General features: G+C 38.8%; 2 protein-coding genes across 2 annotated transcripts; both read left to right on the top strand.

The window, feature by feature from the left end:
- Positions 1 to 14,285: 14,285 nt before the first annotated feature.
- Positions 14,286 to 36,863, top strand: LOC121393958 (vomeronasal type-2 receptor 26-like). The gene is made up of 5 exons (XM_041563818.1): positions 14,286 to 14,381; positions 27,754 to 28,584; positions 31,538 to 31,678; positions 34,111 to 34,234; positions 35,856 to 36,863. Exons 1-5 carry the CDS (start codon positions 14,286 to 14,288, stop codon positions 36,737 to 36,739), a joined length of 2,076 nt encoding a protein of 691 aa, XP_041419752.1. The 3' UTR covers positions 36,740 to 36,863.
- Positions 36,864 to 48,133: 11,270 nt separating this feature from the next.
- Positions 48,134 to 71,038, top strand: LOC108716266 (vomeronasal type-2 receptor 26). The gene is made up of 6 exons (XM_041563817.1): positions 48,134 to 48,241; positions 49,802 to 49,984; positions 59,002 to 59,838; positions 64,828 to 64,968; positions 67,228 to 67,351; positions 69,783 to 71,038. Exons 1-6 carry the CDS (start codon positions 48,134 to 48,136, stop codon positions 70,682 to 70,684), a joined length of 2,295 nt encoding a protein of 764 aa, XP_041419751.1. The 3' UTR covers positions 70,685 to 71,038.
- Positions 71,039 to 72,089: the final 1,051 nt, after the last annotated feature.

Below are 72,089 nucleotides of genomic sequence, written 5' to 3'. Positions count from 1 at the left end.
ACAAACTGATACGTAATTTTGACAGCTGAACAAAGAATCCGCACACTGGAGGACGAACTGGAAAAAACACAAAAAACAGTGGACACACAGCAAAGGGAAAAATCGAAGCAGGCGGAAAAACTTTCGGATAGTTGGTATCCCAGAATCAGTAAAAGGAGCTGAACTGGAACAGCTACTAACCACCAAATTACCAAACCTACTAAAAATGAATGAGTCACAATCCAATATTGTAATAGAAAGATTTCACAGAATCGGACCAACACCAACAACAGATTGAACAAGACCAAGACAAGTAATATTCAAACTGCTTAACTACACAGACAAAGTTAATATCTTAACAGCAAACAGGAAAACAAAAACAATACAATACGAAGACAACCGCATGAAAAGAATTTTCATCAATCTGCACGACTCTTTTCACCTCAGGATACAAATTCTCTGTGCTGTTTCCAGCAAAATAAAAAATCATCGACAAAGACACTGGGAAACCCTTGTTCTTCATAAAATCCTAAACATGCCATGGAATACCACAAAGCAAAGTCAAGACAGACATGAAAACACTCAGTTACAGGGATAGACTGAAATGTTCAGGACTTTTCCTCTGCCATCTTAGTGAATATTATAACTAATGTGGATTCCTAACGTGACCTATGACTCTCTAACACCCTACACAACTTCAGCACCCTAGCTGAACCCAATAGGCAGGGCAGAATGAGAAGTGGTTACAGTCTTTTTGCTTCTTTTAACTTACTCATTTACTTACTTTTCTCTTTTACTAAACTATTATAGATTTAATCATAATCATTATGTTATTATTAATATTTTTATTACAAATGTTTGCAACAGCTCAAATGACCTCATACAAAAGATACATAGACAAGATATTTATCACACCATTTTAGACCATCATTTCAAAATCAACCATGGACAAGCATTGGTAAAAAAAAAAATGTGTGATTGTGGTGACCCTTTGGGAGCACCACGACACAAACTTGAATTTAGCAAGGCTATAAAGAATTGGGTGGTAAATAGGGATGGGTGAAATTTGTTTGCCTTGTTTCTCTGCAGAAATTACGCCCATAGACTTGTAAGGTGTCGTGCATCAAAACAATTTCACTGTGCGTCAACATTTTTTGACGCCCATAGACTTTAATGGTCGTCGGCGACATTTCACCGGTGGCGAATTTTTGGTGAAACGAAACGGGTCAAATTCGCCCATCCCTAGTGGTAAAGGCAGTGTATCAAGAAACAAGTTAAATGTTCATGTGCAACATAATTCGAGATGTAGTCAAATGTGCATCATGCGGCCTCAAAATACCCACTATTGACAATCACCGTAAGCTACCTCCAAATATTGCACCTTTACAAAACCAGACAAAGCTTCAATGGTGGCCAAGCATCTACAGTATCAAGATTTTCCTATTGAACTGAAATGTACATGAACACCTCTCAGTACAGTAGTTTTAGTAGTAGGTGTGTTCATTACCGTATGCCATCCTAATAGGCTTGCACTGAAGATTAAAATTTGAGGATACACTTGCTCAACCTGGAAAGTCAAAACTGCACCAGACTGCAACATTTTACCTATGATAGTGTCTTACCTTTGTACAGCCTAATAATAATATCACTTTGTATTGTTTTTCCAAATAAATGTTTTTTTTTTTTTGGCTCAAGACGGTTTTTATTGATAACATTGCATAGCAAATATTACATTTTGTTCATTACTAAGTTCTCATTTGTTAGAAAGGGGAAAAAGACTTGCCGGGAATCAAGCCAAACTCTAATTATCCCTCTGGGTGTCACCAATACTAAAAATCCAATGCCATGTCAGCAGCATCGATATCCTCTGCATAAAAGAAACCAGTATATTTTCCCTTTGGGTCAGGGAATGTGAATCGTACAGTTTGAACAATACAAGATGGGATCAGCAGGCGATACTTCGGCCCTAGAAAGCCATGGACCAAAACCGTAATGATCTATAAGCTGCTTTGCAAAGAAATCTAAAGAAAAAAATGAATGTAAAAATGAATTACAATTTATATTTTTAACATATTATTTTATACATTTCAATAACTAGCTTACATGTACATAGTGGACAACCTTAACTCATTTAAATAACATTGGTTTGTTACCCAGTCTTTCCAACACATCCGTTTAGGGGGTCAGTGATTTTTACAAAGCACAGTGAGAGGTTTATTGATCAACACTAGAGACTGAAATCACCTTTTGTTTTCTAACTTGTCAGTGACCACTGAAATGTAAAAGCTGATTGTTTGCCAATGGGTTGTCTCTATTTATGCCAGTTTGAAATACAATCTCCTTTTGTACAACTTATTTCACAACCACACAAAATGGCAACTTTTCAAAATTGTTTGTGATATTTAACATACCGGTGCTTGTGTTCTTTAAACTGACTTGCTGAAACTTTGTTATGGAATCAAATCATCAATGTTAACATATCCTCACACAGTATTATCTCTTTTACAGCTGGTTAATGCAGGAGATGTCTTCACTGAGGTGTTATTTTAGATCATCGAGCTCATGACAACATATAGATTCAGTGAATGTAGGCATAGAGACACATAAACTGCAAACACACCAGTTTGTGTTGCCAATCCTGGAGTTTTTAACATTTTCATCAAGAATGTTGGACCCAATAGGCCATACAGCAGTGATCCCCATCCAGTGGCTCATGAGTAACATGTTGCTCACCAACATCTTGGATGTTTCTCCCAGTGGCCTCAAAGCAGGTGCTTATTTTTTCATTTCTGGCTTGGAGGCAAGTTTTGGTTGTATAAAAACATGATCTACTGCAAAACAGAATCTCCTGTAAGATATCAGTTTACATAGGAGCTACCAAATATACAATCACTTTACTCTCTTTACAGACCTTAACCCAGTTTATAGGGAGTCCAGATCCTTTCATATAAAAGAAAATTGTAACAAACATAAGCCTTTTAAATAAACCAATTGCATAATGAGAAAAAGTAGCCATACACAACCCAGAAGACGGCCAAATTATAATGTAATTATAATGTAGTATTTGAACCAGAAAGTATTCTCATTGCAACGGTCCCATATCTTTTTGGAAAGGTTTAAAGACATGATTGGGAGGACATTTACCGATAACGATGGGCCTGTATGCTAGCCGAACTTTTACTAAAGAGAAAATAATTTTTATTTAAATATCTGCAGTGGGTAGCAGAGCAGAATTAGTCCAAAGCTGTTGCTAAAGACAACTAATGAGACTCATCGGGTCACAGACAGTGTCTATTAGGTCATTGTGGTCTCGCTCATCTTCAGTGTCCTTAAGTGAAAAGAAATTAAAATAATTTAAGTTTGTGTTGTTTTTGTGTTCATATATATATATATATATGTATATATATTAAAATACATGACCAACTACAAACCTCAGAAGTGCTTAATTCTGTTGATTTTAACATCAGAATCCTAGGAGAAATTAAAAAAGTACATGTAGACTAAACTTTGATATTTCTGCATAATAATAAAATATACAGCTAAAAGATTTGAAAACATTATTTTAACAGTACATTTTAACAAACTATTAGGGTGTCATGCTGTAGTTTGTTGTATGTTGTATGAAGTTGAACCAAAACTTAGTTTAGGTTGAAATAGTGGGTGAATATATATATATATTTTGGCGATTTGTGTTATGGGACTTTCTGGTACTTGTCCACTAGATTGGAAAATAGAGAATGAGGAGGAGGAAACAAGCATTGGGGAGAAGGAAGGACAAGTATCTGGCAATGCAGGCATTTGCTTTATTTAGGCACAGGCAGGATAGACATGGTATGGTATCACTCATGTGTGAAAAAATGTATTAAGTCATATTAGGACATACCCTTAAATCCATATGCCTCCTCCTCCCCTGTGGATAATGCAGCAACCTCTAGCATATGATTAAACACTTCAGGGGATTTGCTCACCTTACCCCAGCAGAGTATGGCACATGCAGGCAGAGTATGGCACACACAGGGAACATAAGGAAGGCATAGTATGGCTCATACATGGAGCATAGGGCAGGCAGAGTATGACACACACAGGCATAGTAGGACAGGCATAGATCATGGAGCATATGGAAGGCAAAATGCAGCAGGAGACTGGGAAGCCTACCAGGACCACTCTAAGATGAATAGTTCATACTATGCTACATACAGTGACACAGTGCTGGAGCCCCTCCAGCAATTTGAAAGTTCACCTGTTCACAATTGATACAGCCTTGGTTAAAGGTGTTAAAAGTATATGGTTTTAGGGGTGTGAACAATAGAGGAGTTACAGGTGTGAACAATGCAGGAATTTACTATCTGAATTTGGGTGTAAAAAATGTAGGGGTCAGTTAATCTCAGTACTGATACCATGTAAAGTTTACACAAGATAAGCAGACACAGCAGGTAGACTTTATCTGGGGGCAACACAAGTGGAGGTTGTGGGCCTGATTTGGCCTGTGGACCACCAGTTGGACAGCACTGCTCTACATGATAATCCTTGTGTTTCCCTTTTGTAACTGGGAACATTGACCCACATGAATTCCTGTAGAAGAAATGTCATTATTTCCTTTGTGATGAAGATCAACATCCCTGGCAAAATGACACATTCACTGATATTTTCCTCCTAGTCCATTATGTTAATGTTACATATAAATAATTGGATTTCAGCAGAATTTTACCACTTCAGTGACATTTCTACTTTTCAACTGATAACCGTTTCAACATCTCTCCAGTGCTGATGGAAATGTTTTGAATCTTAAGAACAAACAATTGCAACATTGATGTAAAATGTTTAAGTTAATTGAGGCAGTGTAATAAAAATACCTGTGTGTCAGGGTCGCCCGCCGCATGCTCCAACGCCGGCGCCATCGCCGCCATTTTGCCCCACTATGGGCACGCGCCTCCGTATCCCTTAAAGGCGCAGGTGCGCTGGCTTGATGACGCCAGCGCGCAATGGCGCCAAATTTAAACAGTATAAATAGACTGAAAGGGCTCTCTGAGGGTGCCCGTGATAGAATCTTGGTTCTGTGGTTCCTGAAGCTTTGTGCTGTCTCTGTAACTTGTGTCTGTTAATCTGGTTTTGATCCCTGCCTGTTCCTGACAATTCTGATATCCGAATCCTGACTTTTGCCTGCATCTCGACTACTCTTTCTGCCTGACACCATCTGTTTGATTACCCGGTTTTGACCCTTGCCTGCCTGACAATTCGATACCTTTTTTTCGCCTTGACAAAGCTATTCAGCGAAACGTACGTCGGCGTTCTTAGTAATCCTCTTGTGCTCAAATTGAATCTTTTTGTAAAATCGATCTACAATTAATAGTCGGGCTGGGTTCTTTCAACGGAAGTGGGGGCAAGAAATTTTTGGGTCAAATCCTCTTCTACCCTATACAACCTCTTATAATCTTCCTTCTATTCTAAGGGGCCGACGGTTTGTGGCTTTTTAGGGTTACCTAGCCTCCTGTAAACATCTAGGGCAAGTTAAATACCAAGGCCACAGCCCCGGTTACCCTGTCCTGCCTTATCTTTGTGGTGTCCCAGGCTCTAGAAAAAATCAGGTAGCTAGTTTACGGGACAACTCCACCATCTATTCTTTCCAATTTCTATCATCTAATTCTTTGGATTGTGACTACAATTTTTAACCCACTACCATGTTTGGTCATTTTTAACAATTTTTTTTTTTTTAAATCAATTAATTTATCTTCTTGGGTCTAATATTCTAAATTATTGCACTGCACTTTACTTAAATAATGAATTTTTCTATTTATGGATGAATTTATAGCGGCACTGGCACTTTAAAATCTTATTACAATTTTTTAGGAATTATTGTTATTAAACAAGTAGGGTGCATCACCTTTTGAATTTTTCTGATAACTTTAGAATCATAACTATTGGTGGGGTTTCTTTTTCTTTCTCTTAAAATTCTTGATATCTGCCTGCCTCGACCCAGCCTGTTTTGACGATTCCTTTGCCTGCTCCATTTGTACTGTGACCTTCGGCCCAAAAGACTCTGCTAACAGCCGTGCCCCTTTGACAGCCAGAACATCTCGCCTTGTTCCCCTCGTTAAGTCCAGGTGGCACCCGAAGCCCAACGGTGGTCACACTACTGGTGAAGCCGAGACCAGGGTACTTGGCATCTGTTCTGGTATTGGGTGCCGGTGGTGACATTATCACGGGCCATGGAGGACGAAAGTCACGATGAAGCTGCTGCTGCTCCTCCAACTACCACCGAAGTGCTTCTTACCACCCTGTTACAGTGCTTGGAGGACCATGAACAGAAGCAAAATTATCTCCTGCAGGGTTTCCACAACCTAACCCAACAGCTGGAGACTACACAAGCTTCACAGCAGCAACCTGTTCCTCTTCCTCCTCCTGTGGGTTCAACCAGACACCATGAACCTAAAATTGTGTTCCCTGAAAAGTTCAGTGGGGATCGCACTCAGTTTTTTGTCTTTAAAGAGGCATGCAAGCTGTACCTTAGTTTCTTTCCTCACTCTTTCCAATCAGGTGAGGAGAAAGTAAAATTCGTCATGACCCTGCTTTCGGGTGACCCCCAAATTTGGGCCCTCAGGCTGCCTTCCTCTGACCCTGCTCGTTATTCCCTTGATACTTTCTTTAACAGTATGGCAATTCTTTACGATGACCCGGATCGTGCATCTTCTGCCGATACCGCGATTCATAAATTGCACCAAGGGAAAAGGGATGCGGAGGTGTATTGCACCGAATTCCGCCGGTGGGCAGTAGAAACTGGGTGGAACGATTTGGCTCTATGGAGTAAATTCCGGTTGGGGTTATCAGATTCTGTAAAGGATAGTCTGGTTATTTATCCCTTAACCTCTAACCTGGATGATCTCATGTCCCTCACCATCCAGGTAGATAGAAGGCAAAGGGAGAGAAGGGGTGAGAGGAGTACAAACTTCTCTGGGGTTACTAATCTAAGATCTAATGTGGTAACCAATGTAAAATCTTCTAACCCCTCTGTGCCTTTGCCTCAGGAGGAGCCTATGCAATTAGGCATATCCCATCTATTTCCTGAGGAAAAGGCACGCAGGCGTTCCCTGGGTCTTTGCATGTATTGTGGTGAAAAGGGACATTTTCTAAACCAATGCTCTAAGAGGCCGGAAAACTCTGAATCCTAAATGGAGATGGGGAGCTCCATTTGGGTGCAGGAATTTCCTCTCCCCAATCTGCCCCTAAGGTTCTGTTACCAGTCAAACTAACCTGCCCTACGGGCTCTGTCAGGGTGTCCACTTTTGTGGATTATGGGGCAGAGGGGAACTTTTTGGACGCTGCATTTGCAGCCAAACATAACATTCCATTGGTTCCTCTAAGTTCCCCCCTGAAAATTTGGGCAGTGGACAAAAGACCCTTAGGGTCGGGTATAGTGTCTAAGAAAACTATTTTTCTTTCTATTTCTGTTAATCATCTGCATGGTGAGGAGATAGCGCTGTACCTCATTGAGGGTGCTACTTCTCCTCTCATCTTGGGGATACCATGGCTCCAGAGGCATAACCCTCTAATTGATTGGGTTTCAAAGAGGGTAGTTCGATGGTGTTCAGAGTATGAGGGGGTCTGTATTCCTAGTAGTAGCTACTACCTCTCTAGAAGGGTTACCTGCAGCTTATGCTGAATTTGAGGATGTTTTCTCTAAAAAGGCTGCTGAAACCTTACCCCCACATCGGCCATACGATTGCCCAATTGATCTTACCCCAGGGTCTACACCTCCTCGTGGGAGAACCTACCCTCTTTCATTGCCAGAAGCCCAGGCTATGAAAGAATATATTCGGGAAAACCTGGAAAGAGGCTTCATATGGCCTTCCTGTTCCCCTGCTGGTGCTGGGTTTTTCTTTGTTGGGAAAATAGATGGTGGTCTTCGTCCCTGTATAGACTATAGGGGGCTCAATAAGATCATCAAATGGTAAACACACTGGCACACAAGGAACTTTATGCAGGGTTACCCCTTGCGTTTATTAAGTGCGGACGTGCAACGTTTCGGGGCGAGCCCCTTTTATTGGAGGTCGCCGGACTCCTAGCACTGAGCACCAGGAGTTCTCGTTATCCAATCTCCAGGAGTGTGCTCTGCTTCACTCTTTGTCGCTCAAAAAGATCACCATAAAGAACCGCTATCCTCTCCCTTTAATTTCTGAACTTTTTGACCAGGTTAAAAGTGCTAAGGTCTTTACCAAACTTGATCTTAGGGGGGCTTATAACCTGATACGTATCAGGGAGGGTGACGAGTGGAAGACATCGTTTAACACCAGGGATGGCCACTACGCAGTGTTCCAGGAGTTTGTCAATGACATCTTCCAGGACCTGCTGGGGATCTTCATAGTGGTCTACCTGGACGATATTCTTATTTTTTCCTCCAATATGGAAGAACATCAAAATCATGTTTGTGAAGTCTTACAAAGGCTAAGGGGAAATAATCTTTATGCGAAGCTAGAGAAGTGTACTTTTGGGGTTTCTTCTGTTCAGTTTTTGGGGTTTAACATTTCCAGCAAGGGTCTAGAAATGGATCCAGGCAAGGTGAGAGCAACCCAACCCCTTTCGTTACGTGCAACCCAAAGATTTCTTGGTTTTGCTAATTATTATTGGCAGTTTATCAAAAAATTTTCCCTCATTGTGGCCCCCATCACTAATCTGACTAAAAAGGGTGCTGACCCCAGCATGTGGCCTCCTGAGGCCATTCAAGCATTTGAATTCTTCAAAAAAGAATTCAGTTCAGCCCCCATTCTCAGACACCCCGATACTGCACTACCTCTTCTTTAACATTTCGGCCAGGGTCTAAAAATACCAAGGCGGATGCACTCTTTAGGAGTTTCGAATCCATTTCTCCTGACACTAGTGAGTGTTCTCCCATCATCCCTAGGGAAATGATTGTAGCAACCCTAGAATCTGACCTTTCTTCTTTATTGCTCCCCTTACAAACATCCGCTCCCAATGATACTCCTTCTGGGAGATGGTTTGTACCTCAGGAGTTAAGGGAACAAGTATTAAGGGAGGTTCATGATTCTAAAATGGCAGGACATCCAGGCATTGCTAAAACGGTGTCTCTATTATCTCGACATTTTTGGTGGCCTTCATTCAAACAAGATACTAAGGCCTTTGTAAATTCTTGTTCAGCCAAAGGTCAAAGTCCTCTCGAAAATCTTCCCAGGGTTTGCTACTTTCTTTACCTATCCCAGAAAAACCATGGACCCATCTTTCGATGGATTTTATTGTAGATTTACCTCCTTCACAGGGGAAAACTGTGATCTGGGTGGTGGTGGATAGGTTTAGCAAGATGAGCCATTTTGTACCCCTTCCACACCTCCCTTCTGCTAAATCCTTGGCTGATCTGTTTGTCACTCACATTTTTAAGTTACATGGTTTTCCTGAAAATATTGTTTCTGACAGGGGGGTTCAGTTTGTATCTAAATTTTGGCGTGCCTTCTGTTGTTTGGTTGGGGTTGAATTATCCTTTTCTTCTGCTTATCACCCCCAAACCAACGGTCAAACCGAAAGGGTAAACCAGTCCCTTGAGCAGTACCTCAGGTGTTATGTTTCGGATAACCAGTCCACATGGGCAGAACTTTTACCCTGGGCAGAATTCGCATACAATAATGCTACCCATTCCTCCTCAGGGGAGTCCCCTTTTTTTGTGGTTAATGGGTTGCACACCAAAGCATTTTCATTTTCTGGTTCCGGTTCCCCTGTTCCCTCTGCTAATTCTTGTATTGACCGTTTTTCTAAGGTTTGGTCGCAGGTTCACGCTTCCTCAGCTCAGAAAAAAGCTGCTGACAGGACCAGTAGAGAAGCACCCCAATATAAAGTGGGAGACTCAGTGTGGCTCTCTACAAGGAATATTAAACTGAAGGTTCCCTCTCTCAAATTGAGGCCTAGATTCATTGGTCCATACCCCATTTCTGAAATTATCAACCCTTCTTGAGTTTGTCTTAAGTTACCTGCTAATTTCAAGATTTCTGACTCATTTCATGTTTCTTTGTTAAAACCTGCTAACCTTGTTCGTTTTGTTTCTGTTCCTCCCCCTGTTCTAGTTGAAGGTCAGCCTGAATTTGAGATCCAGGAGTTCCTTGATTCCCACCTTGTGCGTGGTAAGTTACAATATCTTACCAGATGGAAGGGCTTTGGCCCTGAAGAGAACTCCTGGGTCTCAGTTGATGACATCAGGGCTGACCGCCTCAGGAAGCAATTCCATCTAAAATTTCCTGGTAAGCCTGGGGGTCCAGTGCCCCCCCTGGAGAGGGGGGTAATGTAATAAAAATACAAGTGCGGCCGGGTCACCCGCCGCATGCTCCATCGCCGGCCCCATCGGCGCCATCTTGCCTCCATATCCCTTAAAGGCGCAGGTGCGCTGGCGTGATGACGCCAAAACAGTATAAATAGACTGAAAGGGCTCTCTGAGGGTGCCCGTGATAGAATCTTGATTCTGTGGTTCCTGAAACCTTGTGCTGTCTGTTTGTAATAACTTACCCCGGTAGGGGTTGTGGAGTGCGACGGGGACGCTCGTCGCACTCCAAGCGGGGACGCCCGCAGGGATCTTCTGCGCCTAGGGCGCGCACGCCGCTTCCGTCCGCGTCTTAAAGGCGCAGGCGCGCTGACGTGTGACGTCAGCGCGCAATGGCGCGAGTTTTGAATGTATTTAAAGGGACAGTTTGTAATTTTAGATTGCCCGTGATAGGATTTGTTCCTGGTGCTTTAGCTGTTGCTATTCTGTGTGAATCTGTTCCTGATTATCTGTTTTGACCCTTTGCCTGCCTGTTTGACTATTCTGATCTCTGGAACCTGACCCTTGCCTGAAACCGACCTTGACTCTGCTTAATCCTCCTGTTTGACGTTCCGGTTTGACCTCTGCCTGTTATTTGACTCCGATTCTGCCTCAACCCATCTGATTGATCACCTGGTTTTGACCCTTTGCCTTCCTGACGATTCTGTTATCCGCCTGCCTCGATCCAGCCTGTCTGACCATCCGCTTGCCTTGACCTTTTGTACCGTGACCTTCGGCCTAAAGACTCTGCTAAACAGCCGTGCCCCTTTGCCAGCCAGAACATCTAGCCTTGCACCCCTCGTTAAGTCCAGGTGGCACCCAAGTAAGCTGAGGGCTCCTCCCGAAGCCCAACGGTGGTCACACTACTGGTGAAGCCGAGCCGAGACCTGGGTGCTTGGCATTTGTTCTGGTATTGGGTGCCGGCCGTGACATTATCACGGGCCATGGAGGACGAAAGTCTAGACGGTGCTTCTGCTGCTGCTTCCGTTTCACCTCCTCCAACTACCACTGAAGTACTCCTTACTGCCCTGCTACAGCGCATGGAGGACCATGAGCAGAAGCAAAACTATTTGCTTCAGGGGTTTCACAATCTGACCCGCAAGCTTGAAACTTCGCAGCAGCCAATCAGACCAGTTGTCTCTTTCCCTGAGGGTTCTTCTGCTGTTTGGGGTGATTCTGCTAGACCCCAGGAACCCAAAATTGCATTCCCTGATAAGTTCAGTGGGGATAGAGCAAAATTTTTTGTCTTTAAAGAGGCATGTAAATTATACCTGGGTTTCTTCCCTCACTCCTTTCCAACAGGTGAGGAGAAAGTAAGGTTCGTTATGACTCTATTACAGGGTGATCCCCAAATTTGGGCTCTTAAGACTGCCCGCCTCTGATCCAGCCCGTTTCTCCTTAGATACTTTCTTCGAGACCATGGCCATACTCTACGATGACCCGGATCGCGCCTCTTCGGCCGATACCACGATTCGTAAGTTGCGCCAGGTGAAACGGGATGCGGAGGTGTACTGCACTGAGTTCCGCCGGTGGGCAGTAGAGACCAGGTGGAACGATATGGCTCTACGTAGTCAGTTCCGTATAGGGCTGTCAGATCCTGTCAAAGACAGTCTGGTAAATTTCCCCCTATCTTCCAATCTGGATGACCTCATGTCTTTCGCCATCCAGATAGATAGGAGACAAAGAGAGAGAAGGGGTGAAAGGGGGACTTCTTCTTCTTATTCTGGTGTCACTAATGTTAAGGTATCTAACCCATCTGTGTCTTTACCTCAGGATGAGCCTATGCAGTTAGGCCTATCCCACTTATCTCCTGAGGAAAAGGCACGCAGGCGTTCCCTAGGTTTATGTATTTACTGTGGGGAAAAGGGTCATTTCCTTAATCAGTGTACTAAGAGGCCGGGAAACGCCCAAGCCTAAATGGAGAAGGGGAGCTCCATTTGGGTTCAGGCGTTTCCTCTCCCCAATCTGCCTCCAAGATTTTATTACCAGTTAAATTGTCTTGGCCTACGGGTTCTGTTAATTTGTCCGCTTTTGTGGACTCTGGGACGGAGGGTAATTTTTTGGATACTGCTTTCGCAGCCAAACATGGTATTCCTCTGGTCCCTCTGTGTACCCCCATGAGAAATTTAGCGGTGGATAAAAGACCCCTAGGGTCAGGTGTAATTAACAAAAAAAACTGCCTTCTTATCATTGTGTATTAACGATTCTCACAGTGAGGAGATAGCCCTTTTTCTTATTGAAGGTGCCTCTTCTCCTCTTATCTTGGGGTTACCCTGGCTCCAGGCTCATAATCCTCATATTGATTGGGTTACGGGGGAGATTTCTCAGTGGGGTTCAGATTGTGGGGGCGTATGTATTCCACCAACAATAGCAACTACCTCAATTGAGGGTTTACCTGCAGCCTATTCGGCATATGCCGATGTTTTTTCCAAAAGGGCTGCTGAAACCTTACCCCCACATAGACAGTATGATTGTCCCATTGACCTAGTTCCAGGTTCCACTCCTCCTCGTGGTCGTACGTATCCTCTTTCTTTACCCGAAGCCCAAGCAATGAGGGACTATATTGAAGAAAACCTTGAGAGAGGTTTCATCCGACCCTCTAATTCTCCTGCCGGTGCTGGGTTTTTCTTTGTGGGTAAGAAAGACGGTGGTCTTCGCCCTTGTATAGATTACAGGGGTTTAAATAAAATCACCATTAAGAACCGCTACCCCCTTCCTCTAATTTCTGAGCTATTTGACCAGGTTAAAGGTGCCCAAGTCTATACCAAGCTTGATCTTAGAGGTGCTTACAATCTCATTCGTATTAGAGAGGTGGATGAGTGGAAAACAGCATTTAACACCAGGGATGGCCACTACGAATACTTAGTAATGCCCTTTGGGCTCTGTAACGCCCCCGCAGTTTTTCAAGAATTTGTCAATGACATCTTTCGAGATCTGCTGGGGGTATTCGTAGTGGTCTACCTTGACGATATTCTTATTTTTTCTTCCAATCTAAACGAACACCGTAATCATGTTTGCGAAGTCTTACGTAGGCTAAGGGAGAATAATCTTTATGCAAAACTAGAGAAATGTACCTTTGAGGTTTCTTCTGTTCAGTTTTTGGGGTTTATTATTTCCAACAAGGGTCTAGAAATGGATCCAGGCAAGGTGAGAGCTGTCCTGGATTGGGCCCAACCCCTTTCGTTACGTGCTGTTCAAAGATTTCTTGGTTTTGCCAATTACTATCATCAATTTATTAAGAATTTTTCTCTTATTGTAGCCCCCATCACAAGTTTAACCAAGAAGGGCGCTGATCCCAGTATTTGGCCTCCTGAAGCCTTACACGCCTTTGAAACCCTCAAAAGAGAGTTCTGTTCTGCCCCTATTCTTCAACACCCTGATCCCGCTCTTCCTTTCATTGTAGAGGTTGATGCTTCTGAGGTGGGAGCGGGGGCAGTCCTTTCCCAAAGGCATCCGATTTCCAACAAATTGCATCCCTGTGCCTTTTTCTCTAAGAAGTTTTTACCTGCAGAGGTAAATTACGACATAGGGAACAGGGAATTGTTGGCTGTCAAATTGGCCTTTGAGGAATGGCGGCATCTCCTAGAGGGTGCAAAACATGTGGTGACGGTCTATACTGATCATAAGAATTTACTTTATATTGAATCCGCTAATCGCCTAAATTCTAGGCAAGCCAGATCGGCCTTATTCTTCTCAAGGTTTAATTTTGTTTTAACTTTCAGGCCTGGTTCCAAAAATACCAAGGCGGATGCACTCTCTAGGAGTTTTGAATCTTTCCCCTCCGACTCTAGTGAGTGTACTTCCATCATCCCCAAAGAATTAATTTTAGCCACTTTAGAATCCAATCTTTCCTCCCTATTACTTCCCTTACAAACATCTGCTCCTACCGATACTCCCCCTGGGAGATGGTTTGTTCCTGAGGAGCTTAGGGAGCAAGTTTTGAAGGAGGTTCATGATTCTAAAATGGCAGGGCACTCAGGAGTTACTAAGACTGTTTCTCTACTGTCCCGTCATGTTTGGTGGCCTTCTTTCAAACGGGACACAAAAATTTTTGTCAACTCCTGTCCAGTCTGTCAAAGATCTAAATCCTCTCGTCAGTTATCTCAAGGTCTGTTAAATCCATTGCCAATTCCTGAGAAACCTTGGTCCCATCTTTCGATGGACTTCATTGTAGATTTGCCCCCTTCCCAAGGGAAGACTGTGATTTGGGTGGTGGTGGATAGGTTCAGTAAGATGGGCCATTTTATTCCCCTTCCACACCTCCCTTCTGCTAAAACCTTGGCTGATCTATTCATTACTCACATTTTTAAGTTACATGGTTTTCCTGAGAATATTGTTTCTGACAGGGGGGTCCAGTTTGTTTCGAAGTTTTGGCGTGCTTTCTGTTCTTTAGTAGGGATTGAATTATCCTTTTCCACTGCATATCACCCCCAAACGAATGGTCAAACTGAAAGGGTAAACCAGTCCCTTGAACAATACCTTAGATGCTATGTGTCTGATAATCAGTCTACATGGTCCGAACTGTTACCCTGGGCAGAATTTGCATACAATAATGCTACCCATTCCTCCTCAGGAGAGTCTCCCTTCTTTATTGTCTACGGGTTACATCCCAAAGCATTTTCTTTTTCTGGCTCTAATTCCCCTGTACCTTCTGCCAATTCCTCTGTCGTTAAATTTTCTGAAATTTGGTCTCGGGTACACAACTCTTTGTCCGCAGCTTCCCTAGCTCAGAAAAAAGCTGCTGATAAATTCCGTAGGGAAGCACCCAAGTACAAGGTGGGGGACTTGGTATGGTTGTCTACAAAAAACATCAAGCTGAAGGTCCCCTCTCCCAAATTGGGTCCCAGGTTCATTGGTCCATACCCCATCATTGCTATAATCAATCCATTCTCTGTACGTCTTCAATTACCCGCTAATTTTAAAATTTCTAACTCCTTCCATGTTTCTCTCTTAAAGCCTGCCACTAATGTTCGTCACTTGTCTGTTCCTCCCCCAATGTTGGTTGAAGGTCAGCCTGAATATGAGATCCAGGAGTTCCTCGACTCCCGCCTTGTGCGAGGTAAGCTACAATACCTTACTAGGTGGAAGGGCTTTGGTCCTGAGGAGAACTCTTGGGTCTCAGTTGAAGACATCAAGGCTGATCGCCTCAGGAAACAATTTCACACCAAATTTCCTGGTAAGCCTGGGGGTCCAGTGGCCCCCCCTAGAGAGGGGGGTAATGTAATAACTTACCCCGGTAGGGGTTGTGGAGTGCGACGGGGACGCTCATCGCACTCCAAGCGGGGGAGCCCGCAGGGATCTTCTGCGCCTAGGGCGCGCGCGCCGCTTCCGTCCGCGTCTTAAAGGCGCAGGCACGCTGACGTGTGACGTCAGCGCGCAATGGCGCGAGTTTTGAATGTATTTAAAGGGACAGTTTGTAATTTTAGATTGCCCGTGATAGGATTTGTTCCTGGTGCTTTAGCTGTTGCTATTCTGTGTGAATCTGTTCCTGATTATCTGTTTTGACCCTTTGCCTGCCTGTTTGACTATTCTGATCTCTGGAACCTGACCCTTGCCTGAAACCGACCTTGACTCTGCTTAATCCTCCTGTTTGACGTTCCGGTTTGACCTCTGCCTGTTATTTGACTCCGATTCTGCCTCAACCCATCTGATTGATCACCTGGTTTTGACCCTTTGCCTTCCTGACGATTCTGTTATCCGCCTGCCTCGATCCAGCCTGTCTGACCATCCGCTTGCCTTGACCTTTTGTACCGTGACCTTCGGCCTAAAGACTCTGCTAAACAGCCGTGCCCCTTTGCCAGCCAGAACATCTAGCCTTGCACCCCTCGTTAAGTCCAGGTGGCACCCAAGTAAGCTGAGGGCTCCTCCCGAAGCCCAACGGTGGTCACACTACTGGTGAAGCCGAGCCGAGACCAGGGTGCTTGGCATTTGTTCTGGTATCGGGTGCCGGCCGTGACACTGTTCCTGTGTAACTTGTGTCTGTTAATCTGGTTTTGATCCCTGCCTGTTCCTGACAATTCTGATATCCGAATCCTGACTTTTGCCTTCATCTCGACTACTCTTTCTGCCTGACCCCATCTGTTTGATTACCCGGTTTTGACCCTTGCCTGCCTGACAATTCTTGATATCTGCCTGCCACGAACCAGCCTGTTTTGACGATTCCTTTGCCTGCTCCATTTGTACCGTGACCTTTGGCCCAAAAGACTTTGCTAACAGCCGTGCCCCTTTGACAGCCAGAACATCTCACCTTGTTCCCCTCGTTAAGTCCAGGTGGCACCCAAGTAAGCTGAGGGCTCCTCCCGAAGCCCAACGGTGGTCACACTACTGGTGAAGCCGAGCCAAGACCAGGGTACTTGGCATCTGTTCTGGTGTTGGGTGACGGTCGTGACAGACAGTAAATGTGCTGAATTATTTTGGAATACATTCACACCCCAAAATTATGTAATAAACAATTTGGTTTAATCACAGGGGGGCTGGAGACACTGGAGGCCTTGCACAAATGCAGCCATTTAATTTATGTCATTTTTCAGATATTTATATGTTTCCTGATTTGTGTTTTAATTCCCTCTCTCTCCTGCTCACAAGGTTCTGACATTTATATTTCAGTGCTGATATTAGCTCATTCCCTTAGGACTTGTATTTGTGAACTACGATTAAAAAAGTTCACAAACAGACTTTGTCTTAAAATTCTCACTTGAAAATGATATTTAAGCGCCTGCCGAAAGTATAACTTGGCTCTGCTGATGGAGAATGACATTATGGGAGGCTGCTACTGTACCTGTCTATTTCCACTGAAAGAAACATGCTAACGCTGATAATATTGCTGCTTGTGGTATCAGAGGTATCAGCGGCATCCGGCAATCAGATCAATTCCAGACATGGGTGCACTTTAGGAGGTCACTATTTTCCAGTCAAATTTAAAGCTGGGGACTTTGTTATTGCAGCTTTTCTACGGTTAAGTGAATATATTATTTTACAGCGGTATTCATATAAATCATATCCATTTGAATATTCATGTACACAGTAAGTACTTGTCTCTGTGTTATTTACTGAGATGTGATGTACAGAAGCTACAGTATACATTAGCCCTGCTCTGATTACATTGATTTGTAGGGAAAGGTTTCTCCACCAATAGCACTACCTGTCTTTCACATTTTCTTGGCTTAACATATATTAAGGGGGTTGTTTATTTCAATTTGAATGTTAAAATCTCGAAAAATTTTAGAAAACTACATTTTTTAAAGGAAAAAAAAACTATTTTTTTTTTAGATTTATGAAAATCCGCCATCTCAGACCTGACGAGGTCCTGTATAGGTAAATTTGAAGTTTCTGTGGTCTGAGCTGGGTTTAGCCCAAAAATCTTACTTTTTCGGGGTTTTTAGGCAAAAACTTGAAAAATGTAAGTGATTTGGGTAAAAAGCCTGAAAAAATTTGAGCAATTTGGGATAAAGCCCAAAAAAAAAGTTATTTGGGTTTTTCATGAGTATAGCAAAACTTGAAGAGGGTCTCCATAAAGTAGAATTATTACTCCCCACATTAGGGATGTGGCCCAGGTGCACTGACCTAAGTCCTCAGCATAGGGAGCGGACAAACCGAAAAGTATTATGGAGCAGGCACTCAAATGAAGGCAATCTTCTGCCAACTTTTTTATACTTTGCTACAACTACTTGGTGAAATATTGCCTTTATTTGAGTGCCTGCTCCATAATACTTTTCGGTTTGTCCTCTCCCTATGTTGAAAGCTATGGACATACTACAAGTGTAATATGGTGAAATATGGGAAAAGAATCATCATAATTACACCAGTGTATTGTTTAAATGGCTAAAATAATTCCAGCAATAGAAAAGCACTGCTGTATCAGCCAGTGAGAAATTATTTAAAAATATCTAGAGAAGCATATACGTGTTCACACAACATTTCACCATACAACTATAATGGGTAATGACACCATAAAGCAATGAGGTATGTGGGGTATTAACAGGGAAGATGTGACTAAGATAATGAGAAACTAAAGTGCCTGGTTTATCTTTATATTGGATTTTCAAAAACCTGGTAGTAGCAAAATTCCAGTGCTGAAACCACAGCTAATTTATCTCTAAGTAAGCACTGCAATTAAAACTGTTATCCTGAGTTTTCCAGATAATGTGTCTTTGGATCACCTTGTCTTAAATCTGCTAAAACCCATTTAAACATTAAATAAATCCAAAAGGATTAATTATATCTTAGATGGGATCAAATACAAGTTACTGCTTTGTTATTATAGAAAAAAAGGAAATCGTTTTGTAAAATGTAAATAATTTGATTAAAATTGAGTTTATGGGAGGCGGCCTTCCTGTAATTCAGTGCTTTCTGGATAATGGATCCCATACCTGTAGTTGAAATTATATGAATGAATGTTGTAAAACTGCTCAGGGGCATATTTATCAATATCTGCATGACCACAGTAAAATAATCACAAATGTGAAAAAAAGTAACAAAACTTAATGCCAATATTTTCCACACTAACATTTTTTTAAATAAATTCTGCAATTGCTTTCTTATTTCTAAGTGTAGCGCTATAGTAAACTGACTTGTGCTAGGGCAGTTTAGCTACTTTCCTTGGTGGGCTGAGACCACAGATGAGCTCTCTTTCTCAGGGGTAAGCCCTCACAATGGGGTGGAGGCAAAGGGTGTAGTGTAACTGTAACCTGGTGCGATAGCACAATGATGGGCGCCAGTAGTTCTTTAACAGTTGAACAAAGAACAGTATTTATTGAACAATAGCACAGAGATCATTTAGCACATTGATCCACAATGGAGTATAGAACATACACAGCAGCATAAAGGAAGCATATACTCACAGCACGTATAGGCTGAATCCCCACAGGCTAGGGAATATACAGCAGAGAGTAAGTTGACAGCATGTGATGGGTATTGCCCAGTTTTCAGGATATCTTCCAGTGGCAGACTAGGGGAACTCCTGACATCCCTATCTCAACACTTGGTTCCTTACTCTGGGTCAGTAATACCCTGGGATCTTAATCCCTCTAATCTCCTCGGCAGAGCCTTGAGCTGCTCAACTAAATAACCTCTCTATCACTCCTAGAGCGATCTATAAAACCAGTATAGCTGTCTAATTACTAGGGCCAAGGCGCCTAGGGTCAGCACTACCCATTCCCTTCCAGCCTGCTTGGTTGGGCTAAAGCAATGGACCCAGAGCACATGGTTCCTAAACCTTTTATACTCTGGCACAGTGCCATCTGGTGTACACTGTGTGAACTGCAGGGGTTACATAAGCACAAGGTCCCCATAAGGACCCACTGAGGTGTCCATATTACTAGGGATGTGCCTGTCTGTAAAGTGTAAGGGTGTCTAAGATTTTCACATCCCTACATAAGCAAATATCTAATGGCTTCACTGTGATTACATAGGGGCAGATTCATCGAAGTGTGAGATTAGAGTTTACCATGAAAAAAATGTGCCCACTTTCTATTCATTCCTATCAGATTTCAAGAGGCGTATTTAACAAATGGTGGACACTAAGCGGCAGATTTATCAAGGGTCGAAGTGAATTCGAGGGAATTTTCGAAGTTAAAAAATTCGAAATTCAAAGTAAATTTTTGGATACTTCGACCATGGAATAGGAAAGTACGACTTCGAATTTACTTTGAATTAGATTCAAAGTAAAAATAGTTTGAATATTCGACCATTCGATAATCAAAGTACTGTCTCTTTAAAAAAAACTTTGACGCCAAATGAAACCTGCCAAAGTGCTATGTTAGCCTATGGGGAACTTCTAGACCATTTCTCTAAGTCTTCACACATCAAAGTAAAATCGTTTGATCGAATGATTTTACTTTGATCATTCGATGGCCAAATTCGGTGAAAAATACTTTGGCTTCAATATTCAAATTATTTCTATTTCATGGTCGAATTTCGGAGTATTTTTTACTTTGAAATTCGACCATTGATAAATCTGCCCCTAACTTTCACTTAATGATAAATGCACTTCTAAAGATCCCCTAGAAATTAATAGAAAGTGGGTGAAACCCTGAACTTCAACTTGTTTGACTGCTATGGCATCTTGACAGGTTTAGGTGGCACAATTTTCAATTTAATTTATTTTAAATCATTTTTTAAATCTTATTTTAATTGTATTGTCTTTTAAATAAAAAAAAATAATAAATATGAATCATGTTAACAAATCACGATTGCATCAAACATCAAAATTACAATCACACTTGTTATGATTTTTCTTAATTTATTGTTTATTCTAGCACTTGGAAATCTGCATTATTACTCCTGCTTAACCCTCTCCCTGCCAAGAACGTAGCTCCTATGTTATTTTAAAAAAAGGCTGCAAGTGCCAAGAACGTAGGAGCTACGTTCTTTCTTTAATCAACTGCCTCTCTGCACTCCTGCAAAAATCGAAGTGCAGAGAGGTTCTCCTGGCCCCTCCACCCCCTAAACAAGGAGCCTAGGGGGCTGCCAGTCGGGTCCTATGCTTCGATTGTCGCAGGATCCGACTTCTTACCTGATCCTGTGTGCTGTCTGCTGCTCCCCCTGTGCTGCTTCTTCCTGGACCAGACCTCGTGTAAAGCTCCGCCCACGCACTTCCTGCTGCTGTTCTATGTGATCCTAGAGTCTGCAGATCTGTTTCTGATCCCTTCTTCTCCAAAAAACTGTAAGTGCCCTTCTATTTACACAGTTACACACACACATACATGCAATCACACATACATACATGCATTTACACATACACAGCACAAAAAAAATTCTGGCTTTTTATGTATTTTACAGAGTCACATACAGATATACACACACACTAATACACTTGTCAGAGCTGTACACACATGTATACACAAACACACACATGTATACACAAACACACACTTATAGGATCTTTGTTACTTTTTTTTTTTTTTTAGTTCTTCAGTTTATCAGTTTCCCTCTTGTTATTCCCTAAAAAACTGTTGCTTTACCAGTGTGACTAGTGGATCAAGCATTCTGACGACTAACCGCACTGTTGGATCAGTTATTTTGTTATTTTATTGATTTGCCTAATTGTATTTGAGTTTTGTGATTTTTATGCTTTCATTGTAGTTCCTTACATTTTTTTAGCGTCATTTGCTCTTTGATCATTTGGAGTACAAACACATTTTTAGCAATTTTGGGTTCGTCAGAATGTGTACTTTCCAAATATATATGGTTTTGGGGGTCCTTGTGCCGTTAGGAGGGTCTTGTGGCACACAATGTGCAGTCAAAGGTCTTTGTTCACAGAAGGCGAATCGGCAGCCCTGAAAATTCATATGCACTATTTGTATTTGGGGTCCGCACATGCCAGCTGCCTTGGTATATCTATGCATATTGGGCATCAAACTGTTCAGTAGACCCTTGGCATCAATATTTAGAGTGTTTTACAATTGTAAGTAAGAAATTGGGTGAGAAAAATGCAGCCAATTACAATATTTTTAGGTGATTTTTTAGAAATGTCATAAAAACCACAGCCTTTAGCGTAGCTTTGCAGTATGGTACTTTGGAGTACAAAGACATGCATACCAAATTTGTATTTAGAGGAATGTGTACTTTCCGATGGTGTTCTGGGGTGAAATTACTCTTTTCTAACTTTGCCCCTCTCACAATGATGTAAATGTGTTGCTTTTGCGGTACCTGAAATGACAGACCATATGGGGGGGTCTTCGTTTTGGGGCCCCTATATGCCACATGCTTGGGTACACCTATACATATCGGGCATCAAACTGTTCAGAGGACCCTAGGCTTTCATATGTGGGGTGATTTCTCTTGATAGCTAAAGGTATGTGGGTAATACGATGCTGCAGGGTAGAAATTTTGAGGTAATTTTTGTAAATATCACCAAATTTAGGAATGGTTTGCGGCTTGGTACTATGGAGTACAAAGACGCGCATACCCGATTTAGATTCGTGGGAATGTGTACTTTCCGAAAATATATGGTTTTCTGGGTTGAACCTACTTTTTTCTACTTTTGCCCCCCCAAAAACGATATAAATGTGTTGATTTTGCAGTACCTGAAATGACAGACCATATGGGGGTCTTCATTTTGGGGCTCCTGTATGCCACGTGCTTGGGTACACCTATACATATTGGGCATCAAACTGTTCAGAGGACCCTAGGCTTTCATATTTGGGGTCACTTTTCTTGATACCTAAAAGTATGTGGGTTATATGATGCTGCAGGGTAGAAATTTTGAGGTGATTTTTGGAAATGTCAGCAAAATCACCAAATTTAGGAATGGTTTGCGGCTTGGTACTTTGGAGTACAAAGACATGCATACCCAATTTAGATTCGTGGGAATGTGTACTTTCCGAAAATATATGGTTTTTCTGGGGTGAACCTACTTTTTTCTACTTTTGCCCCCCCCCCCCAAAACGATATAAATGTGTTGATTTTGCAGTATCTGAAATGACAGACCATATGGGGGTCTTCCTTTTGGGGCCCCTGTATGCCACGTGCTTGGGTACACCTATACATATTGGGCATCAAACTGTTCAGAGGACCCTAGGCTTTCATATGTGGGGTGATTTCTCTTGACACCTAAAGGTATGTGGGTAATACGATGCTGCAGGGTAGATATTTTGAGGTAATTTTTGTAAATATCACCAAAATCACCAAATTTAGGAATGGTTTGCGGCTTGGTACTATGGAGTACAAAGACGTGCATACCCAATTTAGATTCGTGGGAATGTGTACTTTCCGAAAATATTTGGGGTGATTTCTCTTGATACCTAAAAGTATGTGGGTAATACGATGCTGCAGGCTAGAAATTTTAAGGGGATTTTTGGAAATTTCGCCAAAATCACCAAATTTAGGAATGGTTTGCGGCTTGGTACTTTGGAGTACAAAGACATGCATACCCCAGATTCGTGGGAATGTGTCCTTTCCGAAAATATATGGTTTTCTGGGGTGAACTTACTTTTTTCTACTTTTACACCCCCCCCCCCAAAAACGATGTAAATGTGTTGATTTTGCAGTATCTGGAATTACAGAACTGATCGCTCAAATGAGGTGTCTATATTTTAGGGCCCCTATATGCCACATGCTTGGGTACACCTATACATATTGGGCATCAAACTGTTCAGTGGACCCCAGGCTTTCATATTTGGGGTGTTTTACATTGATACCTAATGATGTGTGGGAGATATGATTCTGTAGATTGGAAGCTTTGAGGTAATTTTTCACCAATTTCTATAAAACATTTTAACTTTAGGAAACAATTGCAACTTGGTAGTTTGGAGTACAACGATATATTTACCTATTTTTGATTCACCAGATTCTGTTCTTTCTAATAATGGGTAGTTTTCTAGAGTAAACCTACTGTTAGTGGAATGTTTGGCCTTGAAATCAGAAGTATGCCGTTTGGGGAGCGGTGCTTTGGACATTTGGTAGTGTACTGCTTGTAGATTTTGATCTATACAAGTGAGAAATCTCCATAAAACTATATATATTTGGTATTGCCGCGTTCAGGAGACATAGACCATTCCAAATCGTCTGTGTTCTCGTACATAAAATAAATGATGTTTCTGATATATGTGATTGTTCTTTGTGAAACATGAATTTTTTCATTTTATTGGACACTTAGAAGCCTATATTTTTTTACAGAAGTAGAATTAAACCAAAATTCTTGCATATTTTGAAAGTTCAGGTTGTCCTGAAAAAAACAATATATTGTTTTCCTGGGTAAACTAAAAGACCGCCCCAAGAAAGGCCCTTAAAGTGAAAGAGTGCAAAATATCTAAAAACTGCTTGGCAGTAGATGTTCGCATCTAGGACAAAACGGCTGGCAGGGAAAGGGTTAGTGTTCTGAAAGTTCAGAAAAGGTCACAGGATAATGTCACATTTAAATAATGTTCAAGCAAAATAGAAGCAGTAGCACACCTGGTCTCTCAGTATCCTCACCGGTGCTTGGGGTTAAAGGAGGACGGCACCTCCAACCAATGATCAATAAGACGAAACTCCAGCACACGAATGCTTAAGGGTTCATAACCCGTGTTTATTGTCAATGCCAAACAGGAAACAACGTTTCGGGGGCGCACCTGACGAAGGGGTACGCCCCCGAAACGTTGTTTCCTGTTTGGCATTGACAATAAACACGGGTTATGAACATTTAAATAATGCTCATTTGTTAGCAGCCTCTTAAATATAACTGTTATTCATGTTTTTACTATTGTTCAATGTAGTAGACAAGCAGTCAGCACAACGATTTTCACTCCTTTTGTGGATGGTGCACGTTCACCAGTGGCCACTTTCCACTGGCACCAAAAATCAACAAGAACTTCAGGACAGCACCAACAAATTCTTTTGTATTAAAACGCCTTTATTCGTGCTTCACAGGGGCATCACGGCAACGTTTCAGGCCACATGGCCTTTTGTCAAGCTTACTGGCACATAATCAAAAATGGCTTTTTATACTCTATCTCACCACCCAGTGGTCTAAAAGTGTTAATACATTCACTTCAATAACAATCCAGAAATAAAGTGCATATTACCAAATGTCAAGTGTCCATCATATCCTCACATGCAAGTCCATCGTATAAAGTGCAAATTAGACAAAAAGTCTACAATATTAAGATCTGTAGAAAAGATAAAAGCAGACATAATCAAAAGGGACATTTGTCACATTATCAGTATTATCCCAAACACAAACAACTGTTTAAGAAAAATATAGTTATTTGTTTTAAAAGGAAGGGGCTGACATACCTAAAAGATTTTTATATATAGCATTAAAATTATCTAAAAATAGGGCCCAGGTCATATTCTTTATTTAAGCCATATGGCTCCAAAGTCTCTAGTTTCCTGATCCAATATGCTTCTCTATACAAAAGTTCCTTCTGTTTGTTACCCCCTCGTTGTTTAGTTTCAATAGTCTCTATTATTTGATATTTTAACTGGTTCACCTTATGGGCATGTCCAAGAAAGTGCCCTGCCACTGCTTGTTCCTTTTTACCTGTCTTAATTGCCGACTTGTGTTCCCTCATGCGTTCGCGGACCGTTCTTTTTGTTTGTCACACATACGCTAATCCACACGGGCATTTAACTACATATATAGCATATGTTGAATAACAGGAATAACGGCCCTTGATCTTAATTGGATAACCCTTTGTAGGGTGGAATACATTCTATCCCAGTTGGACATTCGAGCAACAATTACAATTATAACAGGGGAAAGTCCCCACCTTTCCATTGGTCTTTTCACCAACCTTTGTGCTCTTCCTTATATCCGAATGTACCAACATGGAGCCCAATGATTTTTCTTTTTTGTATGCTATAACTGGTGGTCTAACAAAAGCAGAAACTTGTGGCAAATTCTCTTTCAACATTGGCCAATTTCGCCGTAAAATGTTGGAAATATGCTTGCTAAGTGTGTTATACTGAGTTATAAACATCACTTTATTTTCCCTATTTTTTGGCTTTTTCTATTGTTCAATACAAAAAAATATTTGAAACATATTTTTTTGGTGTTAATCAAGAGATAAGGAAATTCTAGATAAAAAAAAACATTGATTGTCAGTAGCTATTTGAATAGACAAAATGATCCTCTTGATTCATCAATGTCTTCACTAAATAATAGATTTTCCTGTGAGCTACTTCTGTATTACAGCATACGATTTATTTGGATAAATTAATTAAAGGTAAATATATCCACCAGGCCATCGTTCCAAAACTATCGCCATTATCTGGCTTTCCAATTTGCAGTTGATGAAATAAATAACAGTTCAAAGATTTTACCGAATATTTCCCTGGGATACAAGATATATGACTCTTGTGCAAATGAAGTGAAAACACTCTACGATATGTTGGCCATAATGTCTGGAGCAAGAATTCAAATTCCAAATTATGATTGCTGGCAGAAGGCAAAGTTAGTGGGATACTTGGGAGATGTGACTTCTAGCACAAAATTCTGCCTTGCCCAAATTGCATCAATGTTTAGATATCCACAGGCAAGTAGATCCATAATTTACTATTTTCTTTTGATATGGAGCCCTGGAGAAGCTCAGTCTTTATCTGATTTCACTTTCATAAATAAGTGCCTATGTGAGCAATTTAGGAAATATTTGTCGGCCATTTTTTCCAAGGAAAGCAAGAACAAAGCTAATAAATTTAACTTTAAAAGATCTGCATTTTGTGTGTCTGAATTATTTTCCCCTAGACTGGTTTCAGTGGAGGCTGCCACTAACGAAAGGAGAACCTCTTTGAGGCTTGTGTTTCTTTTAAAGCCACATTTGTCATGTTGCCAAATATTAATCTGATTATAATCTTGCTAAGAACCCTCTAGTAGGAGGATTTAGATTTTTGCTACAGTAATTAAACAGTCTGTTAATCCTCTTTTGGTAATTCCTTAAAACAGTTGAAACACCCCTCTTCTGGCCCAACTTGTCAAGCTTGGGGTCACACAACACACAGAATTGATGTCAAATAGTTATGTAATTAGATCATTTTAAGATAATTTTTTCCTGTCACAGAATCCCTTTAATTCAAATATGAACTAGCCCTATAAGGGTGTCAGCTCTGTCCTATCATTTAACCCCTTTGGGCATATTGTATTCAATGTAAGTATATACCTGTTTTTTTCTTAACACCAAATTATCTGTATTGCTTCCCCTTTTATACTCATCATCTCCTAAGCATCTTATCACTGCGAACACACTCTTATCAAATACACACCAACGTTTTTGAAAATAAAATTGCTTGGAAATGCACAGGATCCACACTCCTCCCTGTAATAAAAAATCAGCTTTATTCATATAGTTCATGTGTAACCAATCTTAAAGGTTAAAGATCTATTAGTTTCCAACATATCTAAGTTTTTTGTTTTTTTTACCATACCTGAGTAAACAGCTCTAGAGACTGTCTGTTTGTTTAGGGTAGAAGCTGCCATATAAGCTTGCTGTAACATCACTTTACAGCAGTGATGGGAAGAGGAGCAAACTGAGCATGCTCAAGCCCTAGCCCTGGAGGTATAAGCTGAAAACAGGAAGTCTGATACAGAAGCCCATGAGTACACAATAGAAGGAAAGAAATGTGGTGTTTCTTTTGACAGAGGACTCAGAGCAGCATTAGAGGGTTTATTGGTGTATTTATATAGACCTTTCTGATAAAGCTTACTTAGTTTTAGCCTTTCCTTCTCCTTTAATCAGATACATTTCCCTAAAGTATATTGGCAATTAAATAATCTCCCAAACGGAATTGTAAAACTATCTTTGTGGGGGCGGCCATTGCAAAAAGTATCCTTTTTACATTTCTCAGTCTTTTGGGGGGCCACCATTTCTGTTATATTAATAATACTTTTGAACAGGATACAGGGGATTTTTCCCCAAAAAAGTTATACAGCACTTCCTCTTCACCAAGGCTATAAGAAAATAATTTGTATCCACTAATTTATAAAATGTGTTATTAGTCTGATTATTCTGAAGTACATTGGATAGTATAAGTTTCATCTATACATTTCCTTCTTTATATTTAAGATCAGTTACAGCACCACAGACCCAGTACTCAATGACAGGATCCAGTTTCCATCATTCTACAGAACTATCCCCAATGAAGAGGCAGAAATTGATGGGATTGTGCAGATACTGAAGCACTTTGGCTGGAAATGGGTCGGACTCATTATATCAGATGATGACACTGGATACAGAGCCCAGGAAAGGATAAGTACAGCACTTTCCACTTATGGGGGCTGTTTAGCTTTCACTACTGTATTTAGAGACATATATTTCAGCTACCATCATGCAGAAGAGATTGCCCAGCCAATCAGGAAAACATCTGCTCATGTGATTGTCGTGTATATAAGCACACAATATGGTTTTGTCTTTACAACTATATTTGCAATATATCGATTCCCAAAAAAAATTTGGATAACGTCGTCTTTTTTCCCCAGAGTTATGGTTTTCAGACATCAAAAAATTAAAACCACATTTAATGGATCGTTGACATTGTTAATACAGGAAGGAGAGATTCCCGGCTTTGAGCAGTTTTTCCGTCGATTTTCTCCTAATCGCTACAAAGATGATTTAACTATAAATACCTGGGCATGGTTATTTGGCTGCAATTTTCCAAGACGTGTCCGTGTTAGACTTGAGACAGGTGAAATGGCTGAAGACTGCACAGGGAATGAGACTCTCAGTGATGCAGATTTATCAGTGTATGGGAATCACAATTACAGAGTCACTTATAGAGTTTACACTGCAGTCTATGCACTGGCACACGCCCTGCACAATCTCTACTCTGCTCAGCCACCGACTAACCAACACTTAAACAAATTAAAAAGTTTGACAGCAAAAATAAAGCCATGGCAGGTAGGGTGTTATTCATAATACTGTTGTCTATCTGTCCTGTTTTGCTTCTATAGGTGTAATCCAAATAGTTAAATAGTGAACTTTTCATGCAAATCTCAGCTCTCCTGAGAGTTCCTAACTGCCCACAAAACTGTGCTCCCGACATTCTGCTTGAGCTATTGCTTAACTTTTAGGGGCAGATTTATTAGAATGTGAGATTGATCACACCTCAACGTTGGAAACAGTTATAATTCGAATATTCACCACCTAAAACCTGCCGAGTTCATTTACAAGTCAATGGCAGAGGTCCGTTGAACCATTTGATGATGATAATTGTCTTCCTGACAGTCAAGTTTTTTTTCTGCGAAAACCTCAATTTGAATTAGATTCAAATATTAGATGTTCCCATTCAAGTTGTGAGTACATTTGAATTTATTAGAGTTAAAAAAATTCACATAACTTCGACCTTTGATAAATCTGTCCCTTAGCTTAAACATGGATTCCAGGATATTTGCCAGATATCTTGCTAAAAGCTTGATTCACTACTTGCTTCATCTTATCCATACAGATCAAGTAGACAAGTTATACCAATTTAATATAAATACAAAACTAATATTGCTATCAAGAGAAGCTGAGGATGCTTTTCTTTCCTCAGTGACCCTCCAAAACAGATAAACATGGCCCCCACTGTCCAGTTCACAATCATGACCATTCACAGAGACCCTTCAGTCTATATTTAAATCAGTAACTCTCTTGTTTAGTTGCTGTAACGTGTTCTTTGAAAGGCAAGTGCTATCAATTCTATAGATATTAATGTAAAACCCTCCCAAACATACTAGTTAAATTACAACCCAGTCCTGTCCTAAATAAAGGCAGATTCAGATTACTTAAAATCACCCATCACCAACACCGATATTCAGAGACACATTCAAATACATTATTGAAAGAGATGCAAGCCTGTATTTTGATGGGGATTCCAGGGAGATGGGGAAATCTTAAGAGGTTTAGACTCAAGTAAGAAAAACTTATTCTTGCAGACTCTAAAAGAGGCTAATAGGCAAAGGGGTTTATGACAAAATTATATAACAGCAACAAAAGCCCAGTTAATTCACTGTAAAATAATCAACTGGTGGTACAGTGATCCTACATACTCTTAGCTTATTTGCAGATGATGTAACAATACTTATATTCCAGCTACTTACATCATTTCCTAATTTACAAAACATATTGTAGAAATATTGCACTAGTAATAAACCCTGGTAAAACCAAAGTCTAAAATATGCCCCCAATACTCTGCCATCAAAGCTATATCATTTCTCTACTGTAATATTATTTCACCCAAAAATATTACAAATATTGCATATATTACTTCTTAGTAAAAAGACTTGGGAACATAGTTGAAAGAAGATGACTGGTTTAAATATCAATATTGTTAATATTGTTTTATCAGAAGAATGCTATAAGGTGTTTTTTTGCTAATATTTATCCCCAGTCAAGATAGAAAAATATTTTTCCAAGGCTGCTTGATGCCAGGCACCATGAGTTATATATGGTGGATCTGTGTTACAATTAAACTTACAGAAAGACCCATATGAAGGTCTTATGGGACCCCTCCCTAAAGCGATCCCCAAAATGAAAAAAAAAACTCTTAAACCATATCTTCCTAGCAGCCAGAAAGAAGCAAGCTCTTGGAGATCCCCCTGCTATGTTTAAAATTAAGATTGACAGGAGTTTTACTAATGAGAAACTTTATTACAGATAAATAAAAGGTTTGGCAACCCTGGATAATTTATAGGCTCAATAGAACCCTACCCACCTGCCTCTTTACAATATAATGGCACTAAGTTGCTGCAGGACAGAAAGAATATAGAACAAACGTGTATCAGCTATTTAGCCAATGTTTCAAGATTATTTAGGTTGTTAACCCAAATCTATAAGTAGCCATTACGTTTTCCAGCCACTGCTTCAGGCCTCCCTACTAGGGATACCCCTCAATTTTGGGAAAATCTATAAAATTATCATCATGGAAACCCCCCTAGCCTATAATCACCCCTCTTCAAACTAACCTTCCCATCTATAGATATTTTATTTGTACATGCTTATAAAATGTATTATGTTAGTTCTCAGATCATATATATCATATTCTCAGATCACATTCAACACACTTGTTTTCTTAATGAGCTAGTGGGCACGTTTAGTAGGTATTCAAAAATGATTGTAATATGTGTGTGTGTATAGTGTAAGGATTACATGCAGTCATTTGCATTTTAAGAAATACCTAATTACTAACTGTGACAAGCATTTTTACAGTTGTGGTCCTACGCTGTTTTAAAAACTACAGGGACATTCAAGTATCTGATTTCTGTTAAATTATTCAATGTATATTTTTTGTTTCAAGGGATACTGTTATGGAAAACATGTTTCTTTCAAAATGCATCAGTTAATAGTGCTGCTCCAGCAAACTTCTACACTAATATCCATTATTTTTTAAAGAGCAAACATATACTGTATTGTCAGTTTCCCAGGTGTCCCCAGTCATGTGACTTGTGCTCTGAAAACTTCAGTCACTCTTTACTGCTGCATTGCAAATTGGAGTGATATCACCCACCTCCTTTCCCATCAGTATAACAATGGGAAGGTAACCAGATAACAGCTCCCTGGTACAAATAAGAAAAATGAGTAGAAGAAACAACAGCCTGCCAGAAAGCAGTTCCATAGTGCAGCACTGGATGTTTCTGAAAGCACATGACCAGGCAAAATGACCTGAGATAGCACCTACACACCAATATTACAACTAAAAAAAAATAAACTTGTTGGATTAGGAATTACATTGTATTTAGTAGAGTGAACTATTTGCAGTGTAAACAGTGTAATTTAGAAATAAAAATAACACCATAAAAATCATGACAGAATCCCTTTAAGAAAGATTCTTTGTGAGGCAATTTTACACATTTTATTAAATTTCCTATTCTAGCTAAATAAATACATCCGTAATTTGACTTTTACAACATCTACTGGTGACACCGTCTTCTTTAATGACAATGGAGAGCCCCCTTTTGCTTTTGATATAGTCAAGTGGTTTTTCCTGCCAAATGATCGAGTTATGAGACAAAAGGTTGGAAATTTTTATCTATTAAACAGTGAAAAACAGTTTCATATAAATAGCAGAGATGAAGTATGGGGTCCTTATTTCAAAAAGGTAACACATATCATTTTTCTCTAAATGTGTGTATGTGTATTGTACTGTAATGTAGCTGGAGGGGTGTTGGGAATAAAGTGGGAAAATATGTCCATAGAAGGGACAAGCACAGACTTTTTGCTAGCTCATCAGCAAACTTCAAAACTATGATTCACTGCATAAAGTTAACATCCCATTTATTCAGACTATTTCCAAAGAATATGATCGTTAAAAAACCCTGTATAATTATGTAACATTAAGGGGCCGATTCACTAAGGGTCGAATTTCGAAGTTAAAAATACTTCGAAATTCGACCCTCGAATTGAAATCCTTCGACTTCGAAGTCGATCGATCGAAGGATTTTTAATCCAACGATCGAAGGAAAATCCTTCGATCAAAAAAAGTTTAGCAAGCCAATGGGGACCTTCCCCATAGGCTAACATTGACTTCGGTAGGTTTTATCTGCCGAAGTAGGGGGTCGAAGTTTTTTTTAAAGGGAAAGTACTTCGACTATCGAATGGTCGAATAGTCGAACGATTTTTCGTTCGAATCGTTCGTTTTCGTTCGAATTCGAACGAGTTTAACCAATTCGATGGTCGAAGTACCCAAAAAATACTTCGAAATTCGAATTTTTTTCATTCGAATCCTTCACTCGAGCTTAGTGAATCGGCCCCTAACTGTTGTTGTGTTGATTTGTAGGGAAGCAGCGATGCTTAGGATTCTAGGGGAATGCTGAATTGTGGGAATGTGCAAGATCCGAAACAAATTTTATAAAATCACAATTCATTGGATGCTGCCCAAAGTTATAAAAAATTAGAAGAATTCATGAATATGTAGGAATGGTTGCCCCTGGCCTGGGCAAACCATTTTTATGCCCTTTATTAGAAGAAAAAAATATTGAGGTCCTCCTAGAAAATGTAACCAGAAGTTTGTAATGATTTAGGTGACCTGCAGTCCCAGAATCAGTTAAGCACATTTGCCTAACATCATAAGAATCATTTTGTTGAGGTCCTTTTATTAGGTTGAATTCTAGTAATATTAGAGCTTTTTGAAACAATTAAGATTAAATATCAGAGTAAAAAAGTATGACCAGAACGCTTAACAATCTGAAAAAATATGAATAACCCATAAAACGTCTAAAAATTTGCGGGCAATTACATGCAAAATAAAATCCGATATTGTCTAAAATGCTGAATGGTTAAATATGATCAGTGCAGTTCCCATTGACTTTTATGGGACCTCTACTGTTTTTTCTTGGCAAAATTCTGTATTCAAGTTTTTCAAAATGTTTACCTTCTGGAATTTTTTGCGTTTTAGAGAAATAAAAAAAAAAAGATCTTTTTTAAGAGAAAAATATGATTTGTAAAAAAAAGTAGATCCACATATTAGTAAATAGGTTCAACAGTGTCTAAAGAAGTAGCACAAATTGCCATGCTTTCATGCTCTGCCCTAGGTTGAACTTTTTTAAATTGCTGCAGGTCTCTGATTTCCAAAATGGCATGTTTCCCATGAATATAGTACTATCTGCATTTGTCACGCTTAAGAGGACTGGTAATTTATTAAGCATGGGGCAAGCAGGGTGCAAAATACAAATAACAGTTGCAAGCCACCATAGGTCTCATTTACAGTGTAGGATGCAGTGTGCAAAGAAAGGTCCCAATTAGCTTTTTTGTGCACTTTGTAGGCTGCATCCACATGTCTCTGCCACCTGTTTTTGGAGCACAGAGACCTGCAGCTCCTCCCATTAATAAAGCACGGACTGTGTTAGTAAATACTGGTTAGAGGAAGGTGAGGAGACACTTAGGCTCCCCTCTAATACCAGTACAGGGTCCCTACTGTAAATGAGTAAAAATTGGGGTAAACAGTGCTTCCCATTAGAAACAAAAAACGGTGGTGTGATTTTTAGAATGTGGTAATGCAGACCTGAGAACTGGATTTGATATTGATTGATATCGATATTGATATTGGATTGCTCGCACAAGGGAACAATTTTTGTTTATTGTCAGAAATACTTCAATCACATAATTAGCTATTTATAAACCCATTTTATTTTAAACTCTTACTGAGCTTACAAATTATACAGCCATATTTACGTGGTTTAACCATTCTTAGAAGGGAGGCTGTGTCCCCCCGAAACGTTGAATATTTATTGTTGGTGGCATTAATAAAAGGGGCACTATCCCCGACTGCAACATTGGTGTGTGCGGACCGTTTTTCGAGAATACAAAGCATTAAGGTGACCAGGCAAGGTCAACGGTGGACCAGCACCACTACGCAGAAAAAGTGGAAGGAGGTGTGCGGTAATACAAAGTTTCATTTAACCATTCTTAGCCCACAGGCTAAATAATCTTTATATCTGCCACATGTAGATTCCTACATCTCAATGCAATGAACCCTGTTCCCCAGGATACAGGAAATCTAAAATAGAAGGAAAACCATTGTGTTGTTATGACTGTATCAAGTGTGCAGATGGAGAAATGTCCAACACAACAGGTAAGTCGTAGACAAAATGTAATTTCTGAAGGCCAGAAATACAAATTTGTGGAAATGTTCTCTATAAATCTCTATTTTTCACTAGGTGTATTTCAGGTATTTACTATTATTATCAATAACTTTGGGTGGACAAAGAGGGTCATAGTGTAAATAAAGTACCTGGGGGTCTAGTGGGGGTGCAATGAGGATGCCCATTGCACCCAAGGTGGGGGAGCTGCAATCCTCTTTGGTGCACCTGTCGGCTATGTAATGGCAGCACATCACTTCCTGATTTTCACATGTCACTGCGTGTGATGTCATTGTGCACCTGCAAATATTTAAAAGGCTCTTCTGCAAGTGTTTCTTGCCCAACATAGGTCTATTCACTTAGTTCCTGAGTGCATTTTCCAAGTATTCTGACTTGTTCTTGACCCTGCCCAAACCTTGTCTACTGCCTGTCCTGACCCTAGCCTGAGTCTGACCATTCCCTCGGATCCTGTCTAGTGATTGTAATTTTTGTATACCGGCCCGGCCTGTGACCTTGACTATGCTTCAGTCTCTTGTTTTGGTACTGCACTTCCTGATTTGGTATTGACCTGGCCTGTTCTTTGACCACACTTCTATTCTCTGTTCCTGTTGCATGTATGGTTCCCTTGCTCGCTCAGAACTCTCCCCTTGGTCCTCTCACATTAAGACCTGGTGGCATCTGAGTAGGGGAGAGCTGCTCCCAAAGCGAAAGGCAGTTGTTAAAGGCAGAACATTGAGCTGAGACCGGGGCCTTGGGGTTAGTTCTGGGTTTTGGGATATCTAACGTCACACAGTAATTTTCCCCCAAGAGCTCTAAAAACTTTTCCCAGGTAGCACTAAAATACCAAAATACCTGCCAAAATACCTCTCCTGTTGGACAGAGGTAGTTGCTCCCATGTTGCGGCACACACACACACATATATATATCTATATATATATAGATATATATAGATATAACGCAAGAAAGAACCGCACACACAGGTCTTTTATTGAAAAACAAAACTTGGCTTTATTACGTCGTTTTGGCTCCTAAACTCGAGCCGTCATCAGGAAGTTCATCACTTCCTGATAACGGCTCGAGTTTAGGAGCCAAAATGTTGTAATAAAGCCAACAAGTTTTGTATTTCACTAAAAGACCTGTGTGTGCGGTTCTTTCTTGCGTTATGGATTACTGTTTATAACCAGCACCCAGGCATTACTACATAGTGACTGGTGCACCAGATTTGAACTGTATATATAGATATAGATATATCTGATATAACTTGTGGTATTATATTTAGAAACAATGATTATATCATGACCTAGTTGGATCCCAAGTTGCTTAGGTAACCTGCTATTTCTTACTTCTATTTCCTTGTGTTCCTGTTAAATGGTTTGTCAAATAATGCCTGTCTCCTTCTTAAAGAGTTATATACTTATGGAGCTCTGTATCTGTCACAATTAATATCTTGGGATATCCCAGATTGTTAGCCTGTATATATTATAAATTCCAAATTTTACTCAGAGTATATTGTGTTCGTTATATCACAGGGAACTGAAAAAGGTTAAATGTTTCTCTCTTTGTGTTTTTCTTTGTTTTTTTTATTCTTTAACATCTTGATATGTTGTATTTCAGATGCAGCAAATTGTGTGAGATGTTCTGCGTTTCAGAAGTCTAATACAGAGAGAACTGAATGTCTTCTTAAACCTGTAAACTTTCTTTCCTATACAGACACCATGGGGGCCAGTTTTACTTCCATTGCCTTGATCTTCTTCATCACAGCTTGCACAGTTTTTGGAATCTTTGTGAAATATTGGGGCACTCCGATAGTGAAAGCTAATAACCAACATCTCAGTTGTATCCTCCTCATCTCTCTCATGTTGTGTTTCCTCTGCACTTTATTATTCATTGGACGCCCAATACAAATATGTTGTCTTCTCCGACAAGTAACATTTGGGATTGTATTTACTATTTCTGTTTCATCTGTGTTGGCTAAAACTCTCACAGTAATTATTGCCTTCAATGCCACTAAGCCTGGGAGCAAGCTGAAGAAGTATGTAGGAACCAAAGTGCCCATTGTGTTAGTTATAATATGCTCTCTGGGTTCAATTGTAATCTCTGCTGTATGGATGGCTTCTCACCCACCCTTTTTTGAGGCTGATACATTTTCAGAAACGGACACAGTTATTTTAATGTGTAATGAAGGATCTGTATCCCTTTTCTTTTGTGTTATTGGATATATAGGAACATTGGCCCTACTAAGTTTCATTGCTGCATTTCTAGCCAAGGATTTCCCTGACCGATTTAATGAGGCTAAAAACATCACTTTCAGTATGTTGGTGTTCTGTAGTGTGTGGGTGACATTTGTCCCTGCATACCTGAGCAGTAAGGGGAGTAGAATGGTGGCAGTTGAGATATTTGGCATCTTATCCTCTAGTGCTGGATTATTGGGCTGTATATTTGTCCCTAAATGTTATATTATTTTTCTCCGATCTGAATTAAACACAAGAACATTTTAGATTAACCACTTTGCTTATCCTCCTTCAGCACAATATTCATGCCTTTATAGGTACCCTAGAAAAAGCAAAAATAGTAAAATTATATTTTATAGACAAGAATGTTCCTATACAGATGGAGCAAAGTTTTGACACCACACATTCCATACTGTGAACTAGAATTTAATTTCAATAAAAGTGTCATGTTAATGTGTAAGGGATGTAAGGAGTTAACCATCCCTACTTTTTTTTGGTAATTCTGCTTATCCATATACTGCTATATACACCATCCTATTGCAACTCCTTATTCTGGTAACTCTGCTTATATCCCTACTTGTATCTGTTAACCCCAATAGTGTCTGTTAGGCCTACTCTGCTTTAGTTCTTTTGATAAATATCTCAAACACACATCTGAGTCCACTCCTCAGTGAACAAGAGATATTTTTATAGCCCCAAACTTGTTTCTGGTGTCTGTAAAACTCTGCCCTTTGATACCTGGTTAATTGATTAATCAGTCAATTAGGCTCTGGTTTTCCCAATCAGCTGCATTTAAATTCAGACCCAGCATAGGGGATGGTTATACAAGGCGGTGCTAATATTTCAAAAGTGCTTAGTTGGACAAGGCATTGACAAGGCAAAAAGAACTGGATTCCCCTGCAATCAACAGTGAACCAGCAGGGAGAACAAGAAAACAAAATTTTTTGTACCTGCTAGTTTGTTACTTCTTATTACAAAAAATCCCTTATAATGTATTTCTCCTCCTTTCACTCTCATACTTCCTAAAACATTTTTCACCACCTCCACCATCAAGTCACAAATCTATACAAATCTCAGCCTCTCTGCTTTCCTCTCCACACATGAAGTTTATAAAGTACTCTGTTTAGCTATTCCAAGAAACTCCTATGTTTCATGCAAACAAAGAACTTACAAATCACACTCTTACATAGTCTCTCTCTCCTTCCTATTGCTGACAGCTGGGGACATTTCCCCAAACCCTGGCCCCTACCCCATCCCAGTTATATCACGGCCATGGGCTCCTTCTCTCCAGTGCAAATTCCAACAGTACAGAACTTTTCACCCCTATACCCAAAAACCCAGTAAATCTTTCCCGTGCTCTCTGGAACAAACTCATCGATATACACAACCATTTCATTGCAAATTCCTTCAACCCTCTTGCACTTACTGAAACCTGTATTTCTCCTACTGACACTGCTTCACCTGCTGCCCTGTCCTATGGGGCCTACACCTTACTCATACTCCCACTCCTGGTAACAGACCTGGAGGTGGGGTAGGTTTGCTTAGATCTCATATTTACCAGACTCTGTTCAACCACCAATTTTATGAACTCACCATTTCCCTTCTCTGATCACAATATGCTCACATTTCAAGTCTCACTAACTCCCTCCTCAACCCCTGCTATTCCCCAAACATGTACTTACCGTGACTTGCAAGCTCTAGATGTGTCACATCTCTCTTCTTCCTTTGACTCTCTTCACTCTAATATATCTGCCTTCTCTTGTCCTAATGTAGACTCTGTCTACTACAGCACACTCACCACTGCCCTTAATGAGCTTGCTTCTGCATAAACGAAATGTGTTAGACCCAAACCACTTCAACCTTGGTATACTGCTCATACAAAAGTGTTCCAAAGACATTCACGTGCACTTGAGCGTCGCTGGCGCAAATACCAATTAGAATCAGACTTTTGGAGCTACAAATCTCCCTTTCTAAAAACGGGCACAACTTTTCTCCACCTTTAACACTCTTCTCTTCCCTTCTCCGCCCCCTCCGTGCCCATCTGTCTCTGCTCAAGATATTGCTGAGCAAAAAACTGACACTATCAGAAGGGACATCACACTGCTCAACCCCCCTAGACTTCCACCACCCTCCCTCCACACTCCCCAGTCTCTCCTGTGTTCCTTCACCCCTGTCACTGATGAGGAATCTCAAAGCTTCTGGCCTCTTCTCACCTTACCACCTTCCCGCTTGATCCTATTCCTTCAAAACTTCTCCACAATGCCAATCCCTGTGTAATCAAAGCCTTAACACATCTATTTAATTTCTTGCTCTCAAAAGGAATCTTTCCATCTTAACTAAAACATGCTCTTGTCACCCCCATTCTAAAAAAAAAAAACCTCTTTTGATCCCTCCAATCTTGACAAGCTCCGGCCTTTCTCACTGCTACCTTTCATATCTAAACTACTTTAGCACCTAGTCTACAACCAACTAACCCCCTACAATCTGGTTTTAAGCAACAACACTCCACTGAAACTGCCCTAACCAGACTAACTAAAGACCTTTTGACAGCAAAAGCCAACAATCACTTCTCACAACTAATGCTACTTGATCTCTCCACTGCATTTGATATTGTAGGCCATCCTCTTCTTCTCCAGTCCCTCCATTCACCTGGATTTTGTGGCATGGCCCTGTCCTGCTTCTCTTCTTACCTCACTAATTGTTCCTTCAGTGTCTCCTACAATGGAGTAGCATCTTCTCCCCTTCCTCTTTCTGTTGGGGTCCCTCAAGGCTCTGTCCTGGGCCACTTATTATTCTCCCTCTATATTTCCTCCCTCGGCAATCTAAGCAAATTGTATGGTTTCCACTACCACCTCTATGCTGATGACACTCAGATCTATCTCTCCTCTCCTGATCTCAACCCAGAAGGCCTTACTCTCCATCTGCCTGTCCTCTATCTCTACTTGGATGTCGCAATGTTACCTTAAATTAAACCTCTCCAAAACGGAAATGGTTCTCTTCTCTCCAACTAACACCATTAACATCCCAGAAGTATCCATCATAGCTAACAATTCCACTATCACCCCATCTCCCAGGCTCTGTGCCTTGGGGTTATCCTAGATTCTGCCCTGTCCGTCACTCCTCATATCCAGTCACTTATTAAATCATGAATCATGTCACTTCCACCTAAGGAACATATCCAAAATACGATTATTTATCACTCAAGATGCTGCCAAAGTTCTTATTCACTCTCTCATCATATCACGTCTAGACTACTTTAACGCTCTTTTAATTGGCCTTCCCTTCCAGAGACTGTCACCTCTCCAGTCCATAATGAACACTGCCCCGAGGCTCATAAACCTCAGCAACCGCTCCTTCTCTGACAATCTCTGCACTGGCTTTTGCTACCTTTCAGAATAAAATTCAAATGAATGACCCTGACATTCAAAGCACTTCATAACTCTGCCCCACCCTACATCTCTGATCTCATCTCTATATACCCAACCGCTTGCTACGCTCCTCTACTGACCTGCTACTCAACTAGTCTCTTATTACCTCCTCACATGCTCGCATTCAAGACTTTGTAAAGGCTGCACCCCTCCTCTGGAATTCTCTCCCACAGTCTGTCCGACTTTCTCCCAACCTTTCTGCTTTTAATAGATCTCTTAAAATGCACTTCTTTAGAGAAGCCTATCCCCACTCTGCTTAACTACCAAGTGCAATTCCACGTACAGTACCACATCTCTCACCCACTCAATTCTGATCTTGCCCACTCCCAGATCTTGTGTCTTATTCCCTTCCCTTTAGATTGTAAGCTCTTTTGCACAGGGCTTTCCTCACCTTTTGCACCGGTATTGGTTGTGATGTATGTAACGCCATATGTTCTATGTATGTAATTAATGTGATGTAGTTGTATAAACACATTTACTTTACAGCACTGCGAATTATGCTGCCGCTATATAAATAAATGTTAATAATAACAATGAGTAGAGGATGTAAGGAGTTAACAAATCCTACTATGGGGAAAGTTCAATTGTGAGATATGAGAATAACATGCAGAGAGCAGAGTACCTGCTTATTAGTGTTTATTGTGCATCCACATATACTATGGGGAACTGTACCTGTACCCTGGGGGAGGGATGTGTTGCCTTGTGGGCTTATTTATAAAAAAATCTAATAACAAATTTGTAAGGTTTTAGAGTATTTTTTCTTCTTTGAATTAATAATTTAAAAAAAAAAAACTAGAATATTTACTTATTCATTAAAAAATCCAAATATAAAAACTCAATCACATACAATTATAGGAAAACACTTGAATATCTCTAATTTGTTTACAAGCTCAAAAAATCTTGAATTTTAAAAAATGGCTTGAATTTTGAATAGGAAAACTCCCATTGACTTCTGTGTGAATTCGTAAGCTTTTAGATGCCAAAGTTTTATATTCGGGTTTTTTTAAATCTTTTGAAAATATAATTTGTGAGTTTTTGTGCAAATAAATTTGAATTGTGAAAATTTTTTTAATTTGTACCTTGATAAATCACCCCTTAGGGAAGTTGGGTAAAATGGCAAGTATCTCCTGTTATTGAGCACTTCAAGTATGCTAGATAGTCAATGTGTGATAGTAAAAGCAGCTTTGTGCTCCACCAAGGATTGTAGTATGGGGTAATTCCCTAGGCAATGCCAGACTGTGGGGACTCTATTTGGTAGGGATCAGGCATATAGAGTAAATCCACATTGTGGTGATATTTTTATGCTGGGGCAGACCCCTATAGTGTGAGCAATACAAATTATGAACATGGTGTTATTATTTTTTTGTCGCCCATAGACTTTAATGGGAGTCGGCAACATTTCACCGGCGGTGAGTTTAAAAAAATAGTCATTTGTAACTGTTGTAATGGTATAAATATATGTATTAATGATGTGCTCAAGATCAGTAATCTCTTTGTATTGCTGGTCCACACAATTGTTTGTAATAAATCTTAACTATTGGAATTTTCTTGGTCTCAGCTTTTGTTTATGCTTTAAAATGAACATAAATCTTTTATATTGAGACTGGAAACAGAGCCTGGGAAAGGATAAATAAGGGGCTCACTAGTAATGGTGGCTGTTTAGCCTTTTCTGCTGTAACTGTGCCTATGTCTTTTAAGATTGTTGAGGAGATAAAGAAGACTTCTACTAATAAAGAGGTCCTAGTGGGACTTTCCTTTAAGAATAGCTACCAAAGGCCAGAAAACTACATATAAAATGATTTCATGGTGGTTTCATAGTCTCATTTTTCAACATCCAACAATGGAAGCCACCCAAAGGGTTACAGGCAATATTCTACCACATATTGCCAAATTCACCCAAATTACTATCCACTCTTTCAGTCCGTTTTAATTTTTGTCATGGACAGTAGAGGGTTCAGACGCTTTCAGAAATCTTAAAATTGCTCTACAACAAGCTCCTGCTTTAGTACTTCCAGACTAATCTAATCATTTTTTCTATTTTGTCATGAATCTAATGGACATGCTGTTGGTGTTTTAGGTCAAACATATCTTGAAAACTATAGGATGTTGGCCTATTAAAGCTAACAGTTAGATCCAGTTGCCAAACTCATTTGTTCTCATTGTTATCAGATTGTAAATGACACTGAATCAGGCATTGCTGATGTCCCTCATGACTGACCTGCTTATGGTGCTGGTACAAGTTTTGGAGGGCAAAAGTGTGTCCAGGGACTTTTATGTATTGTTTCTGCATTGCGTTATTTCTTTTTACAAAAAATAAGTAATACATTAATATCTACAGAAACACTTTTGTATGTGAGGAGATGGAATGATTTGTAGCTCATTTGTAAAGTTATTGACATGGTGGAGTCCATTCTGCTCATTAATGCATAACTGGGGGGAGCTTTCAACATATCATTTGTCTTAGAAATAAAAGCAAACTTTCGGGGAAGCCCCTTCATCAGATGTACTAGGGAGTGAGGCAGTGCAATTCTTATAGGGTAACACCAGTGACATCATCAAAATAAACATATAGAATTGATAAAAAAAACCTTGATACTAATGTGAGTGAAAAAAGTGAGTTTACACCCATGGGTAATTTTTCATCCATTGATGTCTTTGAAGCATTCGTAATGATGGATTCGGAAACAAGTTTGCACAGTAATAATAACAAAACACCGAAATAGAGAAATATTTCTTACCCTGAAAAAATGGCTTTAAATCATCATTACACAGGCGGATAAGGGAGGTGGAACTGTTCTTTCTAACTCTACACATTATAAAAAATTAAGACAGTGATCCCAAATGAAAGGCTGAAATGTAAAAGGGCAAGTCAACCCCAAAATTTGCCTAATAAAAGTAAACATAATTCTAAGCAACTTTCTAATAATAATTTATTACAAATTGTCAGTGCTTTTAAATTATATGTAATAACAATTGCTATTGAAAGCAGTTTTAGCTTACCTCCTGGTTGTGCAAAGACAGGTCTATTACTCAGCTGCCTTGTCTTACATGGGTTCAACAGTCTGAGCCAGCAGTGCTGAGAACAGAAAGGGGCAGACACTGCTTTCAATAGCAAACCATATAACTTACCAATGATAAAAAATGTGTAATCAATGTGAATTGCAAAGTTCCTTAGAATTTTTATTTTGGGGTTTACTTGCCCTTTAATATTATGTTAATATATGTTATATACCAATATTATGCAGCAGTAATAGAAGGAATTACTACTGAGGAATTATATAGAATATTATTTTGCAAACATCCAAAGGGCACCTTACATTTATTATTTGCCCAAGATCCATAAGAGCTTCACAAACTCTGCCCAAAATTTCTAATGTGGGTTCTCTTACTTACAACTCAAAGGCCGCACCATGGGTGAGAAATATGGCTCCATCATATGCCAATGTGTTCATGGATTGGTTTGAGTCTAGCTACATTTTTTTAAACAAGGAATATGAGTGTTTTATCCAAGCATACATATGTGGACAACACTTTTTTTCTGTGGACAGGAACAAGCACTAAGCTGCAAGAATTACTGAGTTTTCTTAATTGTGTTCATCCCACTATTAAATTAACGTTGGAGGCGCATATCACTTCTTTGCATTTCTTTGATGTTAACCTCATGTAACAGCCTGCCTGGATTTGAATGGGGGACTCACTGTTTGCTGTGCGGTCTCCCTATAGGTGATTTGTATTAACCTATAGCCTATAAATCCCTACTTCTCAGTTCTTACCATGCCCGTTATAGGTCTATCTAGCAAAGTTATAGTATAGAATTTTTCAAAATGCATCAGTTAATAGTGCAGCTCCAGCAGAATTCTGCACTGAAATCCATTTCTCAAAAGATCAAGCAACTTTTTATATATTTAATTTTGAAATCTGACATGGGGCTAGACATATTGTCAGTTTCCCATGTGTCCCCAGTCATGTGACTTGTGCTCTGATAAACTTCAGTTACTCTTTACTGCTGCACTATAAGTTGGAGTGATATCATCCTCCTCCTTTCCCACCAGCAGAACAATGGGAAGGTAAACAGATAACAGCTCATTGGTACAATTAAGAATGACACTCAATAGTAAAAACCATGTCCAACTGCGACCCCTTTCTGTTGCATTGATTAGGAGAAACAATAGCCTGTCAGAAAGCAGTTCCATCCTAAAGTGCAGCACTGGATCTGTCTGAAAGCACCTGACCAGGCAAAATGACCTCAGATGGCACCTACACCCCAATATTACAACTAGTGATTGGCGAATAAATTTGCCAGGCATGGATTTGCATTGAATTTCTTCGTTTCATCTCCCTTGAATACATTTGTGAAACTGTGATGAGAATTCGGCAGTGAAAAAAAAAAAAAAGCGCGTCAAAATTGTTTGCGAGCATAAAATTGTCGAGCGTCAAAATTATTTGGATGTCCATTGACTTTACTGCATTTGGACAAAATCATAATGATTTTGACGACCATTCACTTCAAAGCGTTTCATGAATTTTTTGCCGTTTTGTGAATTTTTCAGTAAATTTGCAATTTTTTTGGCAAAACGCCACCAATTTGTCCATCACTAATTACAACTGAAAAAAATACACTTGTTGGATTATGAATTTAATTTTATATTTGCAGTGTAAACTGTAATTTAGGAATAAAAACTACACCACAAAAATCATGACAGAATCCCTAAGAAAGATTCTTTACGAGGCAACTTTACACATTTTATTAAATTTCCTATTCTAGCTAAATAAATACATCTGTAATTTGACTTTTACATCATCTACTGGTGACACCGTCTTCTTTAATGACAATGGAGAGCCCCCTTTTGCTTTTGATATAGTCAAGTGGTTTTTCCTGCCAACTGGTCGAGTTATGAGACAAAAGGTTGGAAAATTTTATCTATTAAACAGTGAAAAACAGTTTTATATAATTAGCAGAGATGAAGTATGGGGTCCTTACTTCAAAAAGGTAACAATTATATCATGTTTCTCTAAATGTGTGTATGTGTATTGTACTGTAATGTAGCTGGAGGGGTGTTGGGAATAAAGGGGGAAAATATGTCCACAGACGGGACAAGCACAGACTTTTTGCTAGCTCATCACCAAACCCCAAAACTATGATTCACTGCATAACATCCCATAATAACATCCCATTTACCCAGACTATTTCCAAAGACTTTGGGGCAAATTCATGAACCTGGAAAATTCACCAGCGACGGCTTCGCAGCCATCGCAACACTTCGCCAGGTGAAAATTCGCTCAGACAACGCTAATTTACGAAAATGTGAAGTTGCGTCCAGGGTGCCGAACACTGGCGAATTTTCACTAGCGTTACTTCGACAATCAAAGTGAAGATGCGCTAGCTAATTTATATACGGCAGGAAATTATAAAGTTAAATTGACGTATACAGTAAGTTGCAGCAAATACATTACATTACACAAGTCCAGGGAAACCTTAATAAAAAAAATAGAGTTGTTATATTGCCCTACATATGAGCACGGTAAATAGTTTATGTTCCATATGTAAGGAAATGTATGGGGGAACCCGGTTACCCCTAAAAAAAATTTTGCAGCCTATCACTCTGAAAAAAGGAAAAGACACCAGCGTTTTTTGGGACTTTGAAAAATTTCCACTAAAAATTGAGGAAGATCTATGCACGCCATTGCACTTTGCCTGGTCTGAGGTGGCGAAGGCAAGTCTGGCGAAAGAGGTAACGTTCGGTAAAATCCACATCTTAGTGAATTTGCGGAGTAACATCCATTTGCCAAAGCAGAAATTTGGCTGGCGACAGAGTGCAAATGATCGCTAGGGTCTGTCTCTTTCGCTAGCGAAGTTACGCCTGCGGTTACTCACTTCGCCCTTTAGCAAATCTGCCCCTTTGATCTTCCAAAAACCTTGTATTTAGTTTTATAAAATCACAATTCACTGGATGCCGCCCAAAGTTATAAAAAAATTAAGGGTGTGTTAGCGGAAAAAGTTCAGTTTGTGACCAGATACAGCAGACAGTTCTATCGCATACTTGATATAGTCAAGAGATATCCACCTATTCTTTATGTGGACGATGATTTTCATAAACTATTAGTATCAGGTGTAGCAGTATCCCCGGGCGCTCACACACATTGAGGGACCTGTTGTCACCGAGTACGTATAGTGAGAAGAACAAAGGAGATAGAATAGGGAACATGGGTCCTTTAAGGGTGGAGGGGTGCTATAAGTGCGGCAGCCGTAGATGTATAACATGCCAACATTTAAAAATATCAAAGGAGTTTAAATCAACTGTAACAAGTAAAAGATTAAAGATTAGAGATTATTTACATTGCAATACATCCACGGTGGTCTATCTGGTGACATGTTTAAAATGTCAAAAACAGTATGTGGGGTGCACAAATAGAACACCTAAAGAGCGCACACGCGATCACCTGAGTCAGATTAAAAATTGCAACTTGGTTTAAACGATGAGTTTAACATATTTTACTTGATACATGGCTCAGATGATACAGGGTTAAAACATTCAAAATATTTATGATATGTATTTGTATTACTAGAATCTTTTCATTGTAAAGTAATGACATTCAATGTGTATATTATACTATATTGCTTTTAATATGTAATGGCTTGATGCGTTAATTATGTGACAGGAATATTGTTTAGAAAATACCAAGGGATTTGTGCTAATTTGTTTAAAGTAAGGGCATACGAAAAGGATTATGTGACCTAATTGATTTGATATGCATTGTTGCTTTAACATCAGAGTGTGATGTGGCAACAGGTTATTGGTTTTAAGGTTTGAGGGAGGGATCTCAATGGGTTTAAATGTTGGAGCCAAATGTAGCATTACTGGTGCCTATGATTAAGTACCAGTGGGTATGAAACGCGTAAGGCGGAGCATCAATGAGTCTCTATGCCTACTTTTTTAAATTTTGTACTGAATAAATATTGATTTTAACATTCATTGGCAGTGGGAAAGCATACACTGCACTAAGTTGATTTCCTGACGAGGAAACTTTGAGCAAACTTTATTGCCTTTTGGAAAATATTGTCAGTCGTGAACATTTAATTACTGACAAAACATGTCCCAACACTTGAGTGAGAACAAATAGCCACAGGCCTCTGTGCTCAGTTTCATAGTACAGAGAACTGCCCGTTAGTACTATTGCACTTGCACCTAGGGCTTAAATAATGTGGCCTAATTTGCTCTACAAACTTTTCCTCGTGATCAGTAAAACACACACATAGATCAGTCTCGGCATTATATGCGATTGAATAGAATTTTATCAAAATATTTTCAAAACTGAGTTTATACCATTTGTGAAATCACACACGTGTAATGTCCAGACTATTAATAATATACAGTAAATGAGTAAATTACATTATTGAAATCTAATCATAAATTTCTCTGACAGCATTAAAAATGCCAAGGTGCATTGTTGATGGATGTTCCCATGGCAGCAAAGAGAAGCCTATGCCTGCAAATGTAATTCTTCATGCATTTCCAACAAAATTTGGAGCAGATTATAAAATGTCTTATGGCTACAGGTTAGAATTGTGAAGATCTTAAGATATTTCCAAATGCTGAAAAGAACCAGATAACTATAGATTATGCTTGGTACATTTAACTGAGGACTGCTATAAACCTAAGAGAAAACAAGAGATCTCAAAAAGAATGCCATACCCAGTATTTTTAATAAACAGAGCTCTATTGCTGTTCCTGAAGAAATAGGTCAAAAAATTGATCCTGTAAAAGAAGCATGTCAGTTTTATCTGTCAAGAACATCTTCATTAGCTGTTTCTTCCTTTTTTTGGAAAGTTTTGAAAAATTCTGATGGCAGCATGGTTGGAATTAAAGGAAAAACTCAAAAGCCCAGAGTATGCAGAGTCATTGGCATCTCTACAGACTATTTTACATTAATAAAAGAAAAAAGTCACCAGTACTAATCCAATACTTGGCAGGAAAAATGCTTTGTGTACTGCTGTGAAAATGAAAGATCAAAGCACAATGTGTGACCTTTCAGATTTCAATCTTTTTTTAGTGCAGAAAGTATGACTTTCCTTCAGCAAAAATGAGTTTCATTCACACCTATAAAATCTGTCCCTGGTGGACCCGTAGCAATTACACCATGGTTGGAAAATAGTTCTTTCTGATATAAGAAAAGAAATGGAAGACACAACTTCCTTCAAATATGGACAGTTCTCCAGAAAGTGATTTTCAAGATGCAGATGAATCCTACATGCCACACAAAGACACTTGAATATTTCACATTTGTAAATGACGATTATGATGAAGATCCTGAGTTAACAATTAGAGATGATATGAATCATGTAGAAACAGGGACAATTAACACAAGTGATAAAACCTTCATTGTGTTCGAATCTTGTCTAGACAAATTATTGTTTTCTGCAAAATGCACCCAACAACCATCATGTAGCAGTTCAATAAGGAGAATTAAAAAATATGTTCAAGGCTCAATTTAGTTAAAGCTGTATGTTCTTCTGGGCATCATTTCCATTAATGGGACAGTCAGCCACATACAGGGAGACTGCATTATGGCAATATAATAATGGACGCAGCAATCTTGCTAAGTAGATCACATTTTTTCAAGGTTTAATCGATGAATCAACTTTTGTATTTCCATCAAATTTCTCAGGCATCGTTTTACAGATACCAGTATATGTACATTTTTCTGTTGTCAACCATCACTGGGTTCTGAAAAAAAATAACTCATTAAAGAATTTGAGGGTAAGGCTGTAGCATTATCTGGGGACAGACAATGTGACAGTCCAGGTTACTCAGCTAAATACTTTGTGTATACCCTAATGGAACAGACAACTAAAAAAGTCTTACATTTTGACATACAGCAAGTATCCCCTTCAGTATGCTCCAATAATTTGGAGAGGGAAGTCTTAAAGATATGTCTGAATGAACTAATTGATGAGAAAATAAATGTTAAAATTGTATCCACTGACCGGCACAAGTTGGTAAAGAAAATCTTGAAAGATGAATATCCTTTAATATGTCACAAATTTGACTTATGGCATTTGGAAAATCTTTATGTTCCAAGCTGACAGCAGCAAGTAAGAAGAAAAACTGAGAAGAAATTGTCCAATTTCTGACATACAGGTAATCTTAAAACATTTCACAGTACCGTATTGAAATATCGATCAAACCACAACCATTATTTTTACGATGGGATGCTATGTAGAACACAGCTGGCCATTTTTGACCATCAGTTCAACATCAACCGTGGACAAGCATTGGTAAAAAAAACTATGTGATGGTGGTGACCATTTGGGAGCACCACGACACAAATTTGAATTTAGCAAGGCTATAAAGGATTGGGTGGTAAAGGCAGTGTATCAAGAAACAAGTTAAATGTTCATGTGCGACATAATTCAAGATGTAGAATGTGCATCATGCCGCCTCAAAATACCCACTATTGACAATCACCGTAAGCTACCTCCAAATATTGCACCTTTACAAAAACCAGACAAAGCTTCAATGGTGGCCAAGCATCTACAGTATCTAGATTTTCCTATTGAACTGAAATGTACATGAACACCTCTCAGTACAGTAGTTTTAGTAGTAGGTGTGTTCATTACCGTATGCCATCCTAATAGGCTTGCACTGAAGATTAAAATTTGAGGATACACTTGCTCAACCTGGAAAGTCAAAAATGCACCAGACTGCAACATTTTACCTATGATAGTGTTTTACTTTTGTACAGCCTAATAATAACATCACTTTGTATTGTGTTATGCAATAAATGAATGACATTTTCCAAATAAATTGTTTTTTTTTTTTGCTCAAGACAGTTTTTATTGATAACATTGCAAAGCAAATATTACATTTTGTTCATTACTAATTTCTCATTTGTTGGAAAGGGGAAAAAGACTTGCCGGGAATCAAGCCAAACTCTAATTACCCCTCTGGGTGTCACCAATACTAAAAATCCAATGCCATGTCACCAGCATCGATATCCTCTGCATAAAAGAAACCTGTATATTTTCCCTATCATAGGAAGCACGGATAATCCAAATAAAAGGACAAGCTTACCGCTTTTCTTGGTGAGTGCTCATGCCCCAGACCTTCAGCAAGGGGAGCAACACACGAAAATTTTGAATGGCGGGCAGGCACCACTCCGGAAAACACCAAATCAAACAGTCAATGGAATCCAGGAGGCAAAATTTTGAATGGTAGAAAAAAATCATTATCTTACATTGTATATAAAAAGCTAAAAGCCTGACACATTTTGTGTCACTCCTGGACACTTAATCGTAGGCTAACTTGTTTCTGATACATGCACAGTATTTAAAAGAAAGGGAGCCAATAGGAAGTATCTTGGGCGGAGTTAAAATAGATGTATGTCTGTATGTCCTTGCCCCTAGTGGCTCATTTGTAGAATCACAATCTGTATAGTTAAAGTACAACTAAGTATTAGATAGATAAAAAAAATATATTTGTTTAGGTACATTTTATAAACATAATGCAAATGAATGTACATAGGCGACTGATGTCACATCCAAGCGTCCAGGAAGTAACAAGCAACAAGTGGAGCGTGAAGGAAACGCGGGTCAGAACCTTTAACACAAACCTCTGGAAAGACTTGTAGCAGCACGGACTTGCATGAAAAAGAGACGTTATGCCTATTTTAACTACTGAAATGTGAGTGTAACCAATTGGTTTTTACTGTTATACAAATAAAAAGGATTTTACACTATATTTGCACATTTATAACCTCCTCCAGCTAGAAAGAATATTCTACAGCTTCATTTTCTACAAATCCTGATGTGCATGTGTTAGACTTAAACGTCTGTAAGTACCCATCTAATAGCCACACGTTGTGAATCGTAAAGGGTAACTGCACCAAAGAGTTCATTTTGGTTGTGGAACTACAACTCTCAGTAATTACTACACTATAAAAAAAATGTTTTTCCCTATTTCATCATATTTTTTTCCCCTGAGCTTTGAATTAGCGCTGACCCTTAAAAAAAATCTTGGATTCCTGCTTTTTATTCGAGGAGAAACGAGGACTGTCGGGTCAGATAACAAAGGGGAAGATTCAGAGACTTTGGTCACACAACTTTTTATAAGTTTATTTATATATGCAAATTAATGTATAACTATATATATATATATATATATATATGTATATATATATACACACAAATATTCAAAAAATACAAATTAATATAGATGCATAAATATAAACAAATATAAATACAAATATAGAAAAGAGATATCAAAGTTTAGTTTAAACCTAATGGTTGTCTGGTTCCTAGGTGGAAAATCCATTTGGCTTCTTTTCTTAGAAAGTCAGAAGTTCTATTCCCTCCACAAATATTTGGTACTATTTTATCCTCTCCTGATTAAGTGTCCAGGAGGGACACGAAATTCGTGAGGCTTTTAGCTTTTTCTATACAATGTAAAATAACAATTTTTTTCTACTATTCATAATTTTGGCTCCTGGATTCCATTGACTGTTTGATTTGGTGTCCCCGAGTGGTGCCTGCCCGTCATTCAAAATTGTCGTGTATTTTCCCTCTGGGTCAGAAAATGTGAATCATACAGTTTGAACAATACTTTTTGAGGTAGTGGTTTGTCCACGAAATGCATCAAAGCTATGGAGCTATTGAGCTCATTACGCTCTGTTTGCACATTTTAATGACTTTCAAATAAACGGATGTTTTAAACCTGCTGGTGCTCCGTGGACGCAAGAGTTTGAACAATACAAGATGGGATCAGCAGGCGATTCTTCGAGCCCTAGAAAGCCATGGATCCAAACCGTAAACGATCTATAAGCTGCTTTGCGAAGAAATGTAAAGAAAAAAATGAATGTAAAAATGAATTACAATTTATATTTTTAACACATTATTTTATACATTTCAATAACTAGCTTACATGTACATAGTGGACAACCTTAACTCATTTAAATAACATTGGTTTGTTACCCAGTCTTTCCAATGCATCCGTTTAGAGCAGGCATGTCCAAAGTCAGGCCCTGTAGGCCAATTGTGGCCCATTATATAATTTACACCGGCCCTCAGCCTACATCATGAAATTGATAATAATGCGGCCCCCCAGCACAGTACAATCTGGAATTGCGTGGCCGTAGCAGTAATATTTGGGCACATTAGTGAAATGATCTGCCACTTGGTCTATACTGCTGCCTGTGTGCTGAAGGGGTTAGTAATAGACACACACTGACACGCGCTCTCCCATACTTTTTTAGAGCTGAAGGTGCAATAGACGTACTGACGTTCCAATACAGTAAAATAAAGACGTATGTGAGAGCAGCTCGTCACTATGTGCCATTACGTATCTATTGATAACACCTTCAGCTCACAGGCAGCAGTATAGACCATCATTTCACTAATCATGTGCCCAAATAATACTGCTACGGCTACGCGATTCCTTGTTTAAATGAGGCGCAGAGAATAAGTCCAAACAGACTCCACTTCTCCACATCCTAAACACCGTGTAAGCGTCCATCTCCAGGAGTGAATGATCCTGATCACAAGATAGCTACATCGCAATGAATATTAGGCTGAATGGTCGACCCTCACACATTTTCACCTCAGTAAATCTGGCCCTCGTTGCAAAAAGTTTGGACACCCCTGGTTTAGAGGGTTCAGTGATTTTTACAATGTACAGTGAGAGGTTTATTGATCAACACTAGAGACAGAAATCACCTTTTGTTTTCTAACTTGTCAGTGACCACTGAAATGTAAAAGCTGATTGTTTGCCAATGGGTTGTCTCTATTTATGCCAGTTTGAAATACAATCTCCTTTTGTACAACTTATTTCACAACCACAAAAAATGGCAACTTTTCAAAATAGTTTGTGATATTTAACATACCGGTGCTTGTGTTCTTTAAACTGACTTGCTGAAACTTTGTTATGGAATCAACTCATCAATGTTAACATATCCTCACACAGTATTATCTCTTTTACAGCTGGTTAATGCAGGAGATGTCTTCACTGAGGTGTTATTTTAGATCATCAAGCTCATGACAACATATAGATTCAGTGAATGTAGGCATAGAGACACATCAACTGCAAACACACCAGTTTGTGTTGCCAATCCTGGAGTTTTTAACATTTTCATCAAGAATGTTGGACCCAATAGGCCATACTGCAGTGATCCCCATCCAGTGGCTCATGAGTAACATGTTGCTCACCAACATCTTGGATGTTTCTCCCAGTGGCCTCAAAGCAGGTGCTGATTTTTTTAATTTCTGGCTTGGAGGCAAGTTTTGGTTGTATAAAAACAAGATCTACTGCTAAACAGAATCTCCTGAAACTGCCAGTACACATAAGGGCTACCAAATAACCAATCACAGCCCATGTTTGGCCCCCCAGGAATTGTTTTCATGCTTGTGTTGCTCCCCAAGGGGCAAATTTACTAAATGGCGAAGTGGCTAATGGTAGCAAAAATTCACTAGTGTGACGTCATTTTGCCGATTTACTAATAGATGCTGGCATTAATTCGCTAGCGAAGTGGACCTACTCTATCGCTACTTCGCACCCTTACGTCAGGCGAAGTTGTGCTATGGCGAAGGGACGTAACTACGCTAATTCGCTAATTTGTGGATTTTCATGAACGTTACCTCTTGCGCCAGACTTTACTTCGCCACCTCAGACCAGGCGAAGTTCAATAGAGAACCATCCCTAAGTCCCAAAAAAACACTGGTGTCTTATACTTTTTATAGGGTGATAGGCTGAAAATCGAAAAAAAAATTTTTAGGGTACCCTCCCCCCCCCATACATTGGACCCTCTCTAATACAATAATGTCCTGTTTGAGTGATGGAGACCAAAACTGTACGGCATATTCTAGATGGGGCCTTACCAGTGCTCTATACAGTGGAAGAATGACCCCCTCCTCCCTTGACTCTATGCCCCTTTTAATACAGCTCAAGACCTTATTTGCCCTTGATGCTGCTGACTGGCATTACTTGCTACAGACAAGTTTATTATCTACAAGGACTCCAAGCCCCTTTTCCATAATGGATTTGCCTAGTGCAGTCCCATTAAGGGTATAAGTGGATATTGTTACATCCCAGGTGCACGACTTTACATTTATCAACATTGAATCTCATTTGACAGCTGCCCAGATTGCCAGTTAGTCAAGATCCTGTTGCAAGGACAGCTAAAGACAACTAATGATACTCACCGGGTCACAGACAGTGTCTATTAGGTCATTGTGGTCTCGCTCATCTTCAGTGTCCTTAAGTGAAAAGAAGTGTGAACAGATGAACTTTCAGTCTGGGTCAGGGGTGTGAAAAGTATAGGTCTAAGCGGTGTGAACAATAGAGGAGTTACAGGTATGAACAATGCAGGACCTTACTGTCTGAATTAAGGTGTAAAAAAATGCAGGGATCAGTTAATCTCAGTAATGATACCATTTAAAGGACATGTCAACCCCCACATCAAGAATTTATTCAGTAAAAAGGTAGCTGGCATCAAAAACAAGACGCCGGCGCCGTTTCACAAATTGGCATCACTAGTCCTGATGTGGCCTGTGGACCACCAGTTGGACAGGACTGCTCTACATGATAATCCTTGTGTTTCCCTTTTGTAACTGGGAACATTAGGACTTGTATTTGTGAACTACGATTAAAAGTTCACAAACAGACTTTGTCTTAAAATTCTCACTTGAAAATGATATTTAAGAGCCTGACGAAAGTATAACTTGGCTCTGCTGTTGGAGACTGACATTATGGGAGGCTGCTACTGTACCTGTCTATTTCCACTGAAAGAAACATGCTAACGCTGATAATATTGCTGCTTGTGGTATCAGAGGTATCAGCGGCATCCGCCAATCAGATCAATTCCAGACATGGGTGCACTTTAAGAGGTCACAATTATCCAGTCAAATTTAAAGCTGGGGACGTTGTTATTGCAGCTTTTATATGGTTAAGTGAATATATTATTTTACAGCAGAATACATATCAATCATATCCATCTGAATATTCATGTACACGGTAAGTACTTGTCTCTGTGTTATTTACTGAGATGTGATGTACAGAAGCTACAGTATACATTAGCCCTGCTCTGATTACATTGATTTGTAGGGAAAGGTTTCTCCACCAATAGCACTACCTGTCTTTCACATTTTCTTGGCTTAACACATATTAAGGGGGTTATTTATTAAAATTTAAATGTTAAAATCTCGAAAAACTTTAAAACCTCAAATTTTTTGAGATATTTTATACCCCGATGCTGCAAAGTGATTGAATCAGAAAATCCGCCATCTCAGACCTGTCGAGGTCCTGTATAGGTAAATTTGAAGTTTCTGTGGTCTGAGCTGGGTTTAGCTGAAAAATCTTAGTTTTTTAGGGTTTTCAGGCAAAAACTTGAAAATTTTTATTGATTTGGGGAAAAAGCCCCGAAACATTTGAGCAATTTGGGATAAAGCCCAAAAAAAAGTTATTCGGGTTTTTCATGAGTATAGCAAAACTTGAAGAGGGTCTCCATAAAGTAGAATTATTACTCCCCACATTAGGGATGTGGCCCAGGTGCACTGACTGAAGTCCTCAGCATAGGGAGCGGACAAACCAAAAAGTATTATGGAGCAGGCACTCAAATGAAGGCAATCTTCCACCAAGTAATTGTAGCAAAGTAAAAACGGTTTATTGTGTCGACAGCCTTTTTGTGAACACAATAAACCTTTTTTACTTTGCTACAACTACTTGGTGAAATATTGCCTTCATTTGAGTGCCTGCTCTATAATACTTTTCGGTTTGTCCTCTCCCTATGTTGAAAGGCTTTGGACATACTACAAGTGAAATATGGGAAAAGAATCATCATAATTACACCAGTGTATTGTTTAAATGGCTGAAATAATTCCAGCGATAGAAAAGCACTGCTGTATCAGCCAGTGAGAAATGATTTAAAAATATCTAGAGAAGCATATACGTGTTCACACAACATTTCACCATACAACTATAATGGGTAATGACACCATAAAGCAATGAGGTATGTGGGGTATTAACAGGGAACATGTGACTAAGATAATGAGAAACTAAAGTTTATTGGATTTTCAAAAACCTGGTAGTAGCAAGATTCCAGTGCTGAAACCACAGCTAATTTATCTCTAAGTAAGCACTGCAATTAAAACTGTTATCCTGAGTTTTCCAGATAATGTGTCTTTGGATCACCTTGTCTTAAATCTGCTAAAAACCATTTAAACATTAAATAAATCCATAAGAATTAATTATATCTTAGTTGGGATCAAATGCAAGCTACTGCTTTGTTATAGAAAAAAGAGGAAATCTTTTGGTAAAATGTAAATTATTTGATTAAAATTGAGTTTATGGGATGCGGCTTTCCTGTAATTCAGTGCTTTCTGGATAATGGATCCCATACCTGTAGTTGAAATTATATGAATGAATGTTGTAAAACTGCTCAGGGGCATATTTATCAATATCTGCATGACCACAGTAAAATAATCACAAATGTGAAAAAAAGTAACAAAACTCGATGGCAATATTTTCCATACTATAACATTTTTTTAAAATAAATTCTGCAATTGCTTTCGTATTTCTGAGAAAATATCTAATGGCTTCACTGTGATTACATAGGGGCAGATTCATCGAAATGTGAGATTAGAGTTTACAAAAATGTGCACACTTTCTATTCATTCCTATCAGATTTCAAGAGGCATATTTAACAAATGGTGGACACTAACTGTCACTTAATGATAAATGCACTTCTAAAGATCCCATAGAAATTAATAGAAAGTGGGTGAAACCCTGAACTTCAACTTGTTTGACTGCTATGGCATCTTAGGTGGCACGATTTTCAATTTAATTTTTTTTTTTTTTTAAATTTTATTTTAATTGTATTGCTTTTTAAATAAAAAAAACAATAAATATGAAATGTGTTAACAAATCACGATTGCACAAAATGCCTCTTTCCAGAATGACTGTGAAACATCAAAATTACAATCACACTTGTTATGATTTTTCTTAATTCATTTATTGTTTATGCTAGCACTTGGAAATCTGCATTATTACTCCTGCTTAAAGTGTTCTGAAAGTTCAGAAAAGGTCACAGGATAATGTCACATTTAAATAATGCTCATTTGTTAGCAGCCTCTTAAATATAACTCTTATTCATGTTTTTACTATTGTTCAATATGAAAAACTATTTGAAACATATATTAAGAATGTTTGTGGTGTTAAGCAGGAGATAAGGAAATTCTAGATAAAAAAACATTGATTGTAAGTAGCTATTTGAAAAGACAAAATGATCCTCTTGATTCATCATTGTCTTCACTAAATAATAGATTTTCCTGTGAGCTACTTCTGTATTACAGCATACGATTTATTTGGATAAATTAATTAAAGGTAAATATATCCACCAAGCCATCATTACAAAACTATCGCCATTATTTGGCTTTCCAATTTGCAGTTGATGAAATAAATAAGAGTTCAAAAATTTTACCGAATATTTCCCTGGGATACAAGATATATGACTCTTGTGCAAATGAAGTGAAAACTCTCTACGATATGTTGGCCATAATGTCTGGAGCAGGAATTCAAATTCCAAATTATGATTGCTGGCAGAAGGCAAAGTTAGTGGGATACTTGGGAGACGTGACTTCTAGCACAAAATTCTGCCTTGCCCAAATTGCATCAATGTTTAGATACCCACAGGCAAGTAGATCCATAATTTACTATTTTCTTTTGATATGGAGCCCTGGAGAAGCTCAGTCTTTATCTGATTTCACTTTCATAAATAAGTGCCTATGTGAGCAACTTAGGAAATATTTGTCGGCCATTTTTTCCAAGGAAAGCAAGAACAAAGCTAATAAATTTAACTTTAAAAGATCTGCATTTTGTGTGTCTGAATTATTTTCCCCTAGACTGGTTTCAGTGGAGGCTGCCACTAACGAAAGGAGAACCTCTTTGAGGCTCATGTTTCTTTTAAAGCCACATTTGTCATGTTGCCAAATATTAATCTGATTATGATCTTGATAAGAACCCTCTAGTAGGAGGATTTAGATTTTAGCTGCAGTAATTAAACAGTCTGTTAATCCTCTTTTGGTAATTCCTTGAAACAGTTGAAACACCCCTCTTCTGGCCCAACTTGTCAAGCTTGGGGTCACACAACACACAGAATTGATGTCAAATAGCTACGATCATTTTAAGATAATTGATCCACAATCCTCCCTGTAATAAAAAAATCAGCTTTATTCATATAGCTCATGTGTACCCCAATCTTCAAGGTTAAAGATCTATTAGTTTCTCACATATCTAAGTTTGTAGCTACACTTAAAGGAGAAGGAAAACTCCAAGACAGTTTATTGCCAACAGATTAGCCCCAATAGTGCAATCTAGAATGCCATTTTTATTCCTTAGAATGCTTTACCATATCTGAGTAAACAGCTCTAGACACTGTCTCTCTTTGTTTAGGATAGCAGCTGCCATATTAGCTTGGTGTGACATCACTTCCTGCCTGAGTCTCCCCCCCGCTCACTTATGGCTCTGAGCTCAGATTACAGCAGGGATGGGAGGAGGGAGAGGAGCAAACTGAGCATGCTCAAGCCCTAGCCCTGGAGGTTTAAGCTGAAAACAGGAAGTCTGATACAGAAGCCCATGAGTATACAATAGAAGGAAAGAAATGTGCTGTTTCTTTTGACAGAGGACTCAGAGCAGCATTACTTTGAGGGTTTACTGGTGTATTTATATAGACCTTTCTGATAAGGCTTACTTAATATTAGCCTTTCCTTCTCCTTTAATCAGATACATTTTCCCCAAAGTATACTGGCAATTAAATAATCTCCCAAAAAGGCATTGTAAAACTATCTTTGTGGGGGGGGGGAATATTGCAAAAAGTATCCTTTTTATATATCTAAGTTTTTTTGGGGGCCTCCATTTCTGTTATATTAATAATACTTTTGAACAGGATACAGGGGATTTTCCCCCAAAAAAGTTATACAGCACTTCCTCTTCCCCAAGGCTATATAAGAAGAGAATTTTTATCCACTAATTAATAAAATATGTTTTTAGTATGATTTTTCTGAAGTACATTGGATAGTATAAGTTGCATCTTTACATTTCCTTCTTTATATTTAAGATCAGTTACAGCACCACGGACCCAGCACTCAATGACAGGATCCAGTTCCCATCATTCTACAGAACTATCCCCAATGAGGAGGCAGAAATTGATGGGATTGTGCAGATACTGAAGCACTTTGGCTGGAAATGGGTCGGACTCATTATATCAGATGATGACACTGGATACAGAGCCCAGGAAAGGATAAGTACAGCACTTTCCAGTTATGGGGGCTGTTTAGCTTTCACTGTTGTACTTAGAGACATATATTTAAGATACCGTTATACAGAAGAGATTGTTCAGCCAATCAGGAAAAGACCTGCTCATGTGATTGTCGTGTATATAAGCACACAATATGCTTATGCCTTTGCATTTCTATTTACAAGATATCGACTCCCAAAATTTTTTTGGATAATGTCATCTTTTTTCCCCAGAGTTATGACTTACAGACATAAAGAAATTAAAACCACATTTAATGGATCTTTGACATTGTTAATACAGGAAGGAGCGATTCCCGGCTTTGAGCAGTTTTTCCGTCGATTTACTCCTAATCGCTACCAAGATGATAATGATTTAACTCTATATACCTGGGCATTTTTATTTGACTGCAATTTGCCAGGACGTGTCGCTTTTATACCTCTGGAAGGTGAAGTGGTTAAAGACTGCACAGGGAATGAGAGTCTCAGTGATGCAGATGTATCAGTGTATTGGAATCTAAGTTACAGAGTCACTTATAGAGTTTACACTGCAGTCTATGCACTGGCACACGCCCTGCACAATCTCTACTCTGCTCAGCCACCGACTAACCAACACTTAAACAAATTAAAAAGTTTGACAGCAAAAATAAAGCCATGGCAGGTAGGGTGTTATTCATAACACTGTTGTCTATCTGTCCTGTTTTGCCTTTATAGGTGTAATCCAGAGGTGCTAAAATTCCAAACAAGATCAATTCAATAAGATTAGTAAAGGTGAAACCATAAAGCCAATGGGTAAATGCAGTGCTGTTACCTTCCAACAGGGGACACTGTGTTTTGTCTTCTACCTACTCTTAACCCAGCCAGGTGAGGAGCAATTCTGCAACTCAGAAGGGCCCCTACTACATTGGTAGAAGAAAGGTACTGAAGTTTACTATAGCTCTCAGGTTGAATAAATCAGTTGGGCGCCAGTGGTTCTTAAAGGGGACCCGTCAATCAAAAAGATTATTCAAAATCCTATTTTATCATATCAGTCAAGCAAAATGAACTTTATTTACACTATATAAATTATTTGAATCTTGCTTCATTCAGTCTGGGAATTCATAATTATAGCAAGCAGGCAGGAGCCATTTTGTGGACACTGTTATTAAGACAAGTCTTGTATCATCTCAGAATCTTGTTTGTGCACCAGAATGGGGGACCCGATGTCCATCCCCATGTCCTGGCTACACAATTAAATGGTAAAGAGAACGGGGGAATGTGTGGAGGGAAGTGACATGTAGGAAGTGCTGAATGGAAAGTGAAAGTAATTGTCTGCCTAGGCATAGAGGAGGGGCAGACAATATTTGATTGACAGCTGAGATTTTTAAAAGAGTTTACAACAGCTATGAATGCTTTAATAAAAAATAGAAATTGGATTTAATGTTTAATTTGAAAAGGACTTTTATTATACAGCTTTTTGTGTCTGGGTGACAGGTCCACTTTAAACAATAAATGTTTATTTGGTGGATCAGAAAACAATCACTTTGGAGTATGAAAAAAGATGATTCAATATAATTGATCAGTAATTAGCTCTCAGGTGACTAACGATGCTTTCTCTGTTCAGGTATTAATGACAATATGTAGAACATTACCCACTCAAAAGTTTTCAATTATTTCCTTGTTTACTAACTACCTGATCCTCTGGGGCAGATTTATCAAAATGTGAGATTAGAGCTCACTGCAAAAAAAAAAAAAATCGCAAACTTTCTATTCATACTTTTTAGAAGTGTATTTATCAAATATCTCATGCAAAACTCAGCTCTCCTGAGAGTCCTTAACTGCCCACTAAACCGTGTTCCATAAACAGGATGAAGTTCCGACATTCTGCTTGAGCTTTTTAGCTCAAAAATTCGAATGGTTATTTGAAATCAATTTTTTTGGGGGGGTCAAATCACCAACTGGAATTTGAATTAGAATGTGAGATTGATCACACCCTGACCTTAGAAACTGTTATATTTGCCACCTAAAACCTGACAAATTCATTTACAAGTAAATGGCAGTGGTCAGTTGAACCATTTGACAATGTTAATTGCCTTCCTCACATTCAAGTTTTTTTTCTGATGAAAACTCAAATTTGAATTAGATTCAAATTTCCGGGTCTTTCACAGTCAATCAAACATTACACATTCAAGTTTTTTCATAAATAACTTCCCATTCCAGTTGTGAATTTATTAGAGTTAAAAAAATTCACATAACTTCAAAATTCGACTTTTGATAAATCTTTCCCTTAGCTTAAAATGGATTCCAGGATATTTGTCAGATATCTTATGAAAAGCTTGAATCTCTTGCTTCATCTTATCCATACAGATCAAGTAGACATGGTCCCTCTAAAGGAGGCAAGTTCTACCAATATAAAACATGTTTTTAAATTATATAAATACAAAACTAATATTGCTATCAAGAGAAGCTGAGGATGCTTTTCTTTCCTCAGTGACCCTCGAAAACAGATAAACCTGGTCCCTACTGTCCAGTCCACAATCATGGCCATTCACAGAAACCCTTCAGTCTATATTTAAATCAGTAACTCTCTTGTTTAGTTGCTGTAACGTGTTCTTTGAAAGGCAAGTGCTATCAGTTCTAGAGATATCAATGTAAAACCTTCCCAAACATACTAGTTAAATTACAACCCAATTCTGTCCTAAATAAAGGCAGATTCAGATTACTTAAGACCAGCCATCACCAACACCAATATTCAGAGATAATTCAAAGACATTATTCAAAGAGATGAAAGCCTGCATTTTGATGTGGAATCCAGGATGATGGGGGAATCTTAAGATGTTTAGACTCAATTAAGCAAAACGTATTCTGGCAGACTCTAAAAGAGGCTAATAGGCAAAGCGATTTAGGGCAAAATTATATTATAGCAACAAAAGCTAGGTTAATTCACTATAAGATAATCCACTGGTTCTACACACTACATGGATTAGTACTATACTACACTACATAGATATTATTTCAGATAGTTGTAGGTAATGTAAAACTAAAACTAGGTCTTGAAAAGGGCACACAGCAAGGTTGCCCCTTGATATAGCTATAGAGCCTTTCGCAATAGCCATAGGAAGTTACCTATATATCTATGGCCTTTAGGTAGGATCCTACAAACTCTTATCTTAATTGCAGATGATGTAACAATACTTATATCCCAGCCACTTACATCATTACCTAATTTATAAAAAAGTATTGTAGACATTCTGGACTAGTAATAAACCCTACTAAAACCAAAGCCTTAAATATGCCCCCAATACTCTGGGTCTTATGGAATCCCTACTTAAAGTGGTCCCCAAAATAAAAATAAAACTCCTAAACCATATCTTCCTAGCAGCCAGAAAGAAGCAGAATACTGAAGCAAAAAACCTTGCTATGTTTAAAATTAAGATTGACAGGAGATTTACTAATGAAAAACTTATCAGCATTATTACAGATAAATAAAAGGTTTGGCAACCCTGGATAATTTATAGGCTCAATAGAACCCTACCCACCTGCCTCTTTACAATATAATGGCACTAAGTTGCTGCAGGACAGAAAGAATATAGAACAAACGTGTATCAGCTATTTAGCCAATGTTTCAAGATTATTTAGGTTGTTAACCCAAATCTCACTCTAAGAAGCCATTAAGTTTCTCAGCCACTGCTTCAGGCCTCCCTGCTGGGGATACCCCTCAATTTTGGAAAAATCTATAGAATTATCATCATGGAAACCCCCCTAGCCTATAATCACCCCTCTTCCAACTAACCTTCCCATCTCTATATTTGTACATGCTTATACAATGTATTATGATAGTTCTTTTCTTTTAGTTGTTTTCTTAATGAGCTAGTGGGCAGGTTTTGTAGGTATTCAAAAATGATTGTAATATGTGTGTGTGTATAGTGTAAGGATTACATGCAGTCATTTGCATCTTAAGAAATACCTAATTACTAAATGTGACAAGCATTTTTACAGTTGTGGTCCTACGCTGTTTTTAAAAACTACAGGGACATTCAAGGATCTGATTTCTGTTAAATTATTCAGTGTTGGTATTGAATGTGGCATCCTTGCAACAGGATCTTGACAAACTGGCAATTTGGGCAGCAAATGAGATTCAATGTTGATAAATGTAAAGTCCTGCACCTGGGATGTAACAATATCCACTTATACCCTTAATGGGACTGCGCTAGACAAATCCAATATGGAAAAGACCTTGAAGTCCTTGTAGATGATAAACTTGGCTGTAGCAAGCAATGGCAGTCAGCAGAATCAAGGGCAAATAAGGTCTTGAGCTGTATTAAAATGGATATTGATTCACGGAAAGAGGGGCATTTTTCTACTGTATAGAGCACTGGTAAGGCCCCATCTAAAATATGCTGTACAGTTTTGGTCTCCAATGCTCCTTACAGCACATTATTGTATTAGAGAGGTTCCAGAGGGAAACTAAGCTGCTAAAAGTTATGAAAAATCTTAGATATGAGGAAAGACTGGCCAAATTGGGGATGTTCACACTGGAGAAGAGGCGCTTAAGGGGTGATATGATAACTATGTATAAATATATAAGGGGATCATATATTAATCTCTCTAATGCTTTATTTACCAGTAGGTCTTTCCAGCTGACACAAGGTCACCCATTCCGATTAGAAGAAGAGGTTCCAGCTAAATATTAGGAAGGGGTTTTTTACAGTGAGAGCTGTGAAGATATGGAATTGTCTCCTTGAATCAGTGGTACAGGCTGATACATTAGATATCTTTAAGAAGAGGTTGGATGGTTTTTTAGCAAGTGAAGGAATACAGAGTTATGGAAGATAGCTCATAGAACAAGTTAATCCAGGGACTAGTCCCATTTTGGCGTCAGGAAGGGATTTTTTCCCGCTCTGAGGCAAATTGAAGAGGCTTCAGATGGGATTTTTTTGCCTTTCTCTGGATCAACTGGCAGGCAGGTTAAAAACAACAAAAAGGTTGAACCTGATGGACGTGTGTCTTTTTTCAGCCTAACTTACTATGTTACTATGTATATTTTTTGTTTAAAGGGATACTGTCATGGACATGGTTTTTTCCCCAAAATGCATCAGTTAATAGTGCTGCTCCAGCAGACTTCTGTGCTGAAATCAGTTTTTTTCTTTAAAAAAGAGCAAACTGATCTTTTTATATTTAATGTTGAAATCTGATATGGGGTTAGATATATTGTCAGTTTCCCAGGTGTCCCCAGTCATGTGACTTGTGCTTTGATAAACTTAAGTCACTCTTTACTGCTGTAATACAAGTTGGAGTGATATCAACCTCCTCCTTTCCCATCAGCATAACAATGGGAAGGTAATCAGATAACAGATCTCTGGTACAAATAAGAACAACACTCAACCATAAAATCCAGGTCCCACTGTGACACATTCAGTTACATTGAGTAGGAAAAACAGCCTGTCAGAAAGCAGTTCCATTGTGCAGCACTGGATCTTTCTGAAAGCACATGACCAGGAAAAATGACCTGAGATGGCGCCTACACACTAATATTACAACTAAAAAAATGTTGGATTAGGAATTACATTTTATATGGTAAAAAGTAAGCAAAATCATGACAGAATCCCTTTAAGAAAGATTCTTTACATGTTTAGAATCTTTACATGTTTTATTCAATTTCCTATTCTAGCTAAATAAATACATCCGTAATTTGACTTTTACGACATCTACTGGTGACACCGTCTTCTTTAATGACAATGGAGAGCCACCTTTTGCTTTTGATATAGTCAAGTGTTTTTTCCTGCCACATCGTCGAGTTATCAGACAAAAGGTTGGAACATTTTATCTATTAAACAGTGAAAAACAGTTTTATATAAATAGCAGAGATGAAGTATGGGGTCCTTATTTCAAAAAGGTAACAATTATATCATTTTTCTCTAAATCTGTGTATGTGTATTGTACTGTAATGTAGCTGGAGGGGTGTTGGGAATAAAGGGGGAAAATATGTCCATAGAAGGGACAAGCACAGAATTTTTGCTAGCTCATCACCAAACCCCAAAACTATGATTCACTGCATAAAGTTAATAACATCCCATTTATCCAGACTATTTCCAAAGACTTTGATCTTTCAAAAACTGTATAATTATGTAACATTGTTATTTATGAAACATTAACAGTTGTTTCTGAAAAGGGGTTGGAATGTTTAGGATTAATATGACAAACAAATTGTAGGGAAACGGTGATGCTTAGAATTCTACGGGAATGCTGCATTGTGGGAATGTGCAAGATCTGAGACAAGTTTTATAAAATCACAATTCACTGGATGCTGCCAAAGTTATAAAAATCAGAAAAATTCACGTATATGTATGAATGGTTGCCCCTGGCCTGGGCAAACCATGTTATTGCCCTTTATTAGAAGAAAAGAATATTGAGGTCCTCCTAGAATATGTAACCAGTAGGTTGTAATGATTTAGGTGACTTGCAGTCCCAGAATCAGTTAAGCACATTTGTCTAACATCATTAGAATCATTTTTTTAAGAGGTCCATTTATTAAAGGTTGAATTTTTGTAATAGAGCTTTTTGAAACAATTAAGATTAAGGGGCACATTTACTAAGCTTGAGTGAAGGATTCGAAGTAAAAAAAACTTCGCATTTCGAAATTTTGTTTTTGGGTACTTCGACCATCGAATAGGCTACTTCGACGTTCGACTACGACTTAGAATCCAAAGATTCAAACTAAAAATAGTTTGACTATTTGACCATTCAATAGTCGAAGTTCTGTCTCTTTAAAATAAAATTCAACTATCTACTTCGGCACATTAAACTTACCGAGCTACAATGTTAGCATATGGGGACCTTCCCCATAAGTTTTTTAAGCCTTTTTTGATCGAAGGACAATTGTGCGATTGATGGATGGATTTTTCCTTCAATCGTTCGATCGAGGTATTTGAAGGATTTTACTTCGATGGTCGAATATCGAAGGTTAATTAACCCTCGATATTCAACCCTTAGTAAATGTGCCTCTAAATATCAGAGTAAAAAAAGTATGAACAAAACACATAACAATCTGAAAAAAAATGAATAAACCATAAAACCTCTATAAATTTGAGGACAATTACAAGCAAAATAAAATCTGATATTGTCTAAAACACTTGGTTAAAAATGATCAGTGCAGTTCCCATTGACTTTTATGGGACCTTTACTGTTTTTTCTTGGCAAAATTTGTTTTTGAGTTTTTCATCGTTTTTACACTTAATAAATCTGGAATTTTTAGAGTTTTAGAGAAATAAAAAACATGAATTTTTTGATTTTTTTTTAAAAAAAGTAGATCCGCGTATTAGTAAATATGTGCCTAAAGAACTAGCACAAATTGCCATGCTTTCATGCTCTGTCCTACGTTGCACTTTTTTAAATTGCTGCAGGTCTCTGATTTCCAAAACTGCATGTTTCCCATGAATACAGCACTATCTGCTTTTGTCACGCTTATGAGGACTGATAAGAAATTTATTAAGCATGGGGCAAGTAGGGTGCAAAATACAAATAACAGTTGCAAGCCACCATAGGTCTCATTTACAGTGTAGGATGCAGTGTGCAAAGAAAGATCCTAATTAGCTTTTCTTGTGCACTTTGTAGGCTGCATCCACATGTCTCTGCCATTTATTTTTGGAGCACAGAGACCTGCAGCTCCTCCCATTAATAAAGCACTGACTGTGTTAGTAAATACTGGTTAGAGGAAGGTGAGGAGACACTTAGACTCCCCTCTTTCACCAGTACATGGTCCCTACTGTAAATGAGTAAAAATTAGGGTTAACAGTGCTTCCCATTAGAAACAAAAAACTGTGGTGTGATTTTTGGAATGTGCTAATGTGAACTTGAGAACTGGATTTGATATTGATTGATATCGATATTGGATTGCTTGCACAAGGGAACAATTTTTGTTTATTGTCAGAAATACATTAATCACATAATTAGCTATTTATAAACCCATTTTATTTTAACTCTTACAGAGCTTACAAATTATACAGCCATATTTACATGCTTTAGCCATTCTTAGCCCACAGGCTAAATAATCTTTATCTGCCACATGTAGATTCCTACATCTCAATGCAATGAACCCTGTTCCCCAGGATACAGGAAATCTAAAATAGAAGGAAAACCATTGTGTTGTTATGACTGTATCAAGTGTGCAGATGGAGAAATGTCCAACACAACAGGTAAGTTGTAGACAAAATGTAATTTCTGAAGGCCATAAATACAAATTTGTGGAAAAACATATTTAAAAATCTGTTTTTCACTTTTTTCAGGAGCATTTCAGGTATTTACTATTATTAGCAGTTATTTTCCCCATGCAAACACACACAAAAATCATTTTTGAGCAAGCCAAACACTGCCTTATGTGCCATTTATAAGAATTTGTACCTGGCTCCAAAAAACGTTTGATGACTTTTACAAACAATCAAACAAGTTAATTTACAGAAATTGATTTTTCTGTTTTTTTTTTTAAACCCATAGGCAGAAATTCTGTAAATTACCTTGTTTGATTGTAAAAGTCAAGGTTCAAAAATCAATCATCTTTGCCTTTGCGAACCCTTTGTCCCTCATAACGATATGTAATAAAACTTCTTAAGGAAAGAGTTGTAATGGCTCTAAAAGTTTACGCTACCTTCAAGCACGTCTTATGAGTTTGCAATTAAGATTCACAATACAATAAAAGTCTAATGAAGAATATTACATTGCGACGTGCAAATTTTTATTTTTATTTGTGTGCAAATGTGTTAATTTATCGAATTTAATTACATTTCCCCTATAGTGTTTGGTACATCTGCTTGTTGATTCATAGAAAATTCTCCCCCAAAACAGTCATTGGGTTTGAGTATGTTATACATTGGGTTCGAGTTGAGTCAAGATAAACATGAGTATTTAATTGAAAACGCATGATTTCATGAAAAATTCAAAAGCACTTCCGTCCTCAACTCTGTTAATTCCTTTGATGTTACTGAATACTTTTTTTAAGGTTTTGGAGCCTTCCTGGTATTCTTTTGTAACCCTATATTGACCACCACCTATATTATAGGATATACACCAGTAATATCTTCCCATCCACAGATCCTGAATAGGTATGGGCACCTTTTTCGCTGAAAAAAATTACGCCCATAGACTTGTATAGCGGCGTGCATAAAAAAACAAGACGTGCGTCAAAACAATTTCGCCACGCGACAAAATTTTTTTGATGCCCATAGACTTTAATGGGTGTCTGCGACATTTCGCCGGTGGCAAATTTTTGGGGAAGCTAAACGGGTCAAATTCGCCCATCCCTAGTCCTGAATCCCCTTTGTTAAATAAAATTTCTCTCCATGGCAGGGCTCCAGAGATACACACAGAGATGTCCCACTAGGAGACAAATACTACATACCAATGCAGTAAAACAAATAAGCTTTATATAACTGGCAAATATGAAAATTCATTTACAAAATATCATATAAATAATAATACCCCTGCCCTGTGGATTCAGTTTCCCTATGCTGGCACAGTCATATCAGGGAAAAGTCCCACACTCCACTTTGGGTGGACAAAGCAAGTCTCAGCCCCTTTTTCCCACAAGAGCTCTTAAACTTTTCCCAGGTAGCGCTACCTGCCCAAATACTCCTCTTATTGGACAGAGGTAGTGGCTCCCATGTTGCAGGCCCATGAAACACCTGTTCTCAAACAGGGGACACACACGCTGTAGCCATTCCAATACCTTTACCTCAGGCAGATCACTCACCGAGGACTCACCAGTAATAACTTTTCAAAATTCCCGGAGGGCTCACGCAGAACTGGTGAGCACATCCCAGCCTCTTTCACAGGGAACCTTTACCCCAAGCCCACCATGGACATCACCACCCTTGTGGCTTCTCTCAGAAGCCTGGGGCCTTTCCCACAAGAGCCCCACCTGGGAACAATCCCTCCATACTGAAGTGAGACAGGAAAGAACTGAGCACATGGCAGCTTAGCCTTTTATACTCCTTGCATATCAATGGCACATTTTTGGACAAATCTATTCCCAATTTAGGAACAAGGTGATTTCCAACCATGTGGATCTTTTAGACCATAGGCGAACGTAACCCTATGGGTCCCTCCATTTTGTTGGTTAAACCATGTTGTGCTCATTTGGGCAGTTTTCAATGTATTATTATCTTTGAGGATTATGTTTGGATTTTGATCTAAGTCCACACAAAGTGTCCTTCTAGTCTCTACTATGCATATGTCTAATTAAAGCTAGTTTATTTGCCTCCTATGCCACTGATGTTACTTGTGGTATTATATTTAGAAACAATGATTATATCATGACCTAGTGTGCTTAGGTAACCTGCTATTTCTTTCTACTATTTACTCAAGTTCCTGTAATATGGTTTGTCAAATAATGTCTGTGTCTCCTTCTTAAAGAGTTAAAATACTGATGGCGCTCTGTCTCTGTCACAATTAATATCTTGGAATATCAAAGATTGGTAGCCTGCATAAAATATGAAATTCCACGTTATACCCAAAGAGTATATTGTGTTACAGTTATTTCATGGGGAACTGAAAAAGGTTTAATTTTTCTGTCTTTGTGTTATTATTTTGTTTTTTTTAAATTCTTTAACATCTTGATATGTTATATTTCAGATGCAGCAAATTGTGTGAGATGTACTGAGTATCAGAAGTCTAATACCGAGAGAACTGAATGTCTCCTTAAAGCTGTAAACTTCCTTTCCTATACAGACACAATGGGAGGCAGTTTTACTTCCATTGCCTTGATCTTCTTCATCACAACTTCCACAGTTTTGGGAATCTTTGTGAAATATTGGGGCACTCCGATAGTGAAAGCTAATAACCAACATCTCAGTTGTATCCTCCTCATCTCTCTCATGTTGTGTTTCCTTTGCACTTTATTATTCATTGGACGCCCAACACAAATATGTTGTCTTCTCCGACAAGTAACATTTGGAATTGTATTTACTATTTCTGTTTCTTCTATACTGACTAAAACTCTCACAGTTATTATTGCCTTCAATGCCACTAAGCCTGGGAGCAAGCTGAAGAAGTATGTAGGAACCAAAGTGCCCATTGTATTAGTTATAATATGCACTCTGGGTTCATCTGTAATCTCTGCTGTATGGATGGCTTCTCACCCACCCTTTTTTGAGGCTGATACATTTTCAGAAATGGACAAAGTTATTTTAATGTGTAATGAAGGATCTGTATCCCTTTTCTTTTGTGTTATTGGATATATAGGAACATTGGCCCTACTAAGTTTCATTGCTGCATTTCTAGCCAAGGATTTCCCCGACCGATTTAATGAGGCTAAAAACATCACTTTCAGTATGTTGGCGTTCTGTAGTGTGTGGGTGACATTTGTCCCTGCATACCTGAGCAGTAAGGGGAGTAGAATGGTGGCAGTTGAGATATTTGCCATCTTATCCTCTAGTGCTGGATTATTGGGCTGTATATTTGTCCCTAAATGTTATATTATTTTTCTTCAACCTGAATTAAACACGAGAACATTTAAGATAAATCCTATTGCTTGATATATTGTTCTCCTTCAGAAAGCACAATAGTCATTCTTTTGCAGGTAACATAGATATAGCAGAAATAGTAAAACCATGGGATATATTCTATATTTGATAGACAAGAATGTGCCTATATAGATGAAGCAAAGTTTTGACACAGCAACCTTTTTGTTCACGGATACTGCAAATTTCTGCAGTGGGGAAAGTACCCTTCTTAATTGGTTTATATCATCACCAACATTTGGGGGGTACAACATCCCTTCATCGTGTGAGTGCAGAACCGTGAACAAAAAGTTTCTGTTGCTAAGGGACTGTGCCGGGTCAACTGAAAACCAGCACCACTACTGCAGAGTGAGTAGTTTCCAGGTGTGCAGTGTATTTATTACATAACTATTGATTTTCGGCAAAGTTTTGACACTACACATTGCATACTGTGAACTAAAATTTTATTTCAATAAAAGTGTCATGTTAATGAGTAGGGGATATAAGAGGTTAACAATTCCCACGATGGGGAACTGTACCTGTACCCTGGGGGAGGGATGTGTTCCCTTGTGGGCTTATTTATCAAAAATTCAAATATCAAATTTGTGAAGTTTTAGATGTTCTTTTCTACTTTGAATGAATAATTTTTTAAAAAAACTAGAATGTTTGCTTATTTATTAAAAAAATCTGGATATAAAAAAATCAGTTACATACAATTATGGAAAAACACTTGATTAGCTTGAATTTGTGAGTTTACAAACTCCAAAAACGCAAATATGTGAGTTTACACGCTTCAAGAAACCTTGAATTTAAACAAATGGCTAGAATTTTGCCTAGGACAACTCCCACTGACTTCTATGTGAACTTGCAAGCTTGTAGATCCCAACGTTTTATATTTATTTATTTTTTAAAATCTTTTGAAAATATAATTTGCGTTTTTGTGCAAAACAATTTGAATCATTGAAAAAAATTGGAATTTGAACCTTGATAAATCACCCCTTAAAGAACTTGGGTAAAATGACAGGTATCTCTTGTTAAAGAGCACTTCAAGTATGCTAGATAGTCATTGTGAGGTAGTCAAAGTAGCTTTGTGCTCCACCAAGGATTGTAGTGTGGGGTAATTCCCTAGGCAATGCCAGACTGTGGGGACTCTATTTGCTAGGGATCAGTGAAATAGAGTAAATGTGGTGATATTTTGCTGGGGGCAGACCCCTATAGTGCATGTATTATAAAATATGAATTTGGTGTTATTCTTCTATCTGTTATCTGTGGAGGTTAGTGTAAAGTTGTCTACATGTTTATAATTAACCTTTGACCTAGGCACATTCATAGGTATGCCTATAGATTAGTTTGAACTACATTATATGGAATTGTGCAAATCAGAATATTACCATATTAACATGTATACAGTGAGTTTCAGAAAATGGTCATTTGTAACTGT

This window comes from Xenopus laevis, chromosome 5L (assembly GCF_017654675.1).
Source record: "Xenopus laevis strain J_2021 chromosome 5L, Xenopus_laevis_v10.1, whole genome shotgun sequence".
NCBI lineage: Eukaryota > Metazoa > Chordata > Amphibia > Anura > Pipidae > Xenopus > Xenopus laevis.
The sequence above is the reverse complement of the archived record's forward strand: the minus strand, read 5'-3'. Positions and strand labels throughout refer to the sequence as shown.

Coding starts and splice junctions, on each gene's coding strand:
- LOC121393958 (XM_041563818.1), top strand. CDS start 14,286: ATGTTTGGTGGCCTTCTTTCAAACGGGACACAAAAATTTTTGTCAACT. Junction 31,679..34,110: donor ATCGAGTTATGAGACAAAAG/GTTGGAAATTTT, acceptor TGCCACATGTAG/ATTCCTACATCTCAATGCAA. Junction 34,235..35,855: donor AGAAATGTCCAACACAACAG/GTAAGTCGTAGA, acceptor GTTGTATTTCAG/ATGCAGCAAATTGTGTGAGA.
- LOC108716266 (XM_041563817.1), top strand. CDS start 48,134: ATGCAGATGAATCCTACATGCCACACAAAGACACTTGAATATTTCACA. Junction 59,839..64,827: donor CAAAAATAAAGCCATGGCAG/GTAGGGTGTTAT, acceptor TTCCTATTCTAG/CTAAATAAATACATCCGTAA. Junction 67,352..69,782: donor AGAAATGTCCAACACAACAG/GTAAGTTGTAGA, acceptor GTTATATTTCAG/ATGCAGCAAATTGTGTGAGA.